Source organism: Zingiber officinale, chromosome 1B (genome assembly GCF_018446385.1).
Source record: "Zingiber officinale cultivar Zhangliang chromosome 1B, Zo_v1.1, whole genome shotgun sequence".
In the NCBI taxonomy this organism is placed as follows: Eukaryota; Viridiplantae; Streptophyta; class Magnoliopsida; order Zingiberales; family Zingiberaceae; genus Zingiber; species Zingiber officinale.
In genome coordinates, this window is record NC_055986.1 from 90,904,818 (window position 1) to 90,976,906 (window position 72,089).

The 72,089-nt window shown below is 36.9% G+C and overlaps 3 protein-coding genes across 5 annotated transcripts; 2 read left to right on the plus strand and 1 right to left on the minus strand.

The window, feature by feature from the left end:
* Positions 1 to 3,612: 3,612 nt before the first annotated feature.
* LOC121969600 (ATP-dependent RNA helicase DEAH12, chloroplastic-like) lies at positions 3,613 to 21,534 on the plus strand. Of its 2 annotated transcripts, XM_042519794.1 has the most exons (4): positions 3,613 to 4,326; positions 4,390 to 4,604; positions 17,406 to 18,136; positions 20,957 to 21,534. In XM_042519794.1, the coding sequence occupies exons 1-4, from the start codon at positions 4,203 to 4,205 to the stop codon at positions 21,339 to 21,341; spliced, it is 1,455 nt and encodes a 484-aa protein (XP_042375728.1). In that variant the 5' UTR covers positions 3,613 to 4,202; the 3' UTR covers positions 21,342 to 21,534. The 2 variants fall into 2 exon arrangements, with proteins under 2 accessions (XP_042375728.1, XP_042375720.1); XM_042519786.1 differs by having other exon boundaries at positions 3,613 to 4,604; positions 20,957 to 21,533.
* Positions 21,535 to 26,746: 5,212 nt separating this feature from the next.
* Positions 26,747 to 40,177, plus strand: LOC121969611 (glycerol-3-phosphate acyltransferase 9-like). 2 transcript variants are annotated; one of them, XM_042519807.1, is made up of 13 exons: positions 26,747 to 27,019; positions 27,189 to 27,308; positions 27,397 to 27,454; positions 28,122 to 28,240; positions 30,747 to 30,846; positions 33,087 to 33,182; positions 33,262 to 33,358; positions 33,448 to 33,535; positions 33,615 to 33,711; positions 38,923 to 39,008; positions 39,127 to 39,246; positions 39,343 to 39,441; positions 39,788 to 40,177. In XM_042519807.1, exons 2-13 carry the CDS (start codon positions 27,202 to 27,204, stop codon positions 39,834 to 39,836), a joined length of 1,116 nt encoding a protein of 371 aa, XP_042375741.1. In that variant the 5' UTR covers positions 26,747 to 27,019; positions 27,189 to 27,201; the 3' UTR covers positions 39,837 to 40,177. The 2 variants fall into 2 exon arrangements, with proteins under 2 accessions (XP_042375741.1, XP_042375748.1); XM_042519814.1 differs by having other exon boundaries at positions 26,747 to 26,959.
* Positions 40,178 to 70,100: 29,923 nt separating this feature from the next.
* Positions 70,101 to 71,646, minus strand: LOC121969624 (aspartic proteinase nepenthesin-1-like). Its single transcript, XM_042519824.1, has one exon. It carries the CDS (start codon positions 71,565 to 71,567, stop codon positions 70,263 to 70,265), a length of 1,305 nt encoding a protein of 434 aa, XP_042375758.1. The 5' UTR covers positions 71,568 to 71,646; the 3' UTR covers positions 70,101 to 70,262.
* Between the last annotated feature and the right edge of the window lie 443 nt (positions 71,647 to 72,089).

Consider the following 72,089-nt stretch of genomic DNA (forward strand, 5'->3'; position numbering starts at 1 on the left):
ATGTATTATTTAGAATATTTTCTATCATGGTATGTATTTTGATATGAATATTTAGAAAGTTTAGTTTTTTTTTTATTATTGTGATTTATTTAGATTTTGTTTGTTTTAGATGATTATGATGGTTGAATATTTAGATACTTTATATTAGTTTGTTTTCATAATTTAGTATGTTTGTTTATATGGATGTTAATTTATTTATTTGTGTGATATTATGTATTATATGAATTATTAAGATGTATGAAATGTGTTTATATGTGTGGATTGTTAAATATGATTGTATGGATGTATATGATTGTTTGTATATTTGAAATGTCATTATCTGTGATTGTTGATTGTATATATGAAAATTGTAAATATGGTAATATCATGAATATAAATGACTCTTGGATTTTTTTTAAAAATTATAGACGGAATATTGATGAAATCAGTATTTTGTCGGTAAATATCGAAAGATTTGCCGACGGAAATAGAATTTCCGTCAGCAAATATCAAAATGGTTTACCGACAAAAAAGTTGTTTCCGTCATTAAATCCATAGACATTTCTGATAGAAAATATGTAAATACAAACGGAAACACTATTTCGGTCAGGAAAACTTACTATAAAAATTTAATTTCCGTTGGAAAATATTACTACGGAATTTAGATTCTGTCGGTGCATATTGATGAAATCTAAATTACGTCATTAAAATCATTTCCGACCTTTACAAACTATTTTTCATTGTAATTTCATCACTAAACTATTGCATTGATGTCATTACGATTGATTATTCCAACTATAATCATTTTTTTTCTTAGTGTCGAGTCCATTGAGCTTCTCATCAAGTCCAATGCAATAACCCAATCTTAAAAAAATACCTTAATCTCAACCTCAACTCTTAACTCTTAACTCCACTAAGCTCCTTGTTGAGCTCCAATGCACCAATTCAACCCAAGTCAACTTGGACGCAATAAGCTCCATAAACTTTAGCATCAAATACCCAATCGAAGCAAATCCTTGCACATCTATATTGTTAATACATGAAAGATATGATAAGATACTGAATAGGGGTGGCAAGTTTGAAGGCTCGACAAGGGTTGATGACATAGGTCAACCTCATTGGAGCTCAACATAATTTAGGAGTGACGCATGCTAAAGTTATGCGGTTACCATTACAAAATGAAAAATAATAATAATAAAAAGTAGATTTACATTTTTAACTAAATATAGATTGATTATATCTAGAGTAGACTACACATATCAAATCAAACATATAATAAGATCCATTTGCTTGAAATAAAATAAATTCACCAATATAAAATATTTACCATAAAAATATTTTTCTTTATTTAACATGATACAATAAATACATGCCTTCCTTTTAATTGTTTTTAAAGAGAGTCCTTTTGAGTTTTGACTAAGAATCCTTTTATCTATTGCCAATATAAATATTTTCCACCTATTAAATGGTCTTAGTTGTGTTATATTATAAATGAAGTAGGTCTTGATTAGGACAAGATGAATTTCCGTCTCATCCTCATTTCCTCTAAAGGTCTCAAATTGTTTTTATCAATTAAAAAAAAGTTTTTCCACGGTTTCTCAAACGTTTAAAAAAAAAGTATCTCAAAGAATATATTTTCCTTGAAATTTCCAAACCAACAAGTCTAATTATTTTTCCAAATTGATTATCCTTTCATAATTTTCAACTTTGAATTAAAAAAAATCATGTGCTAATTTTAAATTTATTCAAAGCTTCCTCAAACTCAAATGAAGTTGGATAACAACCCGAAATGTTGTTGACCAAATCCAAACTATATGTATACACACGGACGTGAAAAATTAATATCCTGCCCTACTCTTTCCTTCGCTGTCTGTACGCGACTGAGGCACGTCGAATCTTTTCGAATCGATTCTGCAGCATTTTTTTTGTTTGTTTAACTTTTTTAAGCAGATTTTATAGTTAGAGTTCAAGGATTAGATTATAGTGTTGAAATTAGGATTTAGTATTTAGAGTATAATATTTTAGGATGCATAATTTTTAATTTTTTTTAAGGTTTTAGATTTAGAATTTAAGATTTAAGGAATTTAGTATTTTAAATAATAAAAAAAAAGGAAATGCTTGGCGCCGAAAGTCGCACGCAGGACGTTACACCGCATACTCCATGCCCACTTGAAAATTGTTTTCAATTTGTAATTTTTTTTATACTTAATACTATAACCCCTTAAATTCTAAAAATAAAATTTTATTAGTACAACCGGAAACTTAAAAAAATAAATAAAAAAAATCAAAAATTTTATATATGATTTTGATACAATGCTCCGTGCGTGATGCTCATGGACGACTGAGTTACTTGTGGTTAAGTCATTTAGAATTTTACCTTTAAAATTTAGAGGTTGGATTATAGTATTAAATACAAATAAAAATTTAAAATGAAAAAAATTAGGTACTCACAAGGTGTGTAAGATAAAATGTGCAGGATAACAAATAAATAAATAAATAAATATATATATATATATATATATATATATATATATATATATATATATATATATATATATATATATATATATATATATATATATATATATATATATACTGTAATCTAATTGAGAAGCCTAAGTCTTAGAGGTAAAATCTTTAAAAAATAATAGCTTAAAAATTATAACCCAATTAAGAACCCTGAACCTATAAATAAAATCTAAAAAAAATAAATAATTCAAAATAAAAAAAAATAAAAAATAATATCTATTATTTTTTTAGATTTTGAATTAAAAAAAATCAACATTTCCTTATATAAATCGTTAATACATTAATAAATCCCCTAAACACATTACAATACTCCGTAAATACTTAAATTTATTTCATTTTAAAATTTTCTTTTAATTAAACACTATAATCCAATTGAAAAATCTAAACCCTAAAAGTAAAATATAAAAAAAATTAACTTAAAAATTATAACTCAATTAGAAGCTTAACCCTACAAATAAAATCTTAAAAAATATTTTAATAAGTTTTTAATTCAAAATTTTAAAAATAAAAATAATTAAAAAAATGAGAAAGCAGATATGTTACGCGATGCGCACAGTCACATACTGTAGCATCACGCAACATATAAAAATTATATATATATTTAGATTGAAAGATTACTCTTCATTAAAAAAAAAATAATTTCTTTTCTTTTAGATGAAATGTTTAATTTTATATATGCTTACTTAATTGATGTGTTAAGCATGTGCCTTACAAAATATTATTTCTTGTCATCGTACTAAATTATCCACATCCATCGTAATTTAGATTTATTTTATTTTATTTTTATGCATAAATTAATCAAGCCACTTCCTTTTTTAAACAACTACCACTTCCCACGTCCTCATCAAATAAATAAGAAAAATATTCCCTTGCGCGCCCTGATATTTTTGTGTTTTAAGAAACCTCCCTTGATTTTAAATTATTATGTTTTCATTCTTAATTGTTAGATCATTAGCCAGTAATTAACTCTAATAAAAAGGGTTAAAAATTTAAGGTGTATTTTGTGATTCAAAAATTTTAGGGACATTTAAAAAAAAGGAATTGCTTGAGAGCCGAAATGAAATGTTCTTATTGAATAATTGCTTCAGTTTTAGCTTTAACGCCAACCTCGCATTAATGATTCCTTTGCCTCTTCTCTTCTCTTTCTCCTGCCGCTCCTTGCTGTTGCTTCCGTGCTTAGCCTCGCCTCCGCTTCCATCGGCACCTGCGATTCCGCCCAATTGACAAAGGAGGAACCAAGGATCCTTAACGGGGTTGTACAATTTAGGTTTCTAGTCTTCTTTTCTCAGTACTTTTGCTCAGATTCAGAGGCTCTTTTGTACTTAGATGTGATTTTGGGGTCGTCTCGTGGTCGGGAGGATTCTGATTTAGGGTTCCGGTTATAGTACTTACGGTCAGCAGAGCGTGTCGCTTTTATTCCTATTGCAGGGCTCTTTCTTGTCGATTTCTGCCGTGTAAATTCAGGCGGCCAAATTGAAAGTTTGATTTTTTTTCCCCTTCTAATTGTTAAGATCTTATATTGGTATTGATTTGAAGAAAGGGGCTGACAAATTGAAACGTCCAATTTCCTTTTATTCTCGGGTTTTTTAAATGCATATGATGAGAGGTTTGATCAGACTTTAGTTTTTTTGTCGTGGAAGTACGATATTCTTTTTTTGGAACTTCGAAAGGGTCGTAACTAACCTAATTCGGCAATGGAGATCGTGAATTGCGTTGAACATGGTGTGCTGGGTAATCCAGACGCGGAAGATGAATTTCGAAGCTGTTGTACAGAAGAAGAAGAAGAGTGGCAGGATACTGAGGAATCTCTAGCCGAAGGTTCTAATGATGATCTCGAAGAGTTTTCATTAAGAATGTTTTTTAAGGGTGTATCCACCTCAGATGCTCAGGGTAAAGGATCTAGGGCTGCTGGAATTGGAGTGGTGATGGAAAGATCTGCTGGAATTTCCTTAATTAAAGTGCAGAAGAAGCTTGACTTTTATGTAGAGGATTTGGTAGCTGAGCACTTGGCGTTGATGGACGGGATATCGGCAGCACTCCAAAATGGCACTAGAAAGCTCTATGCGTTCACTGATTCCGAAGAACTGTATTATCAGGTAAGGAATATTCTAATCAGGAAGGTAAAAATTTGTTGTTGACTGCATCTATATAACATGTTGTATCTATCGATTTTAGCTGATCTGGCTTAATTTTAAGGTATAATAACCTATGCTGTCACTCTGTCAGCGAAATGTGCATCGGACTATTTTAACACATTGCATCATGACAAGTTCTTTACATATTGTAGTTCTCCTTATGTTTATGCTGGATGAATTGGTTTACGCTTTTCATTTTCTTGTTTGATCCCTTTTGTGACAGATAACCCAATGCACTTGTTATTTCCTTTTTGCTTTATTAGCCATTTTATAAAACTTTTTTTATAATTGCTTTTTATCTAGCAAAATGTATCTTCTGTTGGGATATGTCCGATGTAGTGTGTGTTAAAATACGTTTCGTAAACATGCACAGCGGAAGACTTAACGATAAATAAACTAATTTATTACTTCACACACACCACACACATGTAAGATACAATTGCACAGATAAGATCATAAAATAAAACGAAATCAAATAACAATTATTCTAGGTGTACCTTACAGATGATCTGTAATGAGAAGGACATCAATATTTTGCCACATTATCGAACCTCGTCTTTATTCGTATCCACGCCGAGCTCTTCAAGACAACTCCAAGAGAAAGCTTCGCCTTCGGAAGGTACTAGCCACGAGCAAAGGAGAAGGATCAAGAAGAGGAAGAAGAAGCAAAAGGAAGATCTTCCTCCTCCTTTGGGTGGCTCACGGCAACAAGAGAAGAACCTCTTGTTGTGGCCGACGGCAAGAGAGAGGGAGAGGGAGAGAGAGGTATTGGGTTTAAGTTTTCAAAACTTAATCAAGCCAACAATGAATTGTCTATTAATTCTCTTTTAACTATATCAATATATAGTCCCCTTTAATGAATTAAATTAGAACATTAAATCCAACCCATTATGCCTTAATAAAAAATTAACCCATTAACCTTTTAGTTTAGTTTACAATCAAGTTGGTTCATGGCTAAATCAAATTGGTTCATGACTAAACCAAATAGGGTCCAACTCTTTCATAAGAGATGTGGCCCATCCGTTCTAACGTTCCGACAAATATTTCTATATTTGTTTTATGTATGGTCCAACTAAACATTTATCTCTTGATCTGAGAATCCTATTCTTTAACTTATTTTACGTCTTTTAGAAACTCATAGTACGTGTGACCCAATAGATTTCTAGTTATCTTGGTCGTCCATAATTAACTATTTAATTATGAAACGATAATGAGTGACACCTAGTAGTACATCATGATCCCCAATTAATCAGAAAATTACAGTTGATCTCAGAACTAATTCTCAACCCTTTAGCAACCACTATGGCTCGTTCCTTTCACTCATCTTATACTCACTTGATTCAGGACATAGTTTATGTGTCTGCCCCCATTAGGCTGACTACGTCACAACTAGCCCAAGTAATATTTTCTCGTTCTACGAATTCAAATTACTTGTACATGTGTACAAGAGTCTCATATTCTTAACATGTGCTGCTTTGGCCAAAGACTTTAAGTAATAATCCTAACGAGTGGTCATATGATATATGTCTTCTCGTAAGGAGCGGTGAATCCTCTGTGGACTATCCAAAAACTTTCAGGCACTTCGACTTATACCCAATCATCTCGGATCAACACCTCCAAGAGATGTTTGCTTAAGATGTCAAAGTATAAGTCTCCATGACCAAGATGACTTGTATACCTCAAGTTGAAGGAAACTTGCACTTGAGCTGCAGTAAGAACTTCACAGACATATCCATATATGTAGAAAATAATATGAAGTCTTACAACAAGTCACTCCAATGAACTAATTACCATAACTAGCATTCACGTTTAACTTCATAGTCTTGTATACCTCACGTTTAATCTCATGCTAGTCTTACCGAATTAATGATGTACGAATGCACCAATTCGACGATTAGGGAAATTTTAATACGTTCATAATTGCACATATAGAGATAATCACAAGTTGTGATCCAATAACAAATTCTCTCATGTTATGAATTGTATTACGGACATTCAGTAAATGAGTTTAAGACTATTCAAACATATAATATGCACTCAAATAGTAAATCTATATTTATCAAATAAATAGTAAAACCATAAGACGATTACCTTAAGACATCCCTCAAAATCTAACACTTCTCCTTGACCTAATGGCAATCGCCACGATGTCCTAAACCATAAGCATGGACGTGACTCTCAAACTTGCTTTGTGGTAGAGCATTTGTCAAAGGATCCGCTAGGTTCCTTTCGGTGGAAATCTTCTCGCGTTGTATTTTTTTCCTACTAATGATCTCCCAGATTAGATGATAGCAGCAAAACACATGTTTGGATCGCTGATGAGATCTAGGTTCCTTTGATTGCGCAATGGCTCCAGTGTTCTCGTAGTAAATAGGTAATGCTTCAACTGGATGGAACCACACCAAGTTCGGTAACGAACTTCTTGATCCAAACTACTTCCTTTGCTACTTCCGAAGCTGCAATATATTTCGCCTCATAGGTAGAATCTGCAACAGTGTCTTACTTGGAACTCTTCCAACTAACTGCGCCTCTATTTAATATGAATATGAATCCAGACGGGGACTTGAGTCATCCTTGTACGTCTGGAAACTAACATCCGTATACCCGCGTATAATCATATCACCATCTCCATATAACAAGATCATATCCTTAATTCTTCTCAAGTACTTAAGGATTGTCTTGACAACCGTCCAATGATCTATTCCTGGATCTGACTAGTATCTGCTCGTAATACTCAGAGCATACGATACATCGAGCTTTGTACATAACGTAGTATACATGATAGATCCTATTGCGGACGCATAAGGTATCTTATCCATGCAATCCTGTCGTCTTTTGCACGTGGGTACATAGACTTCGAAAGGTGAATTCCGTGCCTCATAGGTATAAAAAACTAACTGTAGAACTGACACATCATTTTCTATAAGTAATATGTCATCAACATATAATATTAGGAATACAACCACACTCCCACTAACCTTTTGATACACACAAGGTTCGTCTGAATTTTGTGAAAAATTAAACGCTTTGATCGCCTCATTAAACAGATATTCCAACACCTGGATGCTTGTTTTAGTCCGTAAATGGACTGTTGAAGTTTACATACTTTATTCTTGTTAACAGATGTGAACTTTCGGGCTGCATCATATACACGTCCTCGAGCAGGTTTCCATTAAGGAAAATTATTTTTACATTCATTTATCATATCTCATAATCATAATGAGCTGATATAGCCAGAAGTATCCTAATGGATTTAAACATGACTACAGGTGAAAATGTTTTGTTATAATCAATGTCTTGCCTTTGACGATAGCCTTTCGCCCCCAACCTTGCCTTATAGGTAATTACATTACAGTTTTCTTCTTGAAAACTCACTTGCACCCTATAGGCGAAATGCCTTCAGGTAGATCCATCAAATTTAAAACTTGGGCTTCCTACATGGAATCCATTTCTGACTTCATGGTTGTAAGCCATTTGTCCTTCTCTGAACTATTCAGAGCTTTTTCGTAATTAGTAGGTTCCTCATCCTCAATGAGTAACACGTCATTTGATTCTCTTACAAGAGATCCATATCTCTCATGAATATTGTGTGTCCTAGCTGATCTACGAGGAAGTTATGTTATAATCGGTTGTGGTCCTTGACTAGGCATCTCATTAGTGTTTATTGGAGTCTCTTGAACTTCATCAAGTTCACTTGTTTTTTGCAAGAGAAACTCTTTCTCTAGGAATGCAACATGCCTTGAAACAAACGCCTTTTGTTATAAGGGGTGATAGAATGGTAACTCTTAGTTTCCTTAAGGTATTCAATAAATAAACACTTATCAGTCTTAGCGTCCAACTTGTCTGATACAGTTCTCTTCATATAAGCAGGACATCCTCATATCTTCAAATAAGATATGAGGGGTTTCGTATTAGTCCATACCTTATATGGAGTAGTTGAAATTGTCTTCATCTGGACTTTGTTTAGTAAGTAAACAACTATCATGAGTGCATAACCCCAAAAGATTTTGGGAAGATTTGCACGATCCATCATTGATCTAACCATGTCCAATAGGATTCAGTTACGCCTTTCTGATACACTATTATGTTGTAGCGTATAAGGCGGAGTCTATTGAGATAATATACCATTGTCCCTTAGATAATCTTGAAACTCTGGCTTAAATACTCACCACCTCGATTGAATTAAAGTATCTTAATACTTTTACCAAGTTGTTTCTCTACTTCATTTCTGAATTCTCTAAACTTTTCAAAGGCTTCATACTTGTGTTTCATTAGTTACACATACCCATAACGAGAGTAATCATCAGTGAAAGAAATGAAGTAGCTATAACCTCCTAGTGCGCGAGTAGACATTGGTCTATATACATCGGTATGTATAAGCCCAAGTAACTCATCAACTTGTTCACCCTTTCCAGAAAAAGGTAACTTTGTCATCTTGCCTTTTAAATCTAAATCGCATGTATCAAATATATCTAATTCAAATGATTTGAGAATTAAAATTTTTTACAATTAGGACATGCGTTTCTTGCTTATATGGCCAAGACAATAATGTCACGAGTAAGAAGTTAATTGATTATCTATTCGAGCATGTTTATTGCTCGTTTCGATATTGAATACGTCACCAGATATATTTAACGTGTAGATGTCATTGCATAAAGTTCGAGTGTCATAAAGAACGTCATTCAAAGTTATATAACAACAATTGTTATTAAAAGTCAAATGGAAACCTTTTCTATTTAAGCAAGAAATCGATCTTTATTAATGCAGAAATAAAATAATAATTGTCCAGTTCTAACACAAGTCCACTAGGAAGCTTTAACAAGTATGTTCCGATGGCGATTGCAGCAACCTTTGCTCTATTCCCAACTCACATACTTGATTCTCCCTTTACGAGTCTTTTGTTATTTCTTAGCCCCTGTATATCATTACATATACATGAGTCACACCTAATATCCAATATCCAAGTGTCTAAGGAAATAGTATGATAATCAATAACGAAAATATCTGAAGAGGATGGGGCATCAAATGCCTTATTCTTCTTTATGGACTCAAGATAAATCTTGCAGTTTCTTCGCTAGTGTCCCATCTTGCCATAATGATGGCATGAACCCTTTTGTACTGATTCTACTGTCTTAATCTTTTTGCTTTTTCCCTTAGCCGCTTCCTCTTAAAACCTTTCTTGGAGGAGTTTACTAACATCACAGTTTTCTGTTCACCTTTAACTGAAGGCTCCATAGTCTTGAGCATATTAATTATCTCGGGGATCGTCGATTCCAAATTGTTCATCCGATAGTTTATCACAAATTATGAATGACTTCTCGACAAACTATGTAAAATTAAGTCAATACTTAACTCATGATTCATTGCAAAACCGAGTGATACTAAAAACTCTATGTAGCCGTTCATCTTTAGAACAAATTGTACTGTAAACAAACCCTCCTGCATCTTTGAGCAAAAGAGAAGCTTGGAGACCTCGAACCTTTCGGATCTACCTTGCTTATCAAACAACTCACGAAGACATATCAACTCGTTAATCATGAGATTGCATCTCCATAGTTTGAACATATTTAATTTCAAGTTGAGTTTGACTTTGGGCAACAACTCAAACAAGAACTTAAACTCTAGTTCTTATCATATTAACGGAAGGTATAGGTTTTAATATTGTGCAAGGGATTTGATCTCATCTACATCATTCAAATATTCTATCTAGATGACATTATATGCATGACATAAATGATAATATGACACATCGCACGTGATCCTGTCTGAGCGATGAGTCGATGGACGCTAAGGATGTGACGCTCTCTGCTGTCTCCGGCTGACGACGTGGACCTCCGGTGAGCCTGCAACAAAGCCGAGCCGGGAAGGGGTTCCCGGCGACGACCCTCCGACGCTCAAGTCAGGCAATGGCAAGATGATGTAGAAGCAGAGCAACGAGACCAAGAACTACTGTAGATGAGAATGCATACCTCCGCCAAAGGTTGAGGGCCCTTATAGAGGGCTCCGCGAGGGTGCGTGCACGCTTTCCGAGGCGTGCACGCCCCTTAAAGATACCCAGAAATGGTTGTGTCAGAAAAGTGCGCCTGACGCTATACCTCAATTGTCCGAGCATATCCCTGACGTGACAGTGGAAACTTCCACAGTACGATCTTCTGTCCGGTCCGGCCGCCGACCATGTTGTTTGTCGACGGTGTGTGTCTCGAGAAGGACATCTTCGGCTGTCCCCTTTGTCTTCTTCCGCATCTTTTGTCTGCTACCGTGCCGAGCGGGAGAGCCGCTCGGCCATGCTGACGTCCGGGCGGGACGCATATCGGACCGAGCGGGTAGTCCGCTCGGCCCTATACCCGGACAAAATGTGGACTTCATTGTTCCGCGGCTATGCCGAGCGGATCAGACGCTCGGCGTATCACCCATCATATGCGAACTCATGAGCGTCGAAAGCCCGACCCGTGGTCGGACTATCTCCGCGCCGATCGGGCGCTACCTAAGTTTGATCCTCGATTGGCCAGGCGATCTTCCGCCCGACCACCCTCATGAGTTGACCGCCTTGACCGCCTTCCACGTGTCCTCGATAACTCCCCGTACGGGAGCCCCTCTTACCACCGGATCACGTGCCTCCCCCTCAAGTCTAGTCGAAGGAGGCTGCAAGTCCGACTGACTGTACTATCGGCCTGGCGACGTGACGACCGTTCTGTCGCTGATGTAAATGTCTTATCCGATCGGGCACCACGTGAATGGGCACTGCCGCTCGGCATGACACCCGCTGGCCCTTGGAAAGTTTTGCTTGCCGATCCTTAGAATCTCCTTGGAATGTATGCAAATCCCCGCCATTAAGGCCAAGCATGCGACCACGTCGGCGTAATGGGGCTCATTAAATGCGACCCATGAGTCGACGCCACGTGGCCATACAGCCGTCACCGCTCACTCGCGCTGTCAGGGCTGATGTGACTTTTGGCCTTTTGAATTCTACGGTCGGATCTACTCCTCGGATCCCATGACCTGGATCGGACGGTTCCGCTTGGTCGAGCCCAACCTTTATAAGGCCGTCTTCTTTTCCTCCGCCGCTTCCGCATCATCGCGTTCATGTTGTTCAGTGCTCCGGCGAACTTGTTCCTCAGCATTCCAGTCGCTCGCCTTCTTCTTCGATCATCTCTTCCTCTGTAAGAACTCTCCCCTCTTCGGTTCTTCGATCTCTCATGTTTTTCTTTGCATCTTTGCACCTTAGTACTATTCCAATCGTTTTCCTTGTTGGCCATTTCGTTTTTCTTTGACCCTCGCTTTCCCTACTGTTCCGGCGATGGCCAGTACCTCTCATTCCCCTGAGCTCGCTCTTGGCCCATGGTACACGACCATGGAGTCGCGGTTCGACATGCGGGACGCGGAGAGCCTAGTCGACGCCTTTGACCTCCCTTCCGACTTCGAACTTATTTTGGCTTCACCTTCCGACCGCCCACATAAACCGCCGTGCGGCGCGATTTGTTTTTTCCGCGATCAGTTTGTGGCCGGGCTGCGGTTTCCTCTCCACCCCTTCATCGTTGAAATCTGTAATTTCTTTGGCATTCCGCTCGCCCAGCTCGTACTGAATTCCTTCCGCCTCCTGTACGGAGTTGTGGTATTATTCAAGATCCACAACATTCCCCTCCGTCCGGAGGTCTTTTACTACTTCTACTATCCCAAGCAGTCCGAGCTGGGCACTTATCTGTTCCAGTCTCGGATCGGCTTAGTCTTTTTTGACAAAATGCCCTCCTCCAATAAACATTGGAAGGAGTACTTCTTCTTCTTGTGTCTCCCCGGGCGACTTCCCTTTCGAGCGAAGTGGTAGGTCGGACCCCCTACTTCTCCCGAGCTGAAGAGATACAAGACCCGACCGGACTATCTCCAAGCCGCAAATATGCTGGCCGGCCTGAAGCTCGATATCAACAAACTGCTACCGGAGGGTGTCATGTACATGTTCGGTCTGAGCCTGAGCCGAACCAAACTCCCGAACAACTTTGGTAAGGAATTTACTGGTTTCTTTACTTTGCGTCTAACTGATTTTTTTCTTCTTCTTTCGCAGCTAACATCGTGATGGAATCTGTGTTGTTCGGCATCTTGAAGAAGAAGGCCGAAGCGATTGAGGCAGCAGCGGCCAAAGAAATGGAGCGACTGGACATCGCTTCGGTCGACTCTCACGAGGGTGAGAGCGAGGCGGGTGTTGGGGAGTCAGCCGCTCAGACCTCTCCCGTGGAGTTCATGGGCGGAGCAACCTCCAGCCGGGAGCCTGCCGCTCGGGAAGGGGACTCCGAGCCAGAGGACGATCTTCCCCTTAACCGGAAGAGACGTCGGACGGAGGCGCCTCTGCGTTCGGCCACCTCAACCATACAAGTGTCCGAGCGGACGGGGGATCTTTCTCCCAGAGGCAAGGCTCCATCAGTTGAGGCCCTTTCCTCCAACAGGACACCCTCTCAGCTGGACGTGCCGACAGATCCCCTCGAGGCGGTGCCGACCAGCTCCTTACCTCCAGTGCCTCCAAGGATTTGCCTCTCGGGCATACTTTCAGCACCGTCCGACCAGCCGTCTGGTCCCTCGGTGTCCGCTCATACGACGCCAGGCGGACGCCGCGTCATAAAGGCTGTCCTGCGCCTTCCAACAAAGGACTATATGGTCGAATCCGCTCGGCCGACGGCTCCCGAACACGTCATCACCATTCGTGGGCCACTTGCCAAGGTATGGGAAGACGCGCGCGCTCGTGTCGCCACGATGTCTCCCGGTCAGCTGGGCGACAACCACCTGCAGCATGCCATCGGGGTGAGTTTCTTGCAACTTATTCGCATGACTGTTCCGCTCGGTGCTTAACAACTTGGCTTTTATCAGAACTGGGTGGAAAGCGTGGCCGTCTCCGGCCGCCTGGCGATGTTAGAAGAAGAGCTGAAGAAGCTCAAGATTTCCGGCGGGCCGTCCTCTTCTCAAAGCCCCTCATACGCCGAGCTGCAGAAGGAGTTGGACAAAACCAAGAAGCTACTGGAGGCCGAACGGAAGAAGACGGCCGATCAGGCGTACCTGCTAGACCAGTTCAAGAAGCAGGTCAAAACCTTTGACCGGAAGATAGACTTGGTGACCACTCGGAAGAATCAAGCCATCGCCGATCTGGATGCAAAGAATGTTGAGGCTCGAGCCCTGGAGCAGCGGGTGAAGGAATTGGTCGAGCTACTGGCCGGCGAGAAGAAGGGTCGCTCGGCGGAGGTGGCAGCCGTTAAGGACGAGATGCAAGCCCTTCAGGAGGCTCTCGACGCCGCATGTAAGCCATTTGATCAGCCGTCCAGACGCCTCTGAGTTGAGGAGGACTCTCCCTAGAGGGCTGTTCGTCATAACGATTATCGTGTGCGCTAGGAAGTAAGGTCGGAGCCTCCGAGCAGCGAGGACTAACGCGAAAGCGAGCTTCTCGAGACCAGTGTAGCGGGATTCAACATCCTTTAGAATGTAACTCAGAAAGTACACCGACTGTTCTTCGCCGTCCGGCCGTACCAATGCCGAGCCAACAGCATGCTCGGTTGATGATAAATAGATGCGGAGCGGCTCGCCGATCGTCGGCTTGGCCAATACAGGTAGAGAGTTCAGATAAACCTTCAAAGCTTCGAACGCTCGGTCACATTCTTCATCCCACTGGAATTTGGTGGCTCGACGCAAAACTTTGAAGAAGGGTAGGCTCCAATCGGCTGTTTTGGAGATGAACCGCGAGAGAGTCGTTATCCGATCGGTAAGCCGCTGTACTTCCTTCAAATTTCTGGGTGGTGACATGTCTTGTAGTGCCTTTACCGTGCTGGGGTTGACCTCTATGCCCCGCTCGGTGACGATATAGCCCAAAAAGCGCCCACTTTTTGCTCCGAACAAACACTTCTGCGGATTTAACTTGACTCCGTATTTTCTCAGCGTATGAAACGTCTCCTCTATGTCTGAGCAAAGGTCGATCGCTCGGAGTGATTTGATAAGGATGTCATCCACATATACCTCCAAGTTCCGTCCGATTTGCTTCCGGAACACCTTGTTCATGAGCCGCTGATACGTGGCGCCGGCGTTCTTCAATCCGAACGGCATTATGTTGTAGCAGTAGGTGCCGTCCGCCGTAATGAAGCTTACTTTCTCCTGATTGTCGCGGGCAAGCGGCACCTGGTGATATCCCTGATAAGCGTCCAGCATGCATATCAGCTCGCATCCAGCGGTCGAGTCCACCATTTGGTCGATCCGGGGCAGTGGGTAGAAATCTTTCGGGCATGCCTTATTCAAATCCTGAAAGTCAATGCAGACCCTCCACTTGTTACCCGGCTTAGAGACCAGCATCACATTTGCCAACCAGCTCGGGAATTGCACCTCCCGTATATGGCCAGCCTCCAGAAGCTTTTCGATCTCCGCTCGGATGATGACGTTCTGCTTCGCGCTGAAGTCCCGCTTCCTCCGCCGGGAACCCTAAACTCATCGCTCAGACAGGATCAGCACGCATTACACATACGGCAACATCTAATCACATTGCATATATGGAAAAATCTAATCATATCATAATTAATACATCTACATGACATACAATATGACATGAACATGACATAAATTTAAATATGTTATAATTCTATTTTTGAAATAAAAATATGTTATAATTCTATTTTGAAAATAAAAATATATTATAAATCTGATTTTAATAAATAAGATTTATCTAATCAAATTAGAAAATCAATTTCCAAATTTAATTAACATATCTCATCTATAATCTTTCTATCACTAAAATTTTTTTAATTATTTTAGAAACAAATTTTCAAATTAATTTCCTAACAATTTAGGAAATAAAAAATTAATATTTCTTAATTTATTACAGAATAATTCAAATCTGAATTTTTTTTATGATTTCCCAAATCTTTTCAAATTTGGTATTTCCTAACAATTTAGGAAACTTTCCAAAAATGGAATATTTTAATAAATCCGAAAATTTTAGAAAAGACAATTTCTATAATTTAATTCAGAATATCTCAAATTTGATTTTTTAAAGAATTTCAGAATTTTTCCAAATTTGATATTACCTAACAAATTAGAAAAATATCCAAAAATAGAATATTTCTTAAAATTTAAAAAAATTCTAAAAATGATAATTTCTAAATTAACAGAATATTTCTAAATTTAATTTTGAAAATTATTTCAAAAACTTTCTAAAAGTAGAATTTCCTAACAATTTAGGAAACTTTCAAACTAAAAAATTCTTAATAATTTCAGAAAAATCCCCAAAATTAATTACAATACTAATTACGATCTGTAAAATAATTTACGATTATGTTGAAGCATAATCGGGCTTTGATACTACTGTTGGGATATGTCTGATGCGGTGTGTGCTAAAATATGTTTCATAAACATATACAACGGACTTAACGATAAATAAACTAATTTATTATATCATACACACCAGACGCATGCAAGATACAATCGCGCAGATAAAATCATAAAATAAAACGAAATCAAATATCAATTATTCTAGGTATACCTTACGGATGACTTATAACGAGAAGGACATCAACCTTTTGCGACGTTATTAAACCTCGCCTCTATCTATTTGTATCCACGCCGAGCTCTTTAAGACAACCCTAAGAGAACAAACTTTGCCTTTGAAAGGTACTAGCCACGAGCGAAGGAGAAAGATCAAGAAGAGAAAGAAGAAGCAAAAGGAAGATTTTCTTCCTTTGGATGGCTCACGGCAACAAGAGGAGAACCTCTTTTGTTCCCGGTTTATCTTGGCCGTCCATAATTAACTACTTAATTATGGAACGATCATGAGTGATACCTAGTAATGCATCATGATTCCCAATTAACCGAAAATCATAGTTGATCCCTTCAGCAGCTACAGTGAGTCGTGGCTCGTTCCTTTCACTCATCTTATACTCACTTAGTTCATGACATGATATATGTATTTGCCCCCACTAGGCTGACTATGCCACACCTAGCCCAAGTAATACTTCCTCGTTATGCGGATTCAAATTACTCGTACATGTGTACAAGAGTCCTATATTCTTAACATGTACTAATTTGGGCAAAGACATTGAGTAATAATCCTAATAAGTGATCATAGGGTATACGTCTCCTCGCAAGGAGCGGTGAATCCTCTATAGGTTATCCAAAAACCTTCGGGCACTTCGACTTATACTCAATCATCTCGGGTCCACACCTCCAAGAGATGCTTGCTTAAGATGTCAAAGTATAAGTCTCCATGACCAAGATGATTTGTATACCTTAAGTCGAAGGAAACTTGCACTCGAGCTGTAGTAGGAACTTCACAGATATATCTATATATGTAGAAAATCATATGAAGTCTTACAGCAAGTCACTCCAATGAATTAATTACCATAACTAGCATCCACGTTTAACTCTCGACATTCCAATGTCTCCAGGTAGTGAGAAACAACTGCTTGGACAAACCAAGGAGTATAACCGGTACTAGTCTTACAGAATTGATGATGTCCGAATGCACCAATTCGACGACTAGGGAAATTCTAATACGTTCATAATTGCACATGTAGAGATAATTACAAGTTATGATCTAATAACAAATTCTCTCATGTTATGAATTGTATTGCGGATATTCAGTAAATGAGTTTAAGACTATTCAAACATATAATATGCACTCAACTAGTGAATCTATATTTATCAAATAAATAGTAAAATCATAAGGCGATTGCCTTAGGACATCTTTCAAAATCTAACATCTTCTTGATGAGATTGTTGACTTCGATTATTCGATTTCTTTAACAGATTGCAGAAACAGAAATTCTTGGCCACCAACTTTTAATAGCTCTAGGACACAGGATCCTAGAGCTGGCTGAGAAGCTTGAAGACTTTGATTTACAGCTGGTTTCAAGTTATGAATTAGAGAGGCCATTGCGCTTGGCCAGAGAAGCAATTGGTGACTGGTCAGCTGACATTTGTCCCATGTGTTGTGAGGAGAAGGAAAGTTCAAAGATGATAAAGTTGAATTGTTCCCATAAAATTTGTCCTGATTGCATGATCATGTATGCTGTTCGTGAATTGCAGTGCTCAAAGGTTCCTATAAAGTGCCCTCAAATAAAATGTAGATATTTGATTTCAGCCAGTGAATGCAAGTCATTTCTCCCATCTGCTAGATATGAATTACTATGGACAGCCATGATTGATGCTCAGAATTTAGATGCATTCTTTTGCCCTTTCAATAATTGCTCGGGAGTGCTCCATCCTGGTCATTGTTTGTCCTCTACAGCAAGTTCTTCAACTCAATCAGATATCAACCGCATTCAGTGCCCAGAGTGCCACAGAGAGATGTGTATTGGCTGTCGCGTTCCCTGGCATTCCTTGATGACATGTGAAGATTATCAGAACCTAACAACATCTGAAGGAGATGCAAGGGATATTTGTTTTAATGACTTCGCAGAAGACACTAGGCACAGGCGCTGCCAGCAGTGTAGACAAATGATTGAACACACAGATGAGGGTTATCATGTGACCTGCTGGTATATCGGCTATGCTTTCTGATTGAATTTACTTTCTTAGATAAGTAAAATTGGATTTGCAAAGTTTATGTTTCTTGATTGCTTTACAGAACCGTGCATTTATCAAGGGGAAGAGGTAGATACATTTTGGCATTTTAACTAGTTACATGGTTTCTCTTTGCCCACATGACTATCCACACATAATTCTATCTTTCACACGCCATGACCTTATAGTTAGTTTGTACAGATGCCATAAAGGGAGTCAGGGACAATTTATCTCAAACATTAGACGAATCTCTTTGAAATTTACTTCCCCTTAATTTCATTCCTATACTTGATTCAAGCCCATTGAATTTTTCTCAGAAATTTACTTCCCCTTAAATTCAGTCCTATCCACCATGAAAGAATACTTTTGTCTGCAAGCTTGTTACTTATGGAGAATCATCAAAGTGAGTATTTAAAGAAAAACATAATATATCTCACATTGTACACGTGATAAGGATAGTTACTTTCACAACCTAACTGGCCTGAATGCATGTTTACTGTTTCTTTGCTCTTTTCTGGTACTGAAAATTTAAGTTTGCAAAGAATATTGGACTGAGCAAGCTTATACAGGTCTGCCTTTCATTGACTGCCTCTAATTACCAGTCTACTAATAGGGATTAAAATTGTGTTTAGGTAATTTTTTCTAATGTAGTTCAGCTAAAGTTTTTAATAGTCCACACTCATTTTCATGGATACATAAATGCAAAATAATATAGAAATGAACTTCATAATGATTGTTGCATAATCCCAAGGACCAAAGACATACTTGTGAAAGGAGCATAGGTAGTTTTTTGATGAAGTTTCATATGCGGGCTTTATATATGACAAAAAAGATAAATTTCATCATTTCTAACTTTTAAGTTGGACATCTCTTAAATTTGAAATATTCAAGGCAGTATCTACTTGGAGGGAAGGAGCTAAATTGGAGAGGGATTGGAGAGGGAGGGAGAGGGAAAGGATGAGGAGCAGCTGCCTATTTGGATGAAACCATTGAGAGAAGAGAACTATGGAGGGTTTCCTCGCTTTTCTTTTTCTTCAAAATTGGTCTCTCCAAATATAGATGCATTGGAGGGAGAGGAAAAAGGAATTATAAAGGATCAATTACCATTTCTTCAATCACTAACCATTGATCACCACTAGACATCAAACCATTGTTGGATCATTATTGGCCGTCATTAGACCATCAATGGTATTACTGCTGGCTATTACTGATTGCAATATTGGTCATTGATAGACCATCGTTGGCTATCAGATTCGACTGCTAAAACACAGTTTGCCACTAGATCTCATTGTTGCCCAATGTGGAGTATCTCATGGCTGAACCACAATGACTACCGAATCATTGCCGACCATTGTCAGACCATGGCCGGATGTCAACCACTGTCACCTTTCCAAATTGAGTGGAGAAGAGGTTGAATAAGAAGGGTGAATTTTTTTATATCTTTTCCTTAGCCTCGTTCCCTTCCAAGTAGACAACTTGTGATTACTCCTTCTCCTTCCCTCTGAGTAGACTTGATTTAATCTCAAGCCCAATTTAACCTTTGGTGCATCAAGAGATATCGACGTTTGAAATGGAAACTTTAGAGTTGTTTCCATGTTATTTGTTGTAATTTTTCAGGTCTTTTGTCATTTCATTTAGCAGCATAACCTGCAAATATTGATTCCTTTCCATGTTTTTCTCCCTGTTCCTTGAACAATCTGAATACACCTAATAGTTCAAAGTCAGTAAAAGACTTGAGATAATATTATCTTTGTGAAGAAGTTTCTTTGTACAATAAGCAAAATCAATTTTTTATGTTACACCAAGTGAATTATTTTGCAATGTTAACAACTTGTCCCATAATTTCAATTTTTATTCGAATTCAAGTTTGTTTTTACGCTTTATCATGACACACTTCATAAGGATCGCCGTGTCAAATGACATCTACCAGCATAGTTAAAACATAAAGGTATTGCATCATTACTTTGATCTTTAATTGGTCCATGTAACAATTTGATTTAGCTCTTCGTTTTCATTTATTTATCAAAACCTTTGTGTTGAAAACAAACGTCATCTAACATTGTGTTGATTGATTTTCCATGCCAATTTATGCACATATGTGTCACCCCAAGGGTGTCAGAAAACTTATCCAAGCTTTGGTTGTGTTGCAAGATAAATCTATAGCATACCGTGACAATAGGCAACCCACCCAAATGAGTTTTTTTTAGCTTTAACTCTTTCCTCGCTGTGTGATCACACCAGTAAAAGAATGTTATAAAATTCATCTTTTAGGCAATAGGCATACCAACTTTCACCAAGCAAACTTCTATTGTTTCTTAAATTTTTCAAGACTTCATCTTCATGCTCAGAATGGCCAGTCCTAATAACTTTGGTAGAGAAGAAACATGATATCACATTTGTAAACATTCCTCTATGGAATTGCACACTCCTTGTTGAATCCTCAGGCCTTTCTTAATTCATCTGAGATGCCATTCAGGCTGAGCCAACAATGGCTCAAATCGAGTCCTGTTGTGCTCGGCCTAGCCATGTTTCCAGGCCCATGCTGAGCGTCTGTTTTCTGCCTGCTCTGGCCAGAAAATGTCCTACTTATGCTTTTCTGTGTGTAATTTTTCCTATGCCTTTGTAGTTTAAACTATCTTTACTATCTTGAATAGCCTAAACTTACATGTGGAGAGGTTGAATTATAGTGACAGCCATATCATTTTTCTGGTTTTGATACTTTTGTGATGCAGATTAACCCTTTTTTGACACGCTATGAAGGCGATCATCTAAAATTTTATGTTTTTAACTGGCAGGTGTGGACACGAGTTCTGCTACATGTGTAGCACTGAATACCAGAATGGCATTCAGACCTGTCACTGTGCCTTTTGGGGTGAGAATAATCCTGAGCCTTCTGTGACACCTTCGAACGATGGATCACAACTCTGGCCATGGGAGCCTTTAAATTCTCTGCCAGCGCTTACAGATGAATACTCCGAGCAAGAAAGAGCACAGTTAGCTCTTGTACAAAGTTTTCTCTCTGTTGGAATTGACCTAAGTGAACTCCACCACTCTCCGCAATCGCCTCCTCGATGTTCCGATTCTTTCACGGACACCGTTAAAGACCTCCACCAGCTCCCCTGGCTTGAGAGGTTCGTATCCGTGATTAGTGATAGCTACCATGAGGATTTTGTTCAGTGAATTCAGTTAGTAACCCCATTGGGAACTTACTTTACTAATAAATGATAGCATGCCATAAAGATATAGTGTTTGCATCATTTGGGATTTAAACTTCCAGAATTCTAATGACTATTCTCTTATTCTTAAAGGGAAAATTGTAGCAGAAACTGTGTGAAAGTTTGACGAATTTTTTACCCTTATCATAGACTATTTCGCTAATTTCAAATAGGGAGTCTTTGATTGCTCATTGCCTCTTCCACTTTCAAGCATGGTTTTCTTAAGTAAAAGAATTTGCTCGTTTATTAGGGTTTGTGGTTTCTTTGCATTTACCATTTTCTTATCTAATCTTTTATTGTGGGGTTTCAAAATTTATGGGTTATGAAATCAATGCTTGAGAGGCATTTTATTCGTCAGTTAGTAACTTGGTTAGTTTAAGTTAGCGAACTAATAACGAGATAAATTTAGCAATAATAAAATGTTAGTTTAAGAAGCGTGTACATAATCAAACTATTGAACGGTAGTTATTATAACACAGTATTATTATTGTTGTTTAAAATTGAAATTGAAATTGAAATACTATTCTTATATAATGTTGATTAGAGATAATCGGATATGAAGTATGTGATTATGAATTATAATTGTTATAACATAGTTTATTAATGTTGATCAAAATTGAAATGTCTATATAGAACAACTATGAGCTATAACAAGTACTATTATTATTGATTAAAATTGAAATACTATTATTATATAATGTTGATTAGAGATAATCAGATATGAAGTATGTAATTATGAATTATAATTGTTATAACATAGTTTATTAATGTTGATCAAAATTGAAATGTCTATATAGAGCAACTATGAGCTATATTTGTTATAATACAGTTTATCTATATCCTTCAAATCGAAGGGTTAGGGAACTATTACAATAATTATTTTAGAAATAAAAAATAAAAATGAAATGCATTTTTCTATGATTCAACTAAAAAGGACGTTGTTTTGATTTTTTGCCCCCATTTTTAATTATATTAGATAATATAAACTAGGAGGTGGACCCCCTCAGCTCCACCACGTGTCAACTGGATGTTAGAGCATATCCGATAAAAGATATTTGAAGGGGATGTTTCTTCCTTTATTGTGGGGATATTTGAGAGGTACTTAGAAATCATCGGGCACAGTGATTTCCTCTTGTGGGGTCCACCAAAATGATGAACTGTCATTGTTTTTTATTTTTTATTTTTTTTATTTAATTAAATTTGGTGGGATCCATCAAAATGGTGGGTTGTCATTGTTTTTAATTTTTTTAAAAAATTTAATTAAATTAAAAAAAATTAAAAACTAAAAACAAATACAATGTTCAAAAAAAAATAAACGTTGGAAAGGAACGTTCATTTTTCCGAATGTTGGATAACGTTCAATTTCTTCCTATGTATACATTTTTTTTTTTTTTTATCTATTTTCATCATTTCCATACTCATTGTCTATCAAAAATTTAGAGAGAAATAGATAAAAATTCTGGTCATTATTTTAAGGATTTGTTCAATTCTCTAAATATCGATAAAAATTCTAGTGAAGAAAGTTCTCAAGTTCATCATAATATTCCCGAAGACACAAAGAGCCCTACAATATCAGATTCCGGTGAAGCGTTATTCATGATGGTAGTACACAATCAATTTAGAGTAGTTGAATTCGTATAAAATTATCATGGGAGTACACAAAGAAAAAGAACAATTAACAGAGACCGTGTAGCTGGACACACTCAACTTGTCAATGATTATTTCAGTGTTGAGCCGGTGTATACTGATGATATGATCCGAAGACAATTCCGAATGAGAAAAGAGTTATTTTTACGCAGAGTCACTGATTTGAAAAATCATCATAGTGGATTTTTTAAATGAAGGGAAGATGCAACAAGGAGAAAAGGTCTGTCGTCGCTTCAAAAAAGCACGGCGGCTATCCGTCTTATGGAGGTTCCGCTGACCAATTTGACGAGTACTTGCGAATGGGTGAAACAACTGCCCTCAAATGCTTGTCCAACTTTTGCCAATGCGTGATACAAATATATAGAGGTGAGTACTTGAGAAAACTCAATGCAACTGACATCACTCGTTTGCTTGAAATGAATGAACAAAAGCATGGTTTCCTGGGATGTTAGGAAGTCTTGATTGCATGCATTGGGCCTGGAAAAATTGTCCGATTGCGTGGAGGGTACAGTACACACGAGGTGATCATGGTTATCTAACAATTGTGCTTGAGGTAGTCGTATCTATCGATTTGTGGATATGACATGTTATTTTTGGAGTTGTTGATTCTCGCAATGACATCAACGTGCTTAATGAATCATCTATTTTTAATGACATTTTGAAAGGAAATGCATCGGAAGTTAATTTTATTGTGAACCATACACAATATACAAAAGAGAACTACTTAGCAGATGATATATATCCAGAATGGGCCACTTTGGTCAAAAGTTTTTCCTGCCCTCAAGATTCGAAAAGAATGAAATTTAAGGAAAGATAAGAGACTGTAAGAAAAGATGTCGAGCGGACATTTGGGGTACTCCAAGCTCGTTGGGCAATTATAAGAGATCCAGGGCGACATTGGTTTGTGGATAAATGCAAAGAAATTATGTATACATGTATTATTTTACACAACATGATTGTGGATGACAAAGGTCATGCAATATCGATTTGGGATCGCGAAGAACATGATAATATCATAGTAAATCATGGCTCAACTAGTGAATTTGCTGAATACATTCGAAGAAATTCCGAGTTATGTGATATTCAGGTGCATCATCAACTTCGTCATGATTTTGTTGAACACATATAGGAAACATGCCATCGTGATGAGTAAATAACTAATTTATTATATATGAAATATTTAGTTATTCAATTTTGATTTTGTGAAATATTTGAACTCGTATGTTGTAGTTTTTTTTAAAAATGTGTACGCCCGATGTTGTATTTTTTTCATTTAAATAAAATATTAATATTAAAATAATTATATTGAATAATTGCCTAAAAAATATTTATGAATAAATGATAGATAAAATATATTAAAAATATATATTAATTATATTTAAATATAAAATTATATGTAAGTTAATAAAATGATCACGAGACCCATAAATATTTGATTGGTGAGATATTTGATTATTAAATTGAGGATATTTGAGAGTGAGATATTTAATGGGTGAGACTCATAAATATTTGGATGGTGAGATATTTCATTGTGAGATTTGAGATGTTTGAATAGTAGGATATTTGAAGAGTGATGTGGAAGTGGGGACTACAAATATTTGGGAGAAATAATTACAACCATTATGGATGCTCTTATTGGTTGGGGAAAGGGATAAGGGTTGAGTGCATTTTCGGCATCTTAAAATTTTTAAGAGTTTTAAAAATACATAAATTTTGGGGGGTGTTAAATGGATTTTATCCTAGATCTTTCTAATCGTTGAGCCCAGATTTAGTGTATTTGAACTTATTTGATAAGATAATCGAATTAAGTCGAGAATTTTTAAAATAATCGTTCAAGCTTGACTTAATTAATTTATTTATTTTTATGAGTTTAGCTTAGTTCAAGCTTGACTTTGAACTTGATTTATTTAAATGTTATCAAACTTTTAATTCAAGCTTAGTTTGAGCTTGGTTCATTTAGATGTTATTGAGCTTTGAATTCAAGCTTAGTTTAAGCTTGATTTATTTAGATGTTATCAAACTTTCAATTTAAGCTTAGATTGAACTTAGTTCGTTTTGATGTTATCATGCTCTCAATTTAAATTTATTTAATTTAGATTGAACTTAGTTCATTTAGATGTTATCAAGTCCTCAATTTAAATTTATTTGATTGTTTAAAACTTTTACTTATTTGAATAATTATTGAACTTGATAATTCTAACTTATTTATTATTATTTTTTTTAAATTTATTTAACATGTTGATACAAGTTTTATTAATGAATATGATTCATGAATATTATTCATGAATGTTGTTCATGAACATTAACGAGTTAAATAAATATGTGTTTAAGCTTACTTATTTAGTTTAATGAGTTATTCAAATTTATTTATTTTATTGATTTTGTGTATTGAGCGGACATAAATAAATTCTTATCAAATTAACACCGAACTTATTTATGAATATTTAATTTATTTACCACCCTAATTCTAAAGCTATGCAAGTTTTGTGGGAAATGTTTCTTAAAAAACAAATATCTCGTGTGTTATCTACTCAATGAAAACGACTCAATGAAATATGTTCAACATCATGGATACATATTTCTATTAGAAATTTAAAAATAATGTGAAATTAAATATAGTAAATGGATATATTAAAATATTTGTTATTTGCTTGTTGCAGTATTTATAATAATTAAGGATACTTATTTATTAAATATAGCAACTAGTAAATTTTTATTGGTTTTTCAGATTCAACATAATTATTTTTAATGTTTTTTTTTATAAAATGATATTCTTTCTTAAGTGTATCTTTTTCATGTTACTTTTTTTTTTACCATCTTTAACTCATTAACATCGTATCAAATTATTTTTAAAAAAGGAAAAAATATTAAAAATTTAAAACATCTTTTATAATTTTATTAGTATCATTTTAATTCCATACTTTTGAAATATCCCCAGTCTTTATTACGATTTTATAAACTTTTGTAAGTGTTTCTATTTCAACTCTTCTTCGCCAAAAGAATAGGGATAGAGCAGTAAATTAAATGAGCAAAACAGAACCAAGCAGAGGTTTTATTTATTTATGTTTTCGAACTCAATTTATTTAATTATTAAAATATTTATATTTTAAAATTTATTTGATTAGTTAATAAGTTTGTTATTATATTTTTTTTGTTTGTCTGTTTATTTATTTATTTATAAGTTCGATAAAAAAATTATTAATGAATATGCTTTATAAATTTTATTTATGAATATTAATAGCAAACAATTCACAATCATATATATTGTTCCATTTATTTATTTTTATTTGTCTGTTTATTTATTTATTTATTCATAAGTTTGATAAAAAAATTATTAATGAATATGATTTATACATTTTATTTATGAATATTAATAGCAAACAATTCACAATCATATATTGTTCCATTTATTTATTTAATTTAATAAATCAGTTGGAATTATTTATTTAAATGATTATATATATATATATATATTTTAAATTAAATACCAAATTTATCCAGTGGAATGATAATACTTAAAAAAATATATAAAAGCAAAATGCGAATAGTGGAACTATACGAGGCATTTTGACAAATAGTATCCGGTAAAATAGAAACAATAAAACTAAAGGCGTATATTGAAAAACAAATAAAACTCAGACGACAAATCAACACAAATTTTACCATTAAGTTGGCCCACATTGTGGCCCAGATATTTACCAAATACGTAGCAGGTAATAGGAATGGGTGGAGATAACGCATTGGGACCTTGCTTCGCCTGCCTACGAATCGGCTAATCTTTCCCCTTTCTCTTACTTCATCGAAGGCCGGAGACGAGCTCCTCCCCGAGGATTCACCGCCACCTCGGAATTCCAGTACGCCCCACCGAAGCCAGTTCGTTGGTGGTTGTTGGTCCTTGCCTGCGCAGAAAACATTTCTCTTCTTCCAGGAATCAAGGTTTCCATTTTCCTTGCAGTTTCTCTTTGGGTAGATTGTGTTCGACGAAGAACGGAAGAGGTAAACAGAACAATAGAGCGTAGATTTTGAGATCCTATGATTCACAAATTATACTCTTCTTGCTAGCAAAAGATAGCAGTTTGGATTTCAAAGTGTTTTCAGGGAGACGGATGAATCCCATCATTGTTGTAAATTTAGCAAATTTCGATGTGAGGGTTTTCGTTTGCAGAAGTTTGGACGCTATGGCTGGATTGAAATCTTCACGTTCGGAAACTGACCTTGATCGCCCCAACATTGAGGAGTACCTTACGATGGAGACAATTCGTGAAGCTCCAAAGAAGCTTCATTTGTACTCTTCTCCTCTCAATTATGTCGTTTTTATTATTTTTTTAGAACTCTTGGGGCTATGCTTGCTGGAATATACTTTCTTCGCTCAGGTCTGACCTTTTAGATATTTCCCCTACCCTCACGGAAGCTGCGGGCGCCATTGTGGATGTCAGTCTCTCTCTCTCTCTCTCTCTCTCTCTCTCTCTCTCACTTTCTCTCAATCTTGGAGCTTTTTAACGTAACAACACTAATTTAAGGTTTTGAACTGAAATGACGTTTGACATTTCTTTTATAGTCTTTTGGTGACCATGCAACTTTTCATGGATGATTAACTTTTCTAATTTCATATTGCATGCTAGAAACTCAGGATAGATCATGATAGACGAGTTAGTATCATCTGACTGACAAAGTTATGCTAGCATTGCGTCTTTGTGTATCATGCTGTGATGTTGTTGGGAGAAATTGTTTTGGTAAATCCTTTATTCTTTTCTCATTGAAATTTTCTCGCGGTATGAAAATAAAAGGTCATTAGATATGAGTGGTTGATGTCCTGGTGCTTGATAAAATCACATATGATTTTCAAAAGCTTAATCCCATTTCTTCTTGTTCAGGATTTGGACTTCATAAATAAGAAATTTATTTATCCTATATCATTGGACGTTGAATATACTGACCATTTGACTTTGCATGATGTATTACATTGTTTCAGCAAGTTTTCTTATTTTTATCAGACTTGTGATGGCTTGTTGAATGGATTAGCTTACTCTATGATATCTACATGCTTTATGTTTTTTTACTTTGATATTGAAATTCAGTTTTCTTTCTTGAGCCACAGGACTCTTTCACACGCTGCTTTAAATCAAATCCTCCAGAACCCTGGAATTGGAATATCTATTTGTTTCCATTGTGGTGCCTGGGAGTAGTTGTACGATACGGGATTCTCTTTCCAGTAAGGTCTGAATTATTTGTAATTTGATTTGGCAAAAAGCCATTATGAGATGCAGCCCTACTATTCACCGTATGATTTGCATGGTTATGCATAACTAAATTCTATAAGTTGAGTAAACTCTTTCAGGTAACTATACTTTATCCACATCCACGGCACACCTTGTCTTAGTGTGCGTTGGCAACCTTCTGATATGCTCAGCAGTGACTTATGCATTATGCTCAAGTATAATTCAGATCACTTTGGCCAATGAGTCACTTGAGTTTGCTACTTGAACAGAAAAAATAATTGTGAAAGTCTAGTTAAATTGCAGCTGTTCTGCATGTTGGTTGATGTTATAATTTAAGTGGCCACTGTCAAATTGGAAGTGCAACCCTTGGTCTATTGTGAGAGTGTTGTTTCCTTTGCATGAAAAAAGGTATATTTAATCATAAGTTCATAACATGTACCAAATCAAATGACTGATGTTGCTGTGGTGGTCACTTAGCAACTAGGTTACCACCAAGGCATCTATAACATAATGAACTGATTGATATACCAGTTATTATGTTTTATTTTAACTCAGTTTTGTGGTTACTGGACTTAACCGATAATACTTTTTGTCAGATTCACAAGTCATACCCCTTTCACTATGGAACAAGATAACACTGTAGTTTTATTATAGTAACAGAATGACATTTTCCACAATCATGTGTCATGCACTTCTTTTATTTTATATCATGCAAGTGGAAAAGGTGAAGAAATTACTTATCGTTCAAGAATTTATGTTGTAGAACATATATAATACACACTAGAGATCCTGTAATGAACATCAGTTTGAGTTTGCCCTTGATTGCTTGATGGGGATGGGGAGGGTCAGAATTGGATATTTGCTTGTTAAGGAAATCAGATATTGATTGGCTCGACTTCGCAGTGGGGTCAGTTCGGTCTTAGGCTAGTTCTCATACACATGAAGTTTGCAAGTATAGTAATCTGAGAAATGAAACGTGGGGTAGTTCTCATATACTTGAGATAACCCTCTAAGGTTATATTTGTAATGTATGGGAGAGATGGCAAATTGTGAACCTGGTACATGGATTAGATACGCCATGAGTGACTTTCTATGCCTTTACTTTTAGTACAATTAGTTGTCATGCTGTGGCTGGTTGATTTCTTGCATTTAATTGTTGATTTACATTTGACAAGGATTAGACAGCTTACTCTTGTCTTTCAACATGGAATGATTGTCAATGTTAGGTTGCCAATTGATGGTTGTACAAATGTTTGCCCATTTTTTCTCGAGCTGCAGTAATGTCTAACCGCCTGCTCAATGCCACATAATATCTTCAACATATTAATTTTTCTAACGTCATTGAAATTAATGTACAAAACTACCTCTTTGAATTTAAAGATATTTGTCTTTTGCATGGCTTATTCTCTTAGGGGCATTGCCTGTTTGATTCTAATGAAAATGGTTAATTTTTTTGGCATATAGCTCCATATGATACTAAGCTGGTATGGAGCCAGCAATATGTATATACTAGGCTGGTTCTTGAGCCTGCAATGTCTCTCATTTAATCTTGTTTGCATATATTATGAGGCTAGGTCATTAGGCCAACAATATGTTTCATGTATTTGTGTTTCCATATAATGCTATGTGGGTATTTGCGGCAGTAATGTGTCTCATGTTTCCACTTTTCTTATATATGAATCTTGCTAATAGATGCTACTGATGCTTCTTACACTAGGTACTATCATCTGTAGTTAGCCTTTTTAATTTTGATTCAAAAGAACAATTAAGCAGAATCAGTTAATTAGATCAGATGCTATACATAGCCTTGTTTCTTTGGAGAGATGATAAATTAAAAAGGCTGGATATGTAGAAACAATGGAAATATGGAGAGGAGGGATGGAAAGAAAATTATTCTTTCAATTGTCTCCTTGAACGAATGCAAATGAGGAAAGATTATTCTTTTCTATAATCAATAGGTGTTGATTTACTTTCTGATATTAGATGTGATGACTTTCAAAGGATGCATGCTTAAATTCATCTTGTTGGATAATTATCTTCCCTCTTTATTTGTCAAAGGAAACTAGAGAAAGATGATCAATTCTTTGACTTATCTCTGATTCCCAATCCAGTATCTCTCGCTCCCAATCCATCATTTGATGTACAGTTATATACCTTCAAAAAAACACCGATATTGCTACTGGGACATAATGAAAATACATCAGTTCTAATTTCAGGAAGCTGGGCTATCTAGTTGGTCTAGGTGTGTGTGTATATATCATTTTATTGCCTTTATTTAGGATTGAGGTGTGTTCTCTTAGTTTGATTTTTCCTCCTGATATAAATCAGTATATATGTAGAAATTTGTTAAATATTTATCATCTGCTTGATGGTGTAATGCCCTTGCACAGCCTCTTGACATAACATTTTGTTGAAAACATTAGTCTTCTGAATATTTGGTGTTCCATAAGTAACTTTAGTTGGCTCATCTTTTTCTTCAATCTAATGTCTTGTATGCTTTGTAGAGTTGGAGTTTTGGCTCTGGGATGGATAGTGTTCTTTTCAGCCTTCCTTCCAGTACATTTCCTAATAAGAGGACATGATAAATGGAGACGCAAAATCGAGGTGCACTTCTTGTGGTACCTACATTTATCAATAAATTTTTTTATGAATACCTATCTTGGGCAATATATCTTAAATTAACCTAATCTATTCTACATCATTTTGTGTGTTTTGGATCTTTGGCTATTTTAATACTTTCAAATTCGCATTTTGGTCACCACGAAGCTTATTTGTTATTTATTTCACTATTCCATTCTTTCTGAATTTGTTGGTATGTTCTTATACTTTATATTCAATATGTTGATGTATGCAAGGAATCAAATGTCGTTCCGTGCCGCTCGGCACGAACGGTTTTTACCGTTCCGCCGGGCGGCTGAAATCGGCACAGGAGACGGGGACGTCTCAAGGAGTCGCGGACGCCTCCGGCGATGCAGGAGGAGACGCGGGATGTCTCCGGCGGCGCTGGAGAAGTGGCGAGACGCCTCCGGCGTCGCTGAACGACCCTTCTGGCGCTGCCGGACATGTCCGGCGACCCTTCCGGCGCCGCCGGATGTGTCCGACGACGCTTCCGGCGCTGCAGGACGCCCCCCGCAGCGATCACGGTGAGCGATCGTGGGTTCGCTATCGCGATCGCGGGTTCGCGATCTCTTTTTTTTCTTTTTTTCTGATAAATAATTATTTTATTTAATTAATTTAAACATTTCCTAAGGACCGGTTATATTTCGAATAGGTTTTTATAAACCCTAATTAAAGTATCCTAATAAAATATATAAAAGATATATTTAAAATTAAAATAAATTCAATAAATTTTATTAATTAATATTCTGATTTTTTTAATGTTTTAAATTTCATTTAAAAATTTCTACTATATTTTTTTAATATTTTGTATTATTTTAAATCTCATTTAAAGTTTTTTAAATTTTTTTTAAAATTCTATTTTTTTTTTAAATCTAATAAATAATATTTATATTCTGATATTTTTTTATTATTTTAGATTTTTTTTACTTGATATTTTTTACTATTTAAAATATATATTATTTAATAAATAAATAAATAGTTAATTTATATAATTATTATTATATATAAAGTAATATCTTATATTAATTTTTATACTTATTACTATAGATGGATCCATTTAATTCGAATTATTGATCTATCAATTTTATTTAAATAAAATTATTTTAATTATTTTTTCTAACAATGTTAAATTGTTCAATAATTGAAAATTTATACAAAATCAATATACAACTTATTTTTATATATAGACCATAATTATATTTATCTTATAATTATTATATATAAATAAAAAAAATATCGAAACTATATCGGCACGGCACGATACGATATCGAAACCGTATCGTTCCGGTCTGAAACTGAAACCTCGGCACGGGTCGAAATTTTAAACCTTGGATGTATGAATTATGCCTCACATTATATGCATTAGCTGTTCTATGTGTTATGAAAATCCAGAACAAGTGTTTTTTTTTTCTTTTTTGTTGATTTTGGATTGTGCACTTCCTTTTCCTATATGAGAATCTGGTAATTTGTGGAATAAATCCATGGATTGATATATTGCAGGGAGGAAGAAAATAACTTTAGATATAATGCTAGAAATTGAGGAGTTTGCTGTCTATCATTAGGAATAAAACATTGCCAAGCTTCACTTGGATGATGTCGCTGATTGAATCATGAAAATGATGAAGCTATAGGGTGGTCCTATACCAAAGAGAAGTAGAAGTAAAATAGAAATACGAAATTGTGTTCTTATCTTCTGGCTTCTATGTTTTCTCCTTCCTTTTTGTTAAGATGTGTTGCTCACATTGAGAAGGCACTTATATCGACCAAAATTCCTCAGATCAAACAGTTTAGTGAGCCTGATAAAATGGCATTTCGTGATCAATTCTTAGCAATGTTTAATGGGTTGCCAGTTTTAGTGGAGGTTGATTGATTGTTAAAGTTTGTTATCCAGTAATTTAATTTGTTTAATTTGCCAGTCCCACACCACAGTGTTTTGATGAGAAGCAGACCTGTTTGCTTTTGATGTTCATATATGGAGTATGTCATGTATTTTGATATTCTGTGAATGTTAACGATCAATGATACCAATGCTACGTGAGGCACTTTACCCTGTTACTCTTTTTCTTACAACAGTTTTATCTAGAAGGATGCAATTTAAGTAATAATTGGATCAGCCCAAACACTTAATTCTTAACTGATGTTTTCCAACTATCTTAGCTTTCCTATCCTTAGATACTGTGTCCATTCAGTATGTGCTGATCTCTGTTTATGGTATCTGTGCACAGAGGAAACTGGTTGAAATGATGTGCAGTGTTTTTGTTGCTTCATGGACAGGAGTGATCAAATACCATGGACCTCGTCCAAGCATACGTCCCCAGCAGGTTCTTCATGTTCTTTAAAATCTTATAGATGGTAGTTTCATATTCTTTTTTAATGGATAATTAGTGCATTATTTAACAGGTATTTGTTGCCAATCACACTTCTATGATTGATTTCATCATCTTAGAGCAGATGACAGCATTTGCTGTTATCATGCAGAAGCATCCTGGTTGGGTTGGTGAGGTTCTACATTGTTTTTTTACATGACCCTTATTTGTTCTATCAACTGGTTTATGAGTATCAATGGATGCTTAAATTGGTGCATAGGATTTATCCAGAAGACCATTTTAGAAAGTGTGGGTTGTATCTGGTTCAATCGCACCGAAGTGAAAGATCGTGAAGTTGTTGCTAAGAAGTAAAATTTCTCTTCTGATGACACATTGAATGAGTTCTGGTTTACTTGTTTGGTTGTTGATCTCTCTCTGAATTTCTAGGTTAAGGGAACACACTCAAGGAGTTGACAACAACCCTCTTCTCATATTCCCCGAAGGAACTTGTGTAAACAACCATTACACTGTTATGTTCAAGAAGGTTAGTATTCAGTTTATAATCCTCCATTTTATATGAATATGATGTCTCCACTTGCTTAGATATGGAGATACACAACCTTGATTCTCTATGCAAAACTTTATTTTCCTCTTGCACTGGAACTTTGACACATTCACATGTTTGACTTAAATGATTAGTAATAGTCTTGCTGTGACCAACTCGTCATTTATTTACATGCCTCGTCATCTTAGAGTTGTTAATCTTGTTAATATATTTGGTGATTGAAGTTAACTTCTTATACCCTTTATGTATTGTACCATTCCATAGATGGATACATGTTTCAGCAGTAAAAACAAGTTGCCTATGAGCTGGTTATGATTGTCCTTGTTACACAACAGAAATGACCAACAGAATCTTGTAATCCCTTTTACATGATTTCTTTTGGTCCCATATATGTTATTATTTATATAAAAGAGTCGGAAAGGAAGGGATTAACTAGGTGGCACTTTAAGATTGAATTAGTCTAATCTCAATTATTTAAAGTTTCAACTCTATAATCTGATAGCTAGAAGAATTCCATTATAATCGTATATCTTTGTAAATTATTGACAAATTATATTTGGTGAATTACAAAACAGGAGTTTCTTTCAGCAGATGTTTAGGAACAATGTGATTATGTCTTCTTTAGTTGGAGATGAGCTGGCTAAGAGAAGACTGTAAATTAGCCAAGCTGAGTTGAGATTGATTGTGTTCTCAGTTTATTTTTTTTTATTGACTTCTTCAACTTTGCTTTTAAAAAAATTTGTTGAGCTCTAACCAAGCTCGGGTTTCTCCAAGCTTGACTAAACATATTGTTGTATTTTTTAATATAGTTGTTATAATATGAAATCTTAACTCTGCTCATGACAAACCAATCATGACTAGTTCCAAGTCCGAATAAAGGAGGGTGGTATTAGGTTGTCAGTCAACGTTAAATTATGACAAATGTTCAATGAATGAATCTATTAAACTATCGCGCCAATGCTAGGTTGTTTCACGGAAAGAATGCGTTGCAGGGTCCGACTGTAACATCTTGATAAGGACTGCTACATTTCTAGAACTCGTGTGTAGTGCTAAATATGCAAGAGTTCGTGTTGCAGGGTCTGACTGTAACGTATCAGTAATGACTGCTACATCTCAATGAGAACTTGGATATAGTATTAAATAAGCAAGAATTCTCACACCATAGGTTAGATAAAAATAAATATTATAGGAAAACTAATAGTCTAAGATTTGGAACATAGGAACCCTCACCGGTAAATCAATGGAGGTAGTAGATGCGATGATTAGAAGAAAAATTAGTATCTTGTGTGTACAAGAGACAAAATGGGTAGTGAGAAAGCAAAGATAATAGAGAACTCGAGTTTTAAGTTATGGTACACAGGAAAGAATAAAACAAGAAATGGAGTCGGTATTGTTGTAGATAGTTCGTTAAAGGATGAAATTGTAGGAGTAGTTAGAAAAGAGGATAGAATTATAACTCTTAAGATAATAGTGGTGAAAAAACTATGAACATAATTAGCATATATGAACCACAAGTCGGATTAGATGAATCTACCAAATCAAGGTTTTGGGACAACCTAGATGAAATATTATAGAACATTCCGCTAAATGAATTGATTTTAATAGGAGGTGATCTAAATGAGCATGTCGGAGTGAAAAATGAGGAATATGAAAGAGTACATGAGTGTTATGAGTTTGGAACTAGAAATGAAGGGAAAATTATATTGAATTTTGCGATAGCATATGACCTTATATTATATTAGCTAATATGTTTGTTTAAGAAAAGAGAAGAATACTTGGTCACGTTCAAAAGTGGAAATAATAAATCGCAAATTGACTTTCTTATGGTTAAGAAGAGGGATAGAAAGATTTATAAAGATTGCAAGATTAACTCCGGAGAAAGCTTAACTACTCAACATAGGTTAGTAGTGTTGGATATATACCTCAAGTATAGTATCAATAGAAAGAAATACATACTACTCCTAAAATTAAGTGGTGAAAGTTAAATGATGAGAAGCAAATTTGAGGAGAAGGTAGGAGTACAAGCATTAGGTGAAATATACGGTGACTCTAATAGGACATGAGATAAGATAACATCAAAGTTGAAAATAGTAGCTAAGAGTGTACTCGGTGAGTCAAAGGGACATGCACCACTAAGGAATTTTGGTGGTGAAATGAGAAAGTACAAAGAAAGTGATGAAAAACACAAAGCTGATAAAAAATTATATATTGTAAGAATGAGAAAAACTTAAGAAAATATACAATAGCCAAGAAAGAGGCTAAGAAAGTAATGCATGAAGCAAAAAATGAAACTTTTGAATGATCATATCAAAAATTGGATACAAAAGAATAGGAAAGAGATATTTATAGAATAGCTAAAGTGAGAGAAAAAAAGACAAGAGATCTTATCCAAATAAAATGTATTATAGATGAATGCAATAGGGTACTAGTAAATGATGGAGAAATAAAAGAGAGATTGAAGAGGTATTTTTATCAACTTTTTAATGAAGGTTTAGGTAACCAACTTAACTTAGATAATTTAAGTAAGTCAAATGAGTATAGAAATTTAAATTTTTATCGTAGAATTTAAACTTCAGAAGTAGAACAAGCTTTAAATGAGATATACAATGAAAAAATCATTTGACCAGATGATATTTCGATAGAGGTATGGAAGTGCCTAGGGTAACATGATTAAATACAAAAAAAATGCCTGATTAATGGAGGGTAAGTACTTTAGTTCCTTTATACAAGAACAAAGGGGACATACAAAAGTGTGCAAACTATAGAGGTACTAAACTAATGAGTCATACCATGAAATTGTAGGATAGAGTAATAAGAAAAAGATCAAGGAAGGAAACTACGGTGACTGAAAATTAATTTGGGTTTATGTCTAAAAGGTCGACAATAGAAGTTATACATCTTCTTAGATAACTAATTGAAAAATATCAGGAACAAAAGCAAGATCTACATGATATTCATTGGCTTAGAAAAAACTTATGATAAAGTTTCAAGAGAAATTATATGGAGAATTCTAGCAAAGAGAGGCGTTAGCGTAACATATATTGAACTAATTACAACTATGTATGAGGATATAACCACCAGAGTAATTCAGGTGGAGTAACTGAATCATTTTCAATAAAGATAGGATTACATCAAGGATCATCTCTAATTCTCAATCTTTTTACGCTAATTATGGACGAACTCATTGCACACATTTAAGATATAGTATCATGGTGCATGTTGTTTGTAGATGATATTATTTGATAGATGAAACATGTGAAGGAGTAAATGCTAAGCTAGAATCTCGACGGGAAACACTAGAAGGGAAAGGTTTTAGACTTAATAGAATAAAAACAGAATATATGAAATTTAAGTTTAGCAATATTAGACGTAATGAGACAATTGTTAAGATAGGAGATGATGAGTAACCTGAAACTGAGAGCTTTAAATATTTAGGATTATTTTTGCAAAACGATTGAAGGATTGAGAGAGATGTTTTACATAGAATACAAGCAGGATGATTAAAAAGGAGGAGAGCGTTGGGTGTTTTATGTGATTGTAAAGTACCTCTAAAACTTAGGGTGTATTTGGTTAGGGGTTATCCTTGATAATTTTGGTTATCCATCCAAAATTATCAACGAAAATCCTATTTGGTTTAGGTAATCGATAATTCCCGTAATGTTCCATGCCCGATATGCTAGCAAAAGGGGCATGCAATCCGAAATTGGAAAACCTCGGAAAACTGAGGTTTTTCTTAATTCCGGGGTTAACAAAATTTGTTTACCCAAAATATCCTCGAAAAAAGGAAAATGTGATAAAAAAGAAAAATATAAAGAAAAAAATATAAAATATAAAAAATAAAATTTAAAACTTAAAAAAAAATAAAAAATGTTAAAAACATTTTAAAATTTTTAAAAAATTAAAAAATAGGAAAAAATGTAAAAATAATAAAAAAACATAAAAAATAGAAAAATGTAATAAAAATTTTAAAAAATAAAAAACTTAAAAAATTTAAAAAAAATGAAAAAAATGAAAAAAAAAATGAAAAGAAATAAAAAATAAAAAAAACACATAAAAATAAAGAAAAAAATGTGAAAAAGAAAAAATAAAAAAACGTAGAGTTTAAAAGATATATATGGTTAAGGGTAATATGGTAAAATATTAAATTAGGTTATCCATTAAAACCTTCAAACAAACAAATTTTTGTTGCATTACCTAGGTTGAACCAAACAACATTTGATTATGTTTTATTCCCCATAACCTTGGTTATGTGATTATTTGGTAATCACATAACCAAAGTTATATATGATAACTTGAATCAAACGCACCATTAAAGATAAGTTTTACAAAATCACAGTTAGACCTGTTATGTTATATGGAGTTGAATGTTGGACTATAACTCGAGCACACATGAGCATAAGATGAGAGTTATAAAGATGAGGATGTTAAGGTGGATGTGTGGACATACGAGGATGGACAGAATAAGAAATGAGAGCATTAGAGAGAAAGTCGGATAGACGCGTTTAAGATGGTACGGACATGTATTTAGATGACCAATAAATACTCCAGTTTAGTGATATGAACTACGACAAACACGTACATTAAACGATGAAATGAAGATGAAAAAAAATACTTGATTAGCAACAATAAAACAAGATAAAATTTAAAATTTAAGATATTAAAAACAATAAACATAAATAAATCATATGATAAAAATGCAAACATATTATGTCTTCTATATGTTTGAATGAAAAATCTACATAAACAAGATTATAATCGAGCTTGAGAGAAGCTGAAAAACTAACTTGTTTCTCATTCATTCATGAGTTTTGTTGAAGAATATGCCAACAAGCTGACTTCCCTAGTGTTAAAGCTCTTTACTTTAAATATTTTTTTATATTGAATGAACCTAATGAGCTCTTATTGAGCTAATTATCAAGATTTTTCACCAATATTCTATTCACTTATCTAATCAGAGTCATTAGGTTAAACCCTATTGTTAGTTAAAAATATAGTTAGGATATTCTGTTCATGCACTTTCAATTGTAACTCTAAAAGTCTGTTCTGTGCTTCTTTTATTCATTCTCGAAGAATACCACCTCTCCTTACATAACTTTGTCTTTAATGTTCTTGCGTTCTTAATGTTTTCAATTACCTAACTAGCATACAATTTAATTTTGTTGACAATCTACCTTTATGATCCATTTTCAGGGTGCTTTTGAACTTGGTTGTGCTGTCTGTCCTGTAGCAATCAAGTACAACAAGATTTTTGTGGATGCCTTTTGGAACAGCAAAAAGTAATAAATCTTCTTGTGATTTCATTTCCGCTTTTATATCGTTGTTGCATAATTAAAATGGAAAATCTGAATCTATCACTATCCTGATGTTTTGTAAGTTGTGATCATCTTTAAACAGGCAGTCTTTTACGACGCACTTAGCACAGCTTATGACATCATGGGCTGTTGTCTGCGATGTGTGGTACTTGGAACCTCAGTACATACGACCTGGCGAGACTCCTATCGAGTTTGCTGAAAGGTAAAGTTTATTTTCTGATTATTCATTAGCTGAAATAATTTCATCCTATTCCAACTCAAGTAGTTTTTCTGCCTTTTGATTGATCTTACGAAAAAGGGTTCGAGACATGATCTCTGTTCGGGCTGGTCTCAAAAAGGTTCCATGGGATGGCTATCTGAAGTACTTCCGCCCTAGTCCTAAGCTCACAGAACGCAAGTATGAATAGTCTTGGGTTTTAAAATCTCAATGAAATTGTCTTTCTAATTTCTATAAGCTTACACTTGGAGTAAACCTATGGATGGCAATTATAGAATTATTTTGAGTTAATCAGCATAATAAAATACCAAAATCATACTATTTCGCCTAGAGATCAAAACTCTGGCACAAAACCATCCTTTACACTTGGATTCAAAGTGGATAGTCACTATAATTGGAAAGACCTCTAGAAGACATCTTTTTTGGCAGCTGTTCATCATCTTTTAGAATTTTTATGTTCATCATTTATCTACCTTATATTTTGGTTTATTTGCAGTCTTTTTTAACTCACGCTCTCAATTTGCAGGCAACAGATTTTTGCAGAATCTGTGTTACAGCGTTTGGAGGAAAAATAAAATACCTTTGTAAATTTACTCTTCGGTGTCTATGTTTATAGCGACTTCAACTTGGAAAACTCTTGCCCTCTGCTTCTCCAAATTCCATCAATTCTTTGATAGTAAAGACCATTGAGATGGCTATTAGAGATTATTGGTAAGTATTAGTTTAGGTAATATCAGGTCTTTGGCATAGATAATGTCAAGCAAATGGCAACATGTTTGGGCAAATAATGGGTTGACTAAGATGCATATTGAATCAATCAAATTCAGAATGAGTTAACAACTTGAAGAGTTTCCATATGGATGACTGCTGACTTGTTGAGCCTGCTTGCCTTAATAATAGAGGCTGTTTGTTATCAGATTCCACAAGTTGCTAAATGTTCCTCGACAATTTGTTTATGTTCTTTCATACAGCACTACTTAACAAATGTTGGTCTCTCTCGTTTTACTTCATTTCAAAGGGAGACTTCAAAGATCAAATGGTGAGAGGTTGCATTTTGAGAGTTGCAGAGATCTCTGGTTTGATTTGAGTTCTTTGAATGCCCACTTAAGTACACCAAATTGTGCGGTATGGTTTCCAATGTGATCCGTCAATTCGGGTCATTTTGAACTATTGTTTCAAAATCCACCCCCCAACAGGATGCTGGCAACTGATGAGTTGAGTGAACCTCTGCTCCCAGTTGACGAGACACTTGCAGTTGCTGCTATAGTTGATGGCAGCAACAACTGTACTTGTCGAGCTGCAGTTGGCCTTGATGGTTTTCCTCCTTGAGTGGCTCCGCCGACAGCACATTGGAATCGCTCTGCCAAGGTGAGAGTAGAGGCATTGGAGCCAAGGTGAGACTATGCAGTGGAAGCTATCAGTTTCGTTGATTCATGTACATGTACGAATACCAAAAGTAGTTTCTAAAACTTGTTGATACGATAATATACCATTGTTTCGCCACTATGGTTGTGCTAGGGAACACGGCCTAAAGACTTCCTCGCCAACATTCGGAATAGGACACGATTGTGCCTAGTAACACGGGCAGATCGTGTTCCTTGACTCTCTCACATCATTCTTTCTATAGTTGAGAAAATTCAAAAAACATTGAAAGTCTTCAAGTGACTAGGAAGACGTAACTGGTAAACATTATCAACTGGTAAACATTATCATCGACTTATTGTAATATTTTACAATGCCCACTCTTCTAATCTTTAAGCTTAAGCTTGTTATACTCCCAACATCATGCTAAGAATGGGATGCAAAGCCCACTCGTATCTAAAACCATTAACATGATGTATACCATGTTTTTGCTTGGATAACAAACAGCCTGCTTGCTTTTTGTTTTGATGTTTCATCAACAACCAGTTCAGCAGCTTGTGTTTTTTAAACAAACCTTGCATGGTCCAGTTTGGTATCTAATGAATTATCACAACCAATCTTGAGTGCCTGAATACCTCTTTTCCTGCCCCACGGGGGTATCTGGAGCGGTTAGTGCGTAGAAGCTTGCCATTTGAGAGTGTGGGTTCGAACCGTGGGGTAGTCAGGGCGTAATTCCCTGATCCCTGTGCACCTCTTCCCATTGCGCACTAACTTCTCCAGCTACCGTGATTTACCTCCCTCGTGAAGACCTTGAGCGTGGTGCGGCGGGGACGCTGGGGGCGAGCGATATCGCCTTTTTTACCACTGAATACCTCTTTTCCACTGTCAGTCCATCCCTTCGGAAAGCCAAGTAATTCACCCTACTTGTTTGAAATCTGGATTCACTAGATCTCTTTCTTCCTAGCTCCCAAATCCAAGATCGACTGAAATAGATTACTCCATAACCAATCATCATCCATTATTGATTTCAATGTCAAACGAGAATGCCGAACTACCAATGCCGTCCCATCATCTCCTTCCAATAACACTTCATTTTTGATTTCCTATGAACTCTCTACACCTTCACAATCAACATTCTCAACAATATCTTCTTCCAGTTAATAAAGGATTATTGACCTCCTTATTTGAATCCAAACAAATAGCCAAATTAGGATCAGTAGGCCCATCTGATATAGCGGATTCTAAAGTACTAATAGCGGGCATTGACAATAATGCAATTTTGTTTGGCGCACGTCTTAAGTGTTTTCTTCTGCTATGAAGTAAAAGTTGTGGAGTGGATTTATCTGTTAGTGGTTGTGTCAACTGATCGGCATTGAAAGTTCTGTCAAAGGAGTAATTAACATCCTTTAAGTGTTAAATCAGGTAATATCAAATCTGGAACTATTAGTTCGGTTTTATAAAAGTTTCCTACTAACCGTTTCAATAAATAGGGAAGTGCTTATCGCAGGTGGTCTAGAAATCCAACATCCCATAGTTACACGACTTATTTGAAGGAAAAATCTCTATAAATGTACCAGAGTTCAGGATCGAACTACGAATACCTAATTGATAATTTAACACCCTTGCACCATTACCCCAAGGTACAATTAACATCCTTTAAACAATGACCTTCAACATACCCGGTTAATGTGTTAGAGGAGCATTGAAATTTTCTGCTGATGGTAAAGACTTTGCTATTCGTTGCATGATTGCTTCTTTCAGAGAAAAGATTCACGCTTCTATTCATATTGTGCAGCAGAAAAGTTGCCAGCAGCCGTTTCATCTTCTCCCAAATTGTAATTTTTTATCTTACTCAATTTGTTTTGAGTCCATTTCAATTATTACCATCATGCAAGTCGCTCTCTCACGTAATCTGATTACAATCAAGGGCACATCCTTGTCTTCTAGCACCTCTTTAAAATCTAGGATTTTCTCTCGAGCTTGGCCAATCTAGAAACTTCTCAGGTTGTACGCTGCCATGAAACCTAAAGATTTTCGTTCTCATATATGTCTCCCAACGCCTATGATCCTCCTCTAGGACTGCTCTGTGATGCCAACAGGGAACCTCCTCATCATAAACTGTTGGATCGAATCGGCTAGAGAGGGATGAATAACTTGCAATTAGAGTTAGAAATTTTTCTTACTTTTCAACTAGCAAGTAGAGACTCAAATGTTTACTTGGTTATAACCTAGGTGATTGTTAATCTAAGACGGAAAAACGTACACTACGAAAACTCCTTCTTTGACAAAGGTTAGAGGTAGAGAAGCTCCTTATAGAGTTGAAAATACAAAAACTTAAAACTGAAACTAGAAATGAGTACAGAGTGTGTAATACAAACATAGAGGGCAAGACCTTCATTTATAGTTCGTTGGTCGAGATAGTTGTTTGCTAACGTGACACTTCCAGGGTGCCTAGAAGCAATCCGAGTGCTTGGACTTCAGTTGAGTCGATCTACTTGGCAACAGTCTGCTCAACGGTTCTCAACATTCGGGGCACCTGGAAGTGATCCGGGCACTTGGATTCTGTTAACGTGGATTCCATGCTGATCCGCTTCGACAACAACTTGCTGACATGACAACCCTTTCTGGGTACTTGGATTAGATCTGAGAGCCTGGAATCCAGGCGTCTAGAATGAATCCAGGCACTTGGAATGGTCAATTCGACCATTCTCTAGTTCGGCCAATTGGGTGATGCTCCAGTCATCCAAAGTCGAGCTCACCCAAAATCAGCTCTGATCTTTTCCTTGACCAAGCTTCTTCTTTGGCTTCTCGTCCCTAGGACGCTCGGTACGTATTCTTCTCGCTCCACCAATGTACTCTTCCTTAGCTTCTCATCCTTCAGATGCATCAAGCATGTTGACTCGCTTACCGTGCTATCCTTCTCATTTGCTGTATTTTTCGCTGGACTTCTTGTGTTATTAAGTCCCTGCACACTCAGACACGAGACATTAAATGCACATGACATAACTTAACTCGGTTGATGACATTAAAACTATCCCTATGTACTTATAATTTCCCTTTTTGATATGCAAACTCAAGTTAAATTTAGGGTAAACAAACAAGAAATAACATATGTTAAAGCATTAAATATTACAATTAAGTACAAGAAAGATAATTACAAATTTAAGACATTTATTTTTTTTCAATTAAGAAAATTTTCAAACTTCCTCTTAATCTAACCCCTATAATTTCTCCCCCTTTAATTACATCAAAAATAAGGAAAAATAAGATAATTTTTTTTAAAAAAATAATAGGGGTTGTACGTATAGTAAGAAAATCTCTATATTTTTCAAAGAATTCTTTTTTAAATATACGATTTTCTAGATTAAAAATTAGATTTTCCAAAAATAATTTAAAAGTTATTTTTAACCTTCTAAAAATTCTAAAACTATTCTTCAATGTAAAACAAAATAATCTGATCATGAAAATACATTTCATGAGAAAAATGTTTTTATTATAATAAAATAAATATTTTTGCAAATGAATATGTATTTTTGAAATTAAATGATTAAAAATAGAGTTTGATTCTTTAAAAATCTTGCTAATTTTTCTAAACATCCAAAATATAGCCATTAGTTTTGAAAAAAAAAAATCAAAATTTTTAAAAATTTATTGCCAAAAATATTAAATATTAAAATTTTATTCTTCGATAAAGAATGCATTAAAATTATTTATTGGTAAAAAAATCTTGATATTTTTCTAGCAATATATGTTTTATCACAAAAAAAATTAAACTGAAAGAAACTCAAATAGAAAGTGTACGGACAATTAAAATGCTTTTAAAAACTCAACTAAATCAATTTCAAACATGCACATAAAATTAATTTAATAGGCTAAACAAATTTTAGTATCCAAAATAAATTATTAGATCAATAAAATACTTTCTTAGAATATTATTTCTTATAACTTTTACAATTGACCCCTATGGTTTATCAAATACTAATCTAGTCCTCTATAATTTTTAAAATTTGAAATTCAAAAAATATTTGTACATGAGCATGCATAATTCTTTTCTAATTTTAACTTTTCAATGTGTTCCTTTAATTTTATATTTTAATCATTAAGTTTATCAAAATTTTCTACTAGACATGCATAGTTATTCTTTGAATTAATATACTTTGTCTTAGTTTTATAAAGAGATTTACTTAGAATTTTAATAGCTTCATATAATTTATTAGAAGGTAAGAGACGTACCTCACTTATCATGTTGAACTCATCGATAAATGCTCTCTCTTCTTCGTTGCTCTTTTCCGAAGTGGCTTCGTCGTCTTCTTCTTGATGGCTAGTCATTAGTGCGAGTTTGGCGTATTATTCCATCTCGGACTTGGATGATGACGACTTGCTCTATGCCACTTGTAGATTCTTTTGTTTTTAACCTTCTTGATCCTTCTTTCTTTTCGTTTCCTTTGCTTTTTAGTCTTTGATAGTTGTCCTTTATATACTCTTCTTCTTGACAGTTGTAGTACATACTTTTTTTCTTTCAAAGTAGCTTTGTTGTATGTTTCTTATCAAAGTTGTTAGTTTTAAAAAACTTTCTTACCATAAAAGTTTCTTCGTCTTCGTCGAGCGATGAATTTGAATTTAGTTCATACTTTTTGGCTTTGAGTGCTAGGTTCTGAGTTAATGTCTCCTCTTTATTTCTTAAGCTTGCATGTTTCGACTTATGTAATTCGAAAGTAGAGAATAATTCTTGTAAACTATTTACCTCGAGATCTTTTGAAATATAATACGAGTTTATAATTGACGCCCACTCTTGAATTCTTGGAAAAGAATTCCGAGTGTATCTAATTGAGTCTCGATTCGTTATCGTTTCTCCAAGTTCGTGAGTCTAGTGATCAGCTCTTTGATCTTTACGTGTAGTTGAGCTACTATTTCTCACTTTTCCATTTAGAGGTTCATTAGTTGATTTTGGAGCAGGTCTTATCTAGCTAGCTTAGCCTCCGAGATTCCTTCATAGAGCTCCAGGAACTTCTTCTAGAGTTCTTTGGCAGATTCATAGATGCTGATTCGATTGACTTCTTGAGGCAGCAATACACTTAGTAGGTGGAATTCCACTTTGTCCTTGCCACAAAGTTAGTCTACTTCTTCTTATTCCAAAGATGCTCTTCCTTTTCTTCTCAGTTCTGATCTTGGATACTACAAAATCATATTTAATTGTTAGAAGAATGTCAAAGTCGATTTTAAAGAATACCTTCATTTGGTGTTTCCAAAGCGCGAACTCCTCCTCAAACTTTGGTGGGTGAATAATTGGTCCGATTATCTTCTTATTGCTTTAGTCGACAGTTAGTACTTCTGAAGAGATTGAGCTTTGATACCACTTGTTGTATAGGGTGGACCAACTAGAGGGGGTGAATAGACTGCAATTAAAGTTAGAAAATTCTCTTGCTTTTGAACTAGCAAGGACACACACATTAATTAGAAATAATTAACATAAAATGAAAGTAGGGACTCGAATGCTTACTTGGATACAACCTGAATGGTTGTTAATCCAAGACTTTAAAAAGTACACTTCGAAAGCTCCTTCTTCGATAAAGGTCAAAGGCAGAGAAACCCCTTACAGAGTTGAAAGTACATAAGCTTAAAATTGAAACTAGAAATGAATATAGAGTGCGTTATACAAACTTAGAGGACAATACCTCTATTTATAGCTCTCTGGTGGAGATAGTCGTTTGATGATGTGACACTTCCTGGGCGCTTGGAAGCTATCTGGGTGCCTGGACTTCGGTTGAGTCAATCCACTTGGCAATGGTCTGCTCAACGGTTCTCCGCATTTCAGGCACCTAGATTCTGCTGAAATGGACTCCATGCTGATCTACTTTGGCATTGGCTCACTGACGTGGTAGCCTTTTTGAGCGCCTGATTAGATTCAGGTGCCTAGATTCTAGGCACTTGGAATGAATCCAGGTGCTTGGAATGGTCAACTTAAAAGTTGACCATTCTTTAGTCCGGTCGATTGGGAAATGCTCCGACCATCCCAAGTTGAGCTCACCCGAGATCAACTTTGGCCTTTTCCTTGAGCAAGTTTCCTCCCCGGCTTCTCATCTCAAGAACGGTCTACGCGCATCCTTCTCGCTCCATTGGCGTACTCTTCCATAGCTCCTCATCCCTCAGATGCATTGGGCCCCGTCGACTCGCTTCCCGTGCCATCTTTCTTATTCGCTGCATCTTCCACTCGATTTCTTATGTTCCTAAGTCCTTGGACACTCAGACACAAGATCTTAAATACACAGGATCTAACTTAACTCGGTTGATCGCATCAACATTATGCCGGGATACTTACATAAATAACCTCCTCCACATTCGAGTTTGTCGATGGTTGTTAATATGTTGGATCCGATTTCCTCTATGTTAGCTCCCCAACATCTTGATCATCCTATTTGTCATCCAATCCACAACCAGGTCAAACCATTTGTCGACCATTTTTTGAAACTCCATATCATGATCAAAAGAGTTGTCAATGTGTTGCGGTCTTCTCGATTGTATGATTCCACAAGATCATCTCACTCTAATACCAACTAATGTAGCAGAAGCTATCGATTCTATTATTCGCACATGAATACCAGAAGCAATCTTCTAAAACTTGTTAATTTGACATAAGAATACTAGGAAATAGACATCCAAAACTCAAAACTTTAGAAAAAGAACGACATAAATGGTGGTCGAAAATATTATTGATTCAAAACTATCTTAAAAACAACTAAATAGATATTTAAATAGATTCAAACTCTATCAGACAAAAATACCCCTAAATCCTAAATTTGAAAAATAATAAAAAAAGACAGGACTTCTTTCGAGCCTCCGAAAAGGCTCTTAATGACATCAGTTGTAGATCTTTGAACGAACTTCGATTTAATATCTTGATTATCATCTTGTTCATCCTGAATCAAAAGTTATGATCTCTACACACTTGCTTTGTCATCCTGCATCATTTGCCCTAGAGTAGAGAAAATTCACCCTCAAATTGCTAGTCACATTGTCATCAAAAGAATAATCATGGAAAGGAATCAATTGTAATAACAATTCCTCATGCTTATGCATGTCATTCTGTAATGTGATTTGTTTAGCAGTGCCACTCTCTACTCCAAATCAATATGATGTTAGATATTACATAAATGTGGCAATTCATGTAGTTACTCTTCGAGAAAAATACCAATTGACATAGCTAAAGTTATTGGTTCCAATAGCACTTCGTTTATGGCTTCCTCATCATACATTGGGTCCCTTGTAAACTCAGCTACGTCTTCTATACAACCACCATTCTTGACCAACAATATTTCCCTGTCTTTCAATGGAATGTTCCTATCGAATCCTGAAATCATCTCTTTAAGTTGAAAGATATTTTGTTTCTTATTCTCCAAAAATCTCCCATCACTCTTGTCCATAGACTCTGGCATTCGTTTTTGAAAGTTCAAAAGAAGATCCACAAACGGAGGTGTAAGAGATGGTAATTAAATAATAAATATTATTAGAGAAATAACCTTGTAGAATTTATTTAAAATTTTTGAAAATTTTTCGGGGTCGAAATGGATCTCGTATAAAAAAAATGATAATCCCAGTTAGCCTTATTGACTATCTCTGGGGGTGACCGACCCATATGGATCTCGTATGAAGTTATTAGGGGAGGAAGTTGATTTAATTAAGAATTTAATTTAATTAATAATTAATTAATTAATAAAGTATAAAAGGAAAAGTGAAGTGAGCAGTAATCCTAGAAACCTTGTTTTCCCAATTCTATCATTGTTCACACGTCTTCCTCCTCGCGTGCACCGTTGACTGTCGATCACTGGTGCCGATCCGCTCCTATCTAGCCACGAGGGAGAAGTTGACCCTCTTCTAGCCTCCTCGCACCGTCGCTCAACGCCACATTACCCTCTTCCTCGTTTGCCTCGCCAATGCCACTACCCCTTTCCCGATCACCGGTCGTTGGAAGACAACACCGACTACCACTAGGGCTGGACTCCTCCGACGCAACTTCCACGACCATTGGCGTGGGACGTAGCCGCGGTAGGAGAGTCGGCCAACCCTCCCATGGCTTGTTCGTGCCACTGTTGCTTCACCGTCTTGCCGAGTGCTGACGTCGCTCGACTGCCGCCGTCTCCTTATCCCACCCACAGTAGACCACCAGCCTGGCTCCAGTCACGAAACAGAGATAGAGAATGCTCAGGGGCATTTTGGGAGGATATTTTGGTCCGACCACCCATCCACGCCGACCATCCTTGTACGCTAGCCATCCTCGACGACTCTGGCTGACCTTCCTGTGCTGGGGTACTCACTCCAGCCATAGCAGGAGGGTGTAGCTCCGTTGAGTGTTGATTAGAGCTTGGTTTGCTTATTTCCAGCTAAAGGAGCTCCGACCATTACTGTTTGCTGACGATCCAGAGCTCCGACCATCTTCTCCTACCGTGCATCGCCTCTAGCCATGAGCCACCATTAGCCACCATAGAGTTGGTGAGTATACAGAATGATCAGGTTGATTCAATTAGGGTTTTCTAACCCTAATTGGGATTGAGTTTGGTTATTCGAATTATAGTAGATTGGATTGATTTGTATTCTATATTGCAGAGTTTTGATTTGATTAGACTTGAAGATATTCAATATGACTTACAATAAAGGTGAGTGCTTGTTCCTTAACCTCTATAGTTTTTTGAACTTAGTGCATGAATATTATCTGATGGATTAGGTTGCTTTACCTTAACTCCACTCGTATTTTATCTGTGCTTGATACTTATATGTTTCATCTTTAAGATGATCTTTTTATTGTCTATACAATCTCACTATTTGATATTCCTATTTGGTAGGGTGCACACGTGTAGGGTGTGTTTAATAGGAATTTACATTTAGATTGTTTATATGCAGTAGCGTACACACGAGGTTGGTGTGTGTTATAAGAGTCATCATGCTGATTATGCATATATTAGTGTGCACACGTGTATAGGTGTTGCTATGTATTGTAGATGTAGTTGGTAGACAAATGTTAGATCTTTTCATGCATATAAGTATATGTAATGATAGATCATGTTTCTGGATCTATTATGTGTTGTGTGTGCATATATGTCGGGTGAGTTCTATTAGAACTATTTTGTCGATTATATCTTTGTTGTTATGTGCACACGTGTCCAGTATATTTAGTTGGAAGTATCTTGATGATTATATCTATGTTGTGAGTGTATACATGTTTGTCATGTGTGTACGAGTGGCTGGTGAGTAATATTGGAGGTATCTTATTGATTATATCCATGTTGTGGTGTGTGTACACGTGTCTGATGTGTACTATTAGAGATATCTAGTTGATTATGCCTATGTTGAGTGTTCACACATATCTGGTGTGTATTATTAGAGGTATCATGTTGAATATACCCATGTGGTGTGTACACAAGTGTCTGGTGTGCACTATTGGAGGATCATATTGATTATATTGTACTTATGTTGAGGGAGTTGTTGCATTGATGATTGTATCGGTATTATGGTTATTTACATCATGTCCATCATTGCACTATATGCATGCTGACGACCATTGCTCCTTTGTGGTATAAACTAATTTAACAACTATTGCTCCCTTGCAGTATGAGCTAGTTTGACAACCATTACTCCCCTACGGTATGAGCTATCTTGACAACCATTGCTCCCATGTGGTATGAGCTAGTTTGACGACTATTGCTTCCTTGCATTATAAGCTAGTTTGACGACCATTGCTCTTTTACGGTATGAGCTAGTTTAACGACCATTGCTCCCTTACAGTATGAGCTAGTTTGACGGCCATTGCTCTCATATGGTATGAGCAAGTTTGACGACCATTGTTCCCATGTGGTATGAGCTAGTTTGACGACCATTGCTCCCTTGTAGTCAGAGCCAATTGATAGTGATTGTTATACACTTAGATTTGTATGTCTCCTATCAACTAGGGCTCCCTCCTACTGTAGATTAAGGTCAGAACTGAAGGCGTTGGAATTCTGTTCTGTTTAAATTTTCCTGTACAAAAATTATACAGGTACAGAACTTTTCCTAACAACCCGCATGTTTGATCAGACATGTGTTTGATCAATCAAGCAAATTCTTGATAGATCAAAGCACACCTTGATCGAAGTACAAGATCGCTGGCCTCTTGTGTTGGTATTCAAAATCGATACGAAGAAAACAAAACTAATTACGCAGCGGACTTAAAGAACTAGTTGTACCTTTCTTCGTAGCTAAAGATCTCTTGATCTTCTGCCGTATTCCTCTTCTCTTCTTGGACGTTGTGTGGGCGACGATCTACTAAGACAACACCACCCTCCTTCTCTTCTCCGTTTCCAAACCGCTGGCTACAAAAGGAGGCTCTAGGATGGAGTACCTTCTAATCTTCTTCCTTTCCTTCTTCTTCTTCCTCTTCTCCAATCCGCCGACCACCAAGGAGGAGGGGCGCCGACCACCAAGGATGAGGGGGGCACCGACCCTAGCAAAGGAGAAGGGGAGGGGCGCCGACCCTTTGTAAGGGAGAGGGTGGTGCCGACCCTAGGTGGAGGAGAAGGTGGCGCCGACCACAAGGGGAGAAGAGAATTGTGGAAAATTAGGGAGAAGAGAATTATGGAAAATTAGGTTTTAGGAGGCACCACCTACTCCTTTTATAGCCTTTGCAGTCGGTTACAAAGAAAGAAAAATAACAGAATTTTGTTTAGAAAAAATCTAACAGAATTCTGTTTAGAAAAAATCTCCCTTTCTATAACCAAGTTAAGTTAAACCAAACTAAGTTAAGTTAAACCAAACCAAGTTGTGGATGGGTGGATGCGAGGCTTTATATAGAGGTTACAACAGGGACCTAGAGGAGGAGTTGGTTTAGGCCTCCTGATGGGCTTGAGCTTCCTATGTTCGGCCCGAACACCCAACCCAAGTCTATCAATAATAACCCATACCACTAAAGGGTTATTATTGAACTTCCGCACCAATCCCATATTACAATATGAGCTCCTTCTTATCATGAGTGCGTTAATCTCCCTGTGTTTAAGATATCATATGTCTGTTAATTAAATGAGTTATCAATAACTCAATTAATTAACATCTGATTCCAAGAGTAGTACCACTCAACTTTATTATCATGCCAGACTAAGTCCACCTGCAGGGTTTACATGATAATCCTTATGAGCTCCTCAAGGGGACATCATCAACCTAAATAATTAGGACACAGATTCCTTCTATAATCAACAACACACCATATAAATGGTACTATTTCCCAACTCATCAGACCTATTGATTTAACGAATAAATCTCACCCATTGATAAGTTAAAGAAATAAATACTAAGTATACGTGCTTGTTATTATATAGGGATTAAGAGGACGCACATCCATAATAATAGAGATTCTGTTCTTTTATTTAGTCAGTATAAATCAAACAACCTCAAATGGTCCTGCTCAATACACACATAGTGTACTAGTGTAATTTTATAGTCAAGATAGACTAATACCAAATTACACTACAACCGTTCCAATGGTTTGACCCAATCTATCTTGGTTGTGAGCTACTATTTATAATTTATAAGGAACCGATAACATGATCTTCTGTATGCCATCACACACCATGTTATCTATAATATAAATTAAATGGACAACTGCATTAATATAAAATGCAAACATTTGACCAAAGTGATTCTCATTTCAAAATATTTCAAAACATATATTCATACAAAAGTTAGGCTTATAGTATATATCCCAACAATCTCCCACTTATACTAAAAGACTATGTTGCCATAAATGCTGCCATACATCTGATTCTCATCCCCTCAACATGCCCATCAAAAGCTCTCACCGGAAGGGCTTTAGTGAAAGGATCTATCAGGTTATTTACTGATGTAATCTTGGCGACAATAATCTCTCCTCATTTTACGATGTCTCGTATCAGGTGGTACTTGCGCTCAATGTGTTTACTTGTCTTATGGGCTCGTGGTTCCTTCGAGTTTGCTACTGCATCACTGTTGTCACAATAAATTGTGATAACTTTGGGCAAACCAGGAATCATATCTAAGTCCATTAAGAAGTTTCTGAGTCATACAGCTTCTTTGGCTACCTCAGAAGCTGCCACATACTCAGCTTCCATGGTGGAGTCTAAAACGTATTTCTGCTTAACACTCCTCCATGCTATGGCTCCACCTCCCAAAGTAAACACATACCCCGAGGTTGATTTACTACTATCCCTATCTGATTGGAAGTCTGAATCCGTGTAATCCACAGGGAACAAAACATCTGTCTGGTAAACCAGCATATAATCTCAAGTCCTTTTCAGGTACTTTAATATATGCTTTACGGCAGTCCAATGTCCTGGTCCTGAGTTACTTTGATATCTGCTAACCATGCCCACAGCAAAATAGATATTCGGTCTCGTACATAACATCGCATACATTAGACTTCCTACAACCGAAGCATAAGGAACTGCCTTCATCTCCTCTATCTCCTTTGATGTCTTAGGACACATCTCTTTAGATAAAAGTACTCCATGCCGAAAAGGTAGAAAACCTTTCTTGGAACTTTGCATGCTAAAACGAGATAGGATAGTATCAATGTATGAAGCTTGGGATAAACACAACATCCTTTTCTTGCAATCCCTTATTACTTTGATCCCAAGAATATGTCCACATTCTCCCAAGTCCTTCATATCAAATTGCTTGGACAACCATACTCTTACGTCTGACAACACTTTGATATTGTTACCAATGAGCAAAATATCATCTATGTATAGTACAAGAAATACCACAACGTTTCCGTCACTTTTCTTGTATACACAAGACTTATCTGGAGACTGAATGAATCCATAAGACTGGATTACTTCATTAAACCGGATGTTCCCAGATCTCGAAGCTTGCTTCAGTCCATAAATGGATCGATTGAGATTGCATACAAGATTCTACATCTTTATCTTGGAGTACTTCATCATATGTCCAGGGATCAGCTTCATGTTCACCAAGGATCAAGTCCAAAGACTCTCCCAAAAACATGAATCTATCAGGTTGCCTAACAACCCTCCCACTACGATGAGACATTACATGTAATTGTGCATCATTTATGACACGCGTGTTGCAGTTACTTGTGGTATCTCATCTTGTACCGTTGGTACTAAAGTAGAAGTGTCCTTTCTTATTTTCTCAAGAACAATTTTACTCATGGGCTTATGGTTCATTACATAGTCCTCTTCTAAAAATTGGACATTGGTGCTAACAATGACCTTCTGATCTTTAGGACTATAAAACAAACCACCTTTTGTTCCTCTAGGATATCCCACGAACAAGCGAACTTCTGTACGTGATTCCAACTTATCAGCGTCTCCCTTCAGCACATGTGCTAGACTACCCAAAATTCGAATGTGTTTGAAACTAGGCTTACGCCTATTCCACAATTCTGTGGGAGTAGAGGGTACTGACTTAGAAGGTACCAAGTTCAGAATGTATGTCGCCATTTCCAGAGCATATCCCCAAAATGAATTTGGTAATTCTAAATAACTCATCATTGATCTAACAATTTCTATAAAAGTCCTATTCCTTCCTTCCGCCACACCATTCTGTTGAGGTGTACCAGGTGCAGATAATTGGGATTGAATCTCAACCTCTGATAAGTAACTCCTAAACTCTCCTAAGAGGTACTCTCCACCACGATCAGATCGTAGTGTTTTGATACTTTTACCATGACGCTTCTCCACATCAGCCTTGTACTCTTTGAACTTATCAAAACACTCAGACTTGTGGAGCATCAAGTAAATGTACCCATATCTCGAATAGTCGTCTATAAAAGAGATAAAATATTCAAAACCACCTCTTACCTGGATAGTCATAAGCCCACATAAATCAGAATGAACCAATTCCAACATTGCTTTGGCTCTATACCCCTTTGTCTTAAAAGGTCTTTTGGTCATTTTTCCTTTCAAGCAAGACTCGTAGGTCAGAAAGTTTTCCACTACCAATGAACCCAAAGGTCCATCGGCTATTAATCTTTGAATCCTACTCAATTTAATATGACCCAACCTTAGATGCTAAAGATATGTTTAGTTCATTTCCGAAGATTACTTTCTCTTATTAGAATTAGAAGATGTGTTATTAATTTTTAATTGTTGCATCGTGGGAGTTATTGGATTAAGAGTATACAAATTCCCAACCAACGCACCAGAATAGATAACCACCCTATTTTTCATAACAACAACTTTATCATCAAAAGAAACAGAATATACATCCATAAATAATTTAGAAACTAAAATCAAGTTCTTTCTAAAACATGGTACGTAAAGATAATTTTTCAAAATCAAAGTTTTATTCCTATCAAAAGATAAATAAACATCTCCCACTGCAACAACCGCCACTCTCATGGCATTGCCCATGTAGACGGTGATCTCTCCTTCATGTAGTCGTTTGATTTCCTGAAACCCCTACAATGAATTGCAGACATGATCAGTGGCTTCCATATCTACACACCAGGTACCGGTAGATAACACCGCTAAACATGTTTCAACAACTAATGAATAGGATATATCTTTATTGTTCTCCTTTCTACGAGGACAGTCCACCTTCCAATGTCCAGACTCTTTGCATGTGAAGCACTTGCCCTTCAGCTTCTTCACACCTGCTTGCGGCCCAGTCTGTTGAGGTCCAATCACTTTCTTTGCTGAACCAACTTGTTTCTTCTTCTTCTTTCCGCCTTTTGACTTAGAGGTAGAAACATTTTCAACAATGTGAATTTGAGAACTTTGACGAAATAGCCCTTCTACCGCTTGGAGTTCTGTCAAAAGTTTCGCCAACGAATAAACCCTTTTATTCATGTTGTAGTTCAGGCGGAACTGCTCAAAACTCTTGGGCAGTGTTTGGAGAATGATATTGACCTGAGTTTCCCCATCGATTTCAACTCCAAGGACTTCCATCTCATTTAAATGAGTCATCATCTTGAGGATATGATCCCTCACGGGTGCCCCCTCAGTCATGGTAGTCATCATTAAGTTTCTCATGGCCTGCTACCTGGCAACCCAATTCTGGTGTCCAAAGGGTTCCTTGAGATTGAGCATCATGTCATAGGCAGTGGGTAAGGCCTGATGCTAATATTGCAGCACATTTAACATAGAAGCTAAAATGTAACACCGCGCCATCTCATCTGCCTTGACCCATTTCCTATGTCTCTCTATCTCCTCTTCACTAGAATCCTTATCAGGCATGCTAGGACAGACCTCAAGAAGTATGAACTTGTATTCTTCAGCAGTTAAGACAATGTCCAAGTTGCGTTTCTAATCAATATAATTTGGACCAGTAAGTTTATTTTCTTTTAAAATAACAGTAAGAGGATTGAAAGCCATTTTGAAATCCTGAGAATCACAAAATAAAATATTTGGTCAAAACTTTAGAATTTAAAATAATATAGATTCCTCAAATAATATAATTTAAATTCACCAATATCTCAAAACACCGTAAATTTCGTATGCCACGATAGTGTGGACGTATACTAATTCAAACATTTGTAAGAGGAGTTTTTACCCATTAATTTTATTATCTTGTCAACCTAACTTTATGACAAATAAAATTAATAGTTGGTTCATCTTCGGTCACACAAATAATAGCAATGACTCCGATGGGGAGGATACTATTAAATGTGCTTAAGTGTATACCATTACTTGATACTTAGTCCATTAATTAGGATTGTGCCCTTCAGATGGAGAAGATCACACATACCTAAATAATTTCCTATAATCATCCATAGAAGAAGTTTGATCTAGTGATCCGCAAACAAACTCATCCGATATGGAGGAAGGCACCCAAAGCCAACGCGTAAGTTTGAATGCATCACTTACAAACCAGTAATGGAAACCGTGGAATTTATTTAAATAATCTCTCTCCTACTTAGTTTTTTAAATTGAGGAATTTTAACATACACACACATCACAACACACAATATCACAGCACATAACATCACAACACATAAAACAACATATAAAGGCAATAAATATGAAAATAAAATTTTCAACTATTATGACCTCATCCAACGTTGTCCTCCAACATGCCGCCAATGGATCAATCCGTTGCGTATGCCGCCAATGGATCAAGCCGTCACATCTATCTTGCGTCCTTCTTCGTCGCGCCTCTTGTCCTCAAAATAGCACCATGCATAGCAAGGATACAAGCCGCAACAAAAATAAAATTTTACATTTATCGATCCTATATTCCATAAAGGAATTTACATGTAATCTAGATCGAACAGAATGTAAAAAATTAATACGGCAACTGGCCGTACTTTAATTATTACAATCATGCACACAAAACAACCTCGACATGCCAGAGGGTTCAAATCAGACACAAATACACAAAGCCATAATAGTTGGATCTAGGATGTCTGCAACCACAGAGTTAATCTTTCTAGCACATCCTACTATTATCCTGCCTAAACTTGTATATGATCAGTGCATAATTTAACCGAAAACCAATCACACAGAACCAGAAAACTCGCTCTGATACCACTTGAAGGCGCTGGAATTCTATTTTGTTTAAATTTCCCTATACAAAAATTATACAGGTACAGAACTTTTCCTAGCAACCTGCATGTTCGATCAGACATGTGTTTGATCAATCAAGCAAGTTCTTGATGGATCAAAGCACACCTTGATCGAAGTACAAGATCGCTGGCCTCTTGTGTTGGTATTCAAAATCGATACGAAGAAAATAAAACTAATTACGCAGCGGAATTAAAGAACTAGTTGTACCTTTCTTCATAGTTAAAGACCTTTTGATCTTCTGCCGTATTCCTCTCCTCTTCTTGGATGTCGTGTGGGCGATGATCTACTAAGACAACACCACCCTCCTTCTCTTCTCGGCTCCAAACCGCCGGCTACAAAAGGAGGCTCTAGGATGGAGTACCTTCTAATCTTCTTCCTACTCTTCTTCTTCTTCTTCTTCCTCTTCTCTAATCCGCCGGCCACCAAGGAGGAGGGGCACCGGCCACGAAGGATGAGGGGGGCACCGACCCTAGCAAAGGAGAAGGGGAGGGGCGCCAACCCTAGCTAAGGAGAAGGGGAGGGGTGCCAACCCTTTGCAAGGGAGAGGGTGGCACCGACCCTAGGTGGAGGAGAAGGTGGTGCTGACCACAAGGGGAGAAGATCATTGTGGTAAATTAGGTTTTAGGAGGCACCACCTACTCCTTTTATAACCTTTTCCGTTGGTTACAAAGAAAGAAAAATAACAGAATTCTATTTAGAAAAAATCTAACAGAATTCTGTTTAGAAAAAATCTCCCTTTCTATAACCAAGTTAAACCAAACCAAGTTAAGTTAAACCAAACCAAGTTAAGTTAAACCAAACCAAATTAAGTTAAACCGAACCAAGTTAAGTTAAACCAAACCAAGTTATGGATGAGTGGATGCGAGGCTTTATATAGAGGCTACAACAAGGACCTAGAGGAGGAATTGGTTTAAACCTCCTGATGGGCTTGGGCTTCCTGTGTTCGGCCTGAACACCCAACCCAAGTCCATCAATAATAACTCATACAACTAAAGGGTTATTATTGAACTTCCGCACTAATCCCATATTACAATATGAGCTCCTTCTTATCATGAGTGTGTTAATCTCCCTGTGTTTAAGATATCATATGCCCGTTAATTAAATGAGTTACTGACAACTCAATTAATTAACATCTAATTCCAAGAGTAGTACCGCTCAACTTTATTATCATACCAGACTAAGTCCACCTGGAAGGTTTACATGATAATCCTTATGAACTCCTCAAGGGGACATCAAAACCTAAATAATTAGGACATAGATTCCTTCTATAATCAACAACACACCATATAAATGATACTATTTCCCAACTCATCGGGTCTATTGATTTAACAAATAAATCTCACCCATTGATAAGTTAAAGAAATAAATACTAAATATATATGTTTGTTATTATATAGGGATTAAGAGGATGTACATCCATAATAACAGAGGTTCGTTATTTTATATAGTCAGTATAAATCGAACAACCTCAAATGGTCCTGCTTAATACACACATAATGTACTAGTCTAATTTTATAGTCAAGACAGACTAATACCAGATTACACTACAACCGTTCCAATAGTTTGTCCCAATCAATCTTGGTTGTGAGCTATTATTTATAATTTATAAGGAACCGATAACATGATCTTCTGTGTGGTACCACACATCATGTTACCTACAATATAAATTAAATGGACAACTGTATTAATATAAAATGCAAACATTTGACTAAAGTGATTCTCATTTCAAAATATTTCAAAATAGATGTTCATGCAAAAGCTAGGCTTATAGTATACATCCCAACAAGAACTAGTCGACGGTGAGTCTTATATCCTAGGCTACCCACAATGATCTATGGTAGAGTGATCTCGCACAACCCATAACAAGATAGCAACTTTCTGTCTGCCCATAATGATAAGTGGTAGAGTGATCTCGTGCAGACAGGGACCCTGACATTCGGATTACCTATAGTGATCTATGGTAGAGTGATCTCGCGTAGTCCCTAGTTAGATAGCTAGATGTCTTGGTCACTTGTATTTCTTGTGGTGGAGCGTTGCTCCCACATATGATGATTTGCTTGTAGTTTTATCCTTGGGTTATTAGACCTTGGGCAACCCATAGTGATCTGTGGTAGAGTGATCTCGTGCAACCCGTAGCTAGATAGTTACTTCCTATCTACTCACAGTGATCTGTGGTAGAGTGATCTCACGCAGACAGGGACCCTAACATTTCGGACTACCCATAGTGATCTGTGGTAGAGTAATCTCGTGCAGTTCCTAGCCAGATAGCTAGATGTCTTGGTCATTTGTGGATTGTTTGTGGTGGAGAGTTGCTCCAACATACCGTGGATTGTTTGTGGTGGAGCATTGCTCTCACATACTATGGATTGCTTACTTGTGGTGGAGCGTTGCTCCCACATATATTGTATTACTTGTGGTGGAGTGTTGCTCCCACATATGATGTATTGCTTGTGGCGGAACATTGCCCTCACATATGACATATTCTTGTGATGGAGCGATGCTCTCAAATTTGATGATCTATTACTGTTTTACCATACATGGTTATACTACCACACATATTTCCCAAGTGTTATGTGCATGTCTGTTATTGATCCCTAGTGAGTTACTAATCACTATACTGTTTGTGTTGGACTGGTACAAATATGTATGTTTATCATGCCATATATGATTATGCTGTTATTTCCCTACTGAGACTGTATATCTTTAATCGCCTTACACTTTTATCTATGCACTACCATGTTCTTATTATTCGCTGAGTGATCCACACTCACCACCCCTTATACTAGTTTTTCTTTGGCCAGATAACAGGTAGATGGTGGAGGAGTCGCTTGAGGCATCCTGTTGCCAGTCCTACGCCACATTTGAGATCAATTTTCTATTGTTATTTCATTTTACGTTATTTGTATTTTGTATTTGGACTTGGTATCAAGTTATATTGTCTTATTTATGGTTTTGAGTCTTCTGACTAGTTTAATTCATTTTTGGATTTTACTGTGGTGTAAGTCATGTCGGCATGCAGCCAATATAATATTTTGCGTAGTCTGTGTTTGTACCAGCCGTGCAGGATGTGTATCACTCTTATATTCTGCTGTGTTTGTTTCTTGCCATGTGAGTTGTTTATTTTATAACTGTGTGGTTATGTTCTTTTTCTCTAGCCATGTGGGTTGTATATATAACTGCGTGGTTGTATATGTTCTAGTCGTATGAGTTGTTGATTATTTCTTTTGCGGCCTTATGACCTTGTATACATGGTTCATTTATCACTGCTATAGGGGAGGTATTGTCCGATTTTCTTCGGACAACCTTACCCTCGGAGCATGATAGGAGGTGTCAAAACACGATCGGATTATGATAAAATGGTAGAAAAAACATCCTCATACCTCATCGATGATGAGTTCTTCAGTCTCGAAGCCCCGTCAGATATATTGTCATCATATACCAGCTTATCATAGATAGGCACAACTGATGCGGTTTTTGTAGTGGAATCCTCAAGGCCATCAAATATGACGTCCAAGGATGTCGGCGATGAAGAAGTAGTAGAACAACTACAAGAAGGCGATTTTGATGATCCCAAGTTGCCAACGAAGACATAATCATCGGAGATGCTTGCTCTTGTTGAATAAGTGTGAATGGAGAAGAGGTGGAAGAGAAGAAGCTCCATTGTGAATGAGACTTTAGTCCCACATTGGAAGTTTCAAGGCAAGTTTGTTGGTTTATATTGATTCACATACATTGAGGATGTGAACAAATGCATGGGGAGAAGCTCTCTCTCACGCGTGGGTGCGCAGGGGGGGGTGCAAATCTAGGGTCCGGATTGCACTGAACCAAGTTGACTCGTGCGTGACCGCGACCTGCGCACACGAATGCTGGACCGGTCGGGGCAAAATTTGCCCAAGCAGAACAACCAACATTTTGCCACATATATCTTTTTGCTGCTTGTGTAACAGATGCATTAAAGAAAGATTAATGCGGAATCAAAACGGCCAAGCGAAATGCTGGCGTTGAGTAATGATCATTAATTGATCATTAATGTTGTCCTTTGGTCTTGAGCTCCTATATAAGGATGTTGCGACCACAGGCAAAAGGTTACGCAGATAACACAGCGAAGAAGCCAGAAGCTCTCCTCCACATTCCCCTCCTCTGTCGTGCAACTCTTGCTCGACAGAGTGCCTGTGGTAGCATTCGGGTGCCACTCAGTTCGCCGTGACCACTAATGCTTGCTGGAGTTCACGGTCGATCGTTGTATCCTGGGAAACAGACGACTCGAGTAAACCTCGAAGCACAGCCGGAGGTGGGCGAATCTATTTTAAGGAAACTACTACTTGCAGGCCTCGGTCAGCTTGCCAGGTCGGGATTTTGCCAGACCTACTACTCTGTCAAGACTTCTCTGTAGACCTAGTCTTCCTCTCTGCAGACCTGATCATTCTGCTCAGACAGACCTGGTCTTCCTTTCTGCAAACCTCCTCAGAAAGACCTGGTCTTTCTGCTCTGCAGATCTGGTCTAGTCTTCCTTTCTGCAGACCTGCTCAGACAGACCTGGTCTTTCTGCTCTACAAACCTGGTCTTCCTTTCTACAGACCTGCACAGACAAACCTGGTCATTTTGCTCTGCAGACTTGGTCTGTTGCTTTGCAGACCTATCCTACTGCTCTGGTCTTCCGCACTGCAGCTCTGGTCTGCTGCTCTAGTCAGCCGCTCTGGTCTGTCGCTCTGCAGATCTGCTCTGCCGTGCTGGTCTGCCGCTCTGGTCTGCCACTCTGCAGACCTACTCTGCCGCTCTGGTCTGCCGCTCTGGTCTGCCACTCTGCAGACCTACTCTGCAGACCTGCTCTGCCGCTCTGGTCTGCCACTCTGCAGACCTACTCTGCCGCTCTGGTCTGTCGCTCTGCAGACCTGCTTTGCTCCTCTGGTCTGCCTCTCTGCAGACCTGCCCTGTCGCTCAGCTCAGCTGCGTTACGGAAACCAACCCCTGCTGGCAGCCTGAGATTATCCGCTCAGGTCATTTCGACTGTAAGTTGAATTTAAATTTCGCGAAAGTTTGAAATTCAACTAAGTCCCTAAAAACTCCGGCAACAGATTGTTTGGTTTCTAACAGCTCTGATGCCTCTAACAAAGGGATCGTTCATCAAGATTGGATTTTGTCCGGATCTTACCGTGCTTCAAGAGGATCCTACAGAGTATTATTGATGCCAGGAAGGATAACGATTATCCTATATGCTGATAAGAAGGGGGGAGTTGAGGAGAAGATAAAAAGAGAATTTGAACAAAATAAGGAGGAAAACCCGTCATTTACTAAAAAGAAAACTTTATTATTAATTAAGGGATGAATCTTCAAACAACTAGATAGGAGTTTATATATATAGACTCTATACTTTAAGACAAAAAAAGGAAAGAAATTTCAATATATGGATCATAATTCTAATCTTGTAGAAAAAGAAAATAGATCTTTCCAGAAAAGAAAATCTCTTGGTAGAAATTAAAATTAATAAAAAAGATGCTATTTTAGACTAATTATGATCCATAATTACCAAGAATACTAAAAATACCCTAAATACTATAAAAATAAAAATTATTAAAAATAATTATAAAATCTTTAGAGTCTTAGATGAGGGTCTAAACGGTGGAATTTTGGTCCAAAAATTGGTGGTTATGGGTACCATAGTAACAAATATAGATTTTTAAATTTTATACATGTGGCGATAGACAGTTTGATTCCGAGTCCTAAATCAAAATTTATGACTGTTTGAAGTTCAAGGGGTCATGTTGGGTCGATATTGCATCAAGTATCCTCAATTTTGGAGACGGACATGGGAACATGCTTATCTTGCGGTCAAATCTTGAAGTCGCAAGCAAATTTATCAAATGCTCTATGATTCCTATAGGGAGTTTGCTCATCAAAACTATCCTCTTACTCCTCCAAGTTTGTCTAGTGTTTTTTTATTGTATTGGATCGATCTTCCTCTATTCAAGGTTCCCAAAATCACTGTCATCCTCTCTATTAGCTGGTCCACAACTAGTTCAAGATGTTCGTCAACCATCTCTTGAATATGTTGCTCCATATCACAATTAAAAGAGTTGCCAATGCATTCCTATCTTCTTGGCAGCATGATTCCACAAGATCAACTTAACTCTAATACCAATTGATGTAGCAGAAGCTATGGATTTTGTTGATTTATGCATGAATATCGGAAGCAATCTTCTAAAATCGGTTGATTCGATAAAATATAAAGGAATAGGGATAAGGAAATGACACAATCGAAAATATTATTGATTAAGAAATCTCCTTAAAATCAACTAAGCAATGATTTAAATAGTCTCCAAAAGTCCTAACCATGCAAAAGGCAAAAATAAAGCCCAAAAATAAGATACAAGCCTTCGAAAAAGCTTTTATTGATGTTTCTGCCCCTAAAATTAGGGCCCAAAACCTAACTCATCCGCTTGCCACCATGACCGTGCTAGGGAACCCATGTAGACCATGTTCCCTACTAGAGACTTCCTCACCAATATCCAGAATGGGACACGGTCGTGCCTAGTAACATGGGCAGGTCGTTTTCCCTGTTACTGAAAGAGTCTCTTGCATCAGAGACTGATCCCAAACCTGCTGATAGTGGTAAAAGGTGTTGTTGGATCGAAAAAAATGCTAAAAGAGAGAGGGGTGAATAGCGCGCTTCATACACATTTACATTTAGTTTAGAAAACCACAGAGTCATGTAACAGAATTAAAAAGACAACGAAGAAAGACAAAGAAGAGAACAATGGTTTATACTTAGTTTGCAACCTCATGACTACTACTCCAAGGCCCACAGTCAATTAGACTGATTTTGTTGGACAATCATTATCAAATCATGTATTTACAAAAGATAGGTTGGTAACAAGACTACCAACCTTAGAATACAAAGCATAAGCAGAAAGCATGAGTAATAAATATAAGTAACAACTACACATTATCCAAGTCTAGACTCATTTGAACTTGTAGAGGCATCCTATTGTTGTTGCGTCTTTGAGGCTTGAGTATGATGGAGTATCATCATTTCAGAAGAGTAACGGAGCTTGAAGCGTAGAAGGAATGAATATTCGAAGCTTTTGATCGATGTTTCTTTTATAGCCTAATTTAGGCGCTTGGATCAGCTTGAGGCGTCTCCAGCAACTCTTATCCGATTTGAACCCGTCACCGTGATAAGCCTTCTGGTCTAGGCACCTAGAAGACCTTGAGGCGCTTGGATATTCATGCGTCTTGATGTGATAGATGCATTTGGATCCCATTTTTTTAGCCTGCTTCATTAGTTAGTATCTTGCATCACAGTGTCAGTACAACAAGTACATATATATCAAACATGAATATGATTGACAACTCTCTGAGCTATCTGATCTCAACCTTAGATCTCCCATGAGATCTTAGGCTGAATCGATGCCTATTGCTCTCTTTCCGGGAGCACGTCGTCACCACTCCACTTAAGAGAGTTTATTTAATGCCAAATTTGGTCCACCAGACTTACTTGGACTTTTGCTTAGTCTAACCTTGACCCTCAAGACTTTCCACTAGACCTTCGGCCTTCGACCTATTTAGACTTCTGCTTGGTATCCTTGACCCCCAAGACTTTCCGCCTAGTGTCCTTGACCCCCAGGGGCTTCTTGTCCGATATCCTCAATCTGTCAAGACTTGTGTCTAGTCCTACCGACTAGGGCTTTCTTGCTTAGCCACAACTAGGGTTTTCCCTTACCTATACTCAACTAGGACTTTCTTTGCTTAGCTTCAACTAGGACTTCTCTACAAGGTCAATTAACATATTAGAAAATCACAACACTTAGCTTGAACCTATTGCTAAGATCAAAACCTCATGTTCGATCGTATGATGCATCTTACATCAATAATCTTCCCCTTTTTAATTATTAAGAATTTAGTTAAAATTAAGTTAAAATTAAAAGCATAACAATTTAGGAAATTAATAAATAACTGAGAGAATGATTGAATAACATAAATACATTTTGTTTCTCCCCTTAATCTGACCTCTCCTCCTAATTTTATGCAAGAGGTTTAACTTTTTACTCTACTTGTCTTTTCTCTCTCTCTCTGTGCCACTTATAAAAAAAGGCGAAAGACCTTTTAAATATCCATTTTGAAAAAACAAAATTGAGTTTTATAAGTTCAACTTTAATCGATGTTAAAGGCAAAGAAATTTAGGGAATTCAGAATCTTTGTAAAACAGTTGAAATACTGAAAAACGTAAGTTAATCTTTTGACAATGTGTTGAGAAAAAAACTAGTTCGTAGAATACAATTATTTAAAAAATAAGAAAATTAATATTTTGAAGAAACATTATATTTACACTCCTTAATTGGTTTCATTAGAATTTAAGTTCCATGTAGTGTTAATTATTTAGAATTTAAGTTTAACTGAGTTTTAATTAATTAGAGTTTAGATTTCATTAGATTTTAAGTTTAATTAAGTTGAATTTGAATTAAGTGAGTTAAATTAGATTTGAGTTAAATTAACTTGAGTAAAGTTAGATTAAGTTAAATTGGTTTAAATAAATTAAGATTGAGTTCAAATTAATTTAATTAATTTAATAATTTATTAGGTTAAGTAGATTTGTATTAGGTTAAATTAAATTAAGTGGATTAATTAAGTAAATTAATTTCAAATTTTAATTTTATTCTGAATTAACTAATTAAATTGTTTAATTTCAGATTAATTGGATTAATTTAATCAAATTAGATTTAATTTAATCTATATCCATCTCACCCATTTCTAGATTATCAATCGGGAACCTTATAGAGTTTGTGAGATGGTTATAAGTTTTATCTTTATTAATTTTGTTTAAATTCTAAGGATTGATTGACATTTGAATTAAATTCAAGTTTGCAAATTAATTAATTAAGCATTCATTTCAAGACTCGTCATCTAGGTTGTGGCAAGACACAGAGACCTTCTTAATCAGATCAATGCTCACTTTCTAAAATAAAGCTGATTCAAGAAATTGAGTACTTAACTAAACAATCGAGAAAACCTATTTCTAACTAGTCTAAGATGTGACGAAGTAGCTTCAGTTAGTTTCATTTAACTAAGCATAACAAGTAACGTACTCCTTAACTTACCTGACTACTTAGATTAGGTTTCCCTAACGTATCATCATCTCGCCCCACCCTAGTACTAGGTTTTGGGAAGTGTCAAACAAGATTGAGTCCTTATCTAACCATTCCAAATTAAACAATAATGAAAATATACATAAAGGAAATAAACAAGCAATCTATCTAATAATAAATATGAATTTCTAAGTGGCTTTCCCTCGAGCATGACTTAGATAAGGTTTATCCAAAACATGTACATGATCTTGAGGAACCCAATATTGGTTCGTTTTGACTTGTTTAACTAAGTTAATTTTTTGAATTCATGCTTGGACTCTAGGTTTATTTGATTAACTGGTGATATGAACAATATGTTCTAAATGATTTTTGATTTGTATCGAAGATCAATTCAGTTGTACATAGCCCGCTCTGACCCAAGAAGCATGTCAAGGACTTTAGATCCAATAACAAACTTTTCCACGAACCTTTTAGTTTAGTAATATGATCTTTTAGATTGGAATTTTCTTTCTTAAGTTGTTGGACTTGAGTTGAGATTTCAACTTGAACTTGATCAATTACCAAGCTTGGGTTAGTTTGCTCCTTGAGGAGTTTGACCTCCTTTCAGAGTGATTTAACCTAGTTATTAGATTTTTCTAATTTGTTATTCAGATAAATAATAACTTCATAAAATTCAAGTTCTACACTAGTACTTATAGTGGGGTTTGATCCTTAGGAAATGGATATAGATCCGTGACTTCTTTCAGACTCAACCTTAAATTCAGACTCATAGTCAATGTTTGTTCTAGCCATCATTGATAGGTTGTTGTGGTGCTCTTCTTCTTCTTCTTCTTCTTCAGAGGATGAAGACTCATTCCATGTTACTTTTGAGTGTCTTTCTTGTCTTTTGATATTTCTTCTTTAGCCTTGGATAGTAAGTTTTGAAGTGTCCCTTCTATTGGCACTCGTAGAAAGTGGATTCAACTTTCTTGTTCTAGGATACCTTGATTTCATGTGCGTTGAATCCCTTCTTCTTCCTTACCATTCTCCGGACAAGGTTTACTAGTTCCATGGAGGTTTTGTCATCATCCTCAGATTTAGATTCCTCTGATTGTTTTCTGCTTTTGCCTTTGACTTGTATTACTTTCGTTGTCTTGAAAACAAAACAACTCCTTTCTCGATTTGGATTTTGTTAGTATGTTCATGGAGTTCTAATTCAGAAAATAGAGAATCTAATTTAATTGTTGAGAGATCTCAAGAGACTTTACAAGCATTGATGATCAATGTCCACAATGTATTCCTCATAAAAGCTCTTAGTGTGTACCTTATTATGTCACAATTTTCTATTACTTATCTGATTGCATGTAGCCTATTAAGAATGTGTTGTAGGCAGGAGTGGAGTTGAATTGTGGACTCTCCTTCCTGCATTGCTATATTATATAGATTATTTAATAACAAATCATGTTTGCTTACCTTGGTGTCAGAAGTTCCCTCATCGAGCTTGATTAGCTTGTTCCATAGATCTTGCGTGCTGATGAATGAACTGACTCAGCTTAGTTCCTCCTCGGTTAAGCCACATTTGCAGGGTTTGTGTCACTTTAGCATCGACTTCTATCTTCTTCTTCATGTGCGGGTCCCAATTTTCACATCACACCAGTACTCTATTTCCATCGAGAGGTAGTGCAAACCCGGTTTGAATGAAAATCCACATGTCCATTTGATCCTTCAGGTGGAACTCTATGTGACTTTTTCTAGTAGCCGACGTCATCTCCAATGAAGAGCAAGGGATGAGTGGTACTATACCTTCTTGGTGCGTCATTTAGAATCTCATACACAACAAATAAAATCAAATAAAATGTTCCAAGACTTGGTCTTGAATTTAGTACTGTTAGAAGAATAGAAAATTATGAAAGACATCTCGAGTGGTGTTGCAACAATTTCGAGAAATTTCAAAAACCAAAACAATTGTTAGAAGAGGTGCTTGTATCAATTCAGACTAAATGCTAACAACTTAAAATGAACGAAAAAATGAGTCCGATTGGTGGTTGCACCAATTTAGAGCGATTCCACTTTGATACTAATTGTTAGATCGAGAAAAATGCTAAAGGGGCTGAATAGCGCGCTTCATACTCATTTACAATTCGTTTGAAAAACCACTGATTCATGCAGTGGAATTAAAAACATAGAAGAAAGACAAAGAAGAACACAGTGATTTTTTACTTGGTTCGTAGCCTTATGACTACTATTCCAAGGCCCGCAGTTAGTTAGATCGCTTTCATTGATCAATCACTATCAAATCACATCTTTAAAAAAGATAATTTGGTAACAAGACTACTAACCTTAGAATAGAACGCACAAGAAGAAAGTGAAAATAATATAAAGTAACAACTCCACGTTACCCAAGTCTAGGCTCGTTTGAGCTCGTAGCAGAGTCATGTTGTTGTCACGTCATTAAGGCTTGAGTGTGTCAGAGTATTGTCATTTCAGAATCATAATGGAACTTAAAGCATATAAAGAATGAATAAGCGAAGCTTCTGATTGATGCTTCTTTTATAGTCTGATCTAGGCGCTTGGATCAACTTGAGACGCCTCCAACAACCCTTATCCAATTCGAACCTATCGTCATGATAAGCCTTCTAGTCTAGGCACCTAGAAGACTTCAAGGCACATGGACATGGATATTCAAGCGCTTGGATGTGATAGAGACCTCTGGATCCTATTTTCCAGCTTGCTTCATTAGTTAGCATCCTGCATCACAGTATTAGTACAATATATACATATATATCAAACATGAATATGATTGACATCTCTTTGAACTATCCGGTCTTAACCTTAGATCTCCGGTGAGATCTTAAGTAGGACTGATGCCTATTGCTTTCTTTTCGAGAGCACGTCCTCAACATTCCACTTGGGAAAGTTTACTTGACGTCAAATTTGGCCCACCTGATCTTCTTGGACTTTTGCTCAGTTGACCTTGACCCTCGGGACTTTCCGCTTGACCTTTGGCTTTTGACCTGTCCAAAATTCCGCCTGGAGTCCATGACCCCCAGGACATCCTGCCCTATATCCTCGATTTGTCAAGATTTCCACCTAGTCTCACTGACTAGGACTTTCTTACCTAGCCACAACTAGAATTTTCCCTTGCTAAGACTTAATTAGGACTTTCTTTGCCTAACTTCAACTAGAACTTCCTACAAACTTAATCATCATATTTGAAACCACAAGAGTTAACTTGAATTTATTGCTAAGGTCAAAATCTCATGTTCGTTTGCATGATGCATCTTGTACCAAAAGTGTTTAGGGCTGTGGAAGATGAGCATGAAGTGTACTTTATAAATTGTTTGCAGGTTTGGTTGCAAGGAGATATACACAATGATCGATGGATGATGGTGGTGGCAAAAGGTAATTCGTTCACACCAGCGCATTCGTTAGCTCATCCCCAAGTACCTAGATATCCACGGTTTGATTCCTAATTACGGTGTATTTGTAGAAATTTTTTCTTCAAATGAGACTCGCAATCAAGGGATGTTGAGTTTTTGGGCAGTTCGTCGTGGATGCTTTCTGATTTACCTTGGCAGCTGGGAAAACTTTTATGGGACTGGACTGGTCGTCCTAAGTTCAACGTTATCTGACTTGATTAATTATTTTTGAGACTCACAATCAAAGAATGTTGGATTTCTGAATTATTCGTCGTGAGTATTTTCTCATTTATTTTGACCATCGATGAAATTTTTTTATAGGATTGAATTAGTTCAGATGGGATGTTATCTGACTTGATTGATGGATGATGGATGATGGATGATGGATGACGATGGACACATGGATGGAAGAAGCCAGTTGACTCATAAAGCAATCTGAAGAAATTTGATTAAACATTTTCAACCGCCGATTAAGTGCATTCATAGGGACAGTACAATTTTATTGAATTGCAATAGGTACAGTAGTTCATATTACACGCATGCGATACTCTAAAGCACAGCACAATTTTATTATTAAATTGCAATAGAAACCACAGCGCGCACGCACGAAGATGCTATCCAGGCATTTAACTTCAGAACCGGTCGCAGTTGGCCGGGACGAAGGAAAGCATGTTGGCTTTGAGATCGTAGAGGATGTGCATGTCCTGCTGCTGGTAGTTGCCCAAGATTGATATGCCGTCCGTTCCCGCGATCGCCGAGCAAAACAATCCCTCCTCCGGTTCATATATCATGTACTTATCCCGCTGAAAACGCATGTCGGCGCCGTCGAAGTGGAACACCAGCTCCGGCATTCGGGGAGCTGACTTCCGTTTCTTCAATGAAAAGCACAGATCGAAGCCCGGTGACTCCGCCAACGGCAACCGCGCCTGCTTGATCAACTCTTTCCTAAGTACGTCATACCCAGGCTGGTTCAATATTGTTAGGAAGGTGCCGGAGTCGATGATCGTCCCGTTGGAGCCGTCGGGATTCAGCTGGAAGGCGCTCGGCGGAATAGGGAGCCGAGTCCCGCCCAACGAGATTCCGATCAAGGAGAGGTAGTAAAAAGAGGGATTTGGGGGGCTGGGGATAAACGGCGTGCTCCCAATTGAGCCTCCGCCTCCTCCTCTGTTTCCTCCTCCCAGGCTGGCCTTGGTACCCAAGAAGAGATGGCTGGTGGCGGAGCTATTGATCGAGGTGAAACAGTAGGAGAATCTGGGAGGATTCAACTGCGCCGGCAACGAGAATCGGCCTCGGCCCATGCCGACGATGCCGGTGGAGTTCGACAGCGTGCCGTTGTTCCAAAATCCGCACCCGAATATGACACCGGCGATCGACGAGCCATCGTCAAAACTGAGCTTCTCCGTCGCGAGTAAGCCTCTGCTGCGAGTGTTGTCCCCGTATCCGGCCAAGTAGAAGCACAGGTCGCCTTGGGAGGAAGCGCAAGAACTGAAGATCGAGATGCTCTCACTGCAGAAGGGGTTGGAGCAGGGGATCCGGGAGAAGGAGGAGGACTCGAAGGAATTGTAGAAGGGGCTTGGCTGCGGGATGCTCTCGAAGCAGGGGACGCACTGCGTCCAAATGAGGTCGCTGCCGGTGTCGAGGATGGCCGTGACAGGGAGCGCCGGGGAACCAATGCCGAAGCTGACTAGGTACTCCAATTCACCTCCGTAGCTGACAGGAACCACGACGTTGCGCTTGGCCTCGATGGCCCTCTTCCGGGAGTAGCTCCGGCGGACGGCGCGTTGGATTCTCTCCGCCAAGGTGAATGAAGAGCCTGCGGCGGCGGCGGAGTCCACGTGGGTGAGAGTGAGTCGAAACCCGCCGCCGGAGGTGGAAGAGGCAGTAGGATTCTCAACCAGCATAAGCATGATAAAGAAGAGGTAGAGCACGTTAGCCATGGCGACGACCTTGACGCCAAGAAGAAAAAGAAGATTGGCCGCGATAAATATTTGTTCAAGTAGAGAGCGATATATATAAGTGATCATATATCTTGACTACTCGAAGAATTGTAGTTAGAATGTAGTAAATGCAGTTTAACTGATGAATCATGCACATGAAACAAAACAATAATTCCTGATCAATAACGTGGATCGATCACATATATATATATATAAGAACTTTTCGTTTAATTAATACGTATGCATGCAGTCAGCATGCTCTCCCCTCCTTCCTTTCTCTCCTGTTTTTCCTTTCCTCCCTTTCAACCTCCTAAATAAACACAAATGATGCCCACTGTTGATATGTCAGTATCAGGTTAATCACAGGAATATCTGTGACGAAGACTCTTCAACTACTTGACGTGTAACTCGATTACAACAAGCATGCTTTTACCACTAGTATTTCTCCTTTTTTTTTTCCATCCATGATTTTGAAGGTTGTGTAATTTTGTTAATTCCAAATTTTTTGCATCTTCTGAAATG

Coding starts and splice junctions, on each gene's coding strand:
- LOC121969611 (XM_042519807.1), top strand. CDS start 27,202: ATGGCTGGATTGAAATCTTCACGTTCGGAAACTGACCTTGATCGCCCC. Junction 27,309..27,396: donor GCTCCAAAGAAGCTTCATTT/GTACTCTTCTCC, acceptor TTCTTCGCTCAG/GTCTGACCTTTTAGATATTT. Junction 39,442..39,787: donor CCTAAGCTCACAGAACGCAA/GTATGAATAGTC, acceptor CTCAATTTGCAG/GCAACAGATTTTTGCAGAAT.
- LOC121969600 (XM_042519786.1), top strand. CDS start 4,203: ATGGAGATCGTGAATTGCGTTGAACATGGTGTGCTGGGTAATCCAGAC. Junction 4,605..17,405: donor CCGAAGAACTGTATTATCAG/GTAAGGAATATT, acceptor TTTCTTTAACAG/ATTGCAGAAACAGAAATTCT. Junction 18,137..20,956: donor GGTTATCATGTGACCTGCTG/GTATATCGGCTA, acceptor TTTAACTGGCAG/GTGTGGACACGAGTTCTGCT.
- LOC121969624 (XM_042519824.1), bottom strand. CDS start 71,567: ATGGCTAACGTGCTCTACCTCTTCTTTATCATGCTTATGCTGGTTGAG.